The sequence below is a fragment of the Nerophis lumbriciformis genome, linkage group LG03 (genome assembly GCF_033978685.3).
Source record: "Nerophis lumbriciformis linkage group LG03, RoL_Nlum_v2.1, whole genome shotgun sequence".
In the NCBI taxonomy this organism is placed as follows: Eukaryota; Metazoa; Chordata; class Actinopteri; order Syngnathiformes; family Syngnathidae; genus Nerophis; species Nerophis lumbriciformis.
In genome coordinates, this window is record NC_084550.2 from 38841793 (window position 1) to 38913881 (window position 72089).

Here is a 72089-nt window from a genome sequence, read left to right on the forward strand (position 1 = left end):
TACATATGTTATTGTATAATTTAAGTTTGTGCGCGTGATTGACAGCCTAAGGCTTATGAGGCACATTTCTTTTTTTTTTTTTTATTGCAACTTAAAAACGTATGAGCCTATGCCTATAACATAGGCTATGTGTTTATCTTTATTTTCCTGCCTGTCGTTGACAATGGAGATTGTCTGATATTTTGTCATGGCTGCAGATCAATCAATAAAGGTTCATCTTTGTCGCGAAATTGTTCACTGCTTCACTGTGCACCCCGCCCTCGTCCCTATTTGAGCATTATAACGTTAACAAGTTAATATTCATTGAAATAAATTCAGAACATTTTTTTTACCTAACGAAAATATAGGCCTACTCTTTCTAAAACATTTTTTTAACTTCTTAAAAGCCTCGTTCTGCTTGCTGCAACTGCGCACACAAAGTGTGAGGAACGCACTCCTGATCTGAGGGCATTGGCAACAATAGTCAACACTTTCTTAATGGAAATGACAATAATATTATAATAATGATAAATAATATTATCACGCATTAATATCTCTTAGCCACTAATGCGTGGCAAGCATTGAATGTCTCTGCTGCATTGGATCAGTCTCCTTTCTTTAACAGGCAAAAGCTTTATAACCTCACTAATGCCTTGCATCGTCTATATTAGATATATAACAACGGGCGGAAGGCGGGCGGGTGTGGTTTTGATGAAATGTTGGTTCGGGTGAATGGCGGATGGATGACGACATTTGTGATGCGGTTGCGGATGAAATAATTGCCTATCCGCGCATCTCTAATACCTATACTCTATATACCTTTATATACCTAAATATATACTTATACTGTATATTCCTTTATCTACATATATACATATATATTAGGGCTGCGAATCTTTGGGTGTCCCACGATTCGATTCAATATCAATTCTTGGGGTCACGATTCGATTCAAAATCGATTTTTTCCGATTCAACGCGATTCTCGATTCAAAAACGATATTTTCCCGATTCAAAATGATTCTCTATTCATTCAATACACAGGATTTCAGCAGGATCTACCCCAGTCTGCTGACATGCAAGCAGAGTAGATTTTTGTAAAAAGCTTTTATAATTGTAAAGCACAATGTTTTATCAACTGATTGCAATAATGTAGATGTGTTTTAACTATTAAATGAACCAAAAATATGACTTATTTTATCTTTGTGAAAATATTGGACACAGTGTGTTGTCAAGCTTATGAGATGCGATGCAAGTGTAAGCCACTGTGACACTGTTGTTCTTTTTTTTTTTTTATATATATATATATATATATATATATATATATATATATAAATGTCTAATGATAATGTCAATGAGGGATTTTTAATCACTGCTATGTTGAAATTGTAACTAACATTGATACTGTTGTTGATAATATTCATTTTTGTTTCACTACTTTTGGTTTGTTCTGTGTCGTGTTTGTGTGTCCTCTCAATTGCTCTGTTTATTGCAGTTCTGAGTGTTGCTGGGTCGGGTTTGGTTTTGGAATTGGATTGCATTGTTATGGTATTGCTGTGTATTGTTTTGTTGGATTGATTCATTACAAAAATTTAAAAAAATAAAAATGGGAAAAAAATATATAAATAAATAAATAAAAATTGATTTTTAAAAAATGAGAATCGATTCTGAATCGCACAACGTGAGAATCGCGATTCGAATTCGAATCGATTTTTTCCCCACACCCCTACTATATATATATATATACCTATACTGTATATACCTCTATATACCTATACTGTATATACCTTTATATACCTTTATATATATATATATATATATATATATATATATAAATTAAAATGTAATTTTGGAAATTATCGGTATTGGTTTCAAAAAGTAAAATGTATGACTTTTTAAAATGCCGCTGTGTACACGGACGTAGGGAGAAGTACAGAGCGCCAATAAACTTTAAAGGCACTGCTTTTGCGTGCCGGCCCAGTCACATAATATCTATGGCTTTTCACACACACAAGTGAATGCACATCATACTTGGTCAACAGCCATACAGGTCACACTGAGGGTGGCCGTATAAACAACTTTAACACCGTTACAAATATGCGCCACACTGTGAACCCACACCAAACAAGAATGACAAACACATTTCGGGAGAACATCCGCACCGTAACACAACATAAACACAACAGAACAAATGCCCAGAACCCCTTGCAGCACTAACTCTTCTGGGACGCTACAATATACACCCCCCGCGACCACATACCCCCCCACCTCAACCCCGCCCACCTCAACCTCCTCATGCTTTCTCAGGGAGAGCATGTCCCAAATTCCCTGCTGCTGTTTTGAGGCATGTTAAAAAAAATAATGCACTTTGTGACTTCAATAATAAATATGGCAGTGCCATGTTGGCATTTTTTTCCATAACTTGAGTTGATTTATTTTGGAAAACCTTGTTACATTGTTTAATGCAGGGGTGCTCACACTTTTTCTGCAGGCGAGCTTCTTTTCAATTGATCAAGTCGTGGGGATCTACCTCATTCAAATATATAATGTATATTTACTTATTTATGAAATATATATGTTTTTGTTAACAAGTTAAAGGTGTTTAATGATAATGTAAGCATGTTTAACACATAGTTAATATTGTTAAAAAATAAAGGTGTTTAATGATAATACAAGTATGTTTAATACATATAGTTAATATTGTTAACAAGTTAAAGGTGTTTAAAGATAATGTAAGCTTGTTTAACACATATAGTTAATATTGTTAACAAGTTAAAGGTGTTTAATGATAATATAAGCATGTTTAACACATAGTTAATATTGGTAATAAATTAAAGGTATTTAATGATAATACAAGAATGTTTAATACATATAGTTAATATTGTTAACAACTTAAAGGTGTTTAAAGATAATACAAGCATGTTTAACACATATAGTTAATATTGTTAACATGTTAAAGGTGTTTAAAGATAGTACAAGCATGTTTAACACATATAGTTAATATTGTTAACAAGTTAAAGGTGTTTAAAGATAATACAAGCATGTTTAACACATATAGTTAATATTGTTAATAAGTTAAAGGTGTTAAAAGATAATACAAGCATGTTTAACACATATAGATTCCTTTCTTTCATGAAGACAAGAATATAAGTTGGTGTATTACCTGATTCTGATGACTTGCATTGATTGGACAGTGGTGCTGACAATGCCCGCATTTTCGAATGAAGGAGAAAAAAAGTCCTCCTTTCTGTCCAATACCACATGAAAGTGGTTGGTTTTTGGCATCTTATTTGTCCAGCTGTCCTTTGTATACACTATACAAGAAATACATTGTCGGCAAACTTCGTAGCTTGCTAGCTTGTGCACGCCAGCTTTCTGAGACTCTTATTTTGTTAGCGCAACTGTGCAACTGTGCAGTCGGTCTTTGGAGTTTTGACGACAGGTACGGCGCCAGAGTCTGTTGAAATAAAGTGTTTCTCGCCTTCCAGTTGGTAATTTTAATGAGCTGGCAGCAGCCAGCGTCATCTCAGAAGACCCTCGGGTGCCGTGAATGTCAATCAAGTGACGAAAGTGACGTCATAGTGAAGATTTATGATCGCTCATTTTTAGGACTATTTGTTTAATGCCTGGCTGGTGATCGACTGACACACCCTCCGAGATCGACCGGTAGCTCGCGATCGATGTAATGAGCACCCCTGATTTAGAGTGAAAAGCAAATTCTATTTTCACTCGCACACAAAACATTCTAACTTGGATTGTTTCCCTGGCTTCGAGACTCTCCCGAAGGACAGTGCGGCGAAGACCCGACAAACTCCTTTCTTGGACACACACCTGTTGTTGTTGGCTTTGGACTGGCGACTGCAAGACATCAAGGCCGCGGAATAGCGACACTCAGCAGGCTTACACACACACACACACATGCATCCACGAAAATATACGCCACACACACACATACCCCATCCAACGCCCCTTGACGTGAATTCCTTAGGAGCGATGGACGGACGGATGGGCAGCGCCTGAAGAGCTGCAGCCTGCCACCGTGCACCCCCTCCCTCCCCTCTGTTGCAAGTCCGGAGACGTATGTTGTAATATGTATATGTGCTTTGCTATGGAGGTTGTTTTTTCCCCACTCCAGACTGGGCCCCCTTAGGAGCCCAGTCTAGATTGTATTTTTTCCCATCTTTTACGGGGCGCCCATCAGCGGTCCTGTTCCGTAACACTGTACCCTGTTTGTTTGCCTCATCTCGAACGGGTTTGTGCTGAAAACAAAGTTTCGTTGTACTTGTGCAATGACAATAAAGACCTATCTATCTTAATAATTTACCAAATGCCCACATTCAGGACAGTAGTTAATCCCATATTCATATTTATGTCCTGAAGGCAGCTCTAACCTACCTGGAGCACCCGGAGTTTCTCTTCCAGCTGTCCGATGCTGTCTCGTCGTTCATTCCCTATTTCACGCAGACAGCTGGTTGGATTTGGATGGCAAGCCGCCCCACCAAAACAAACACCACCTTTCATTAGATGATATTTCCAAAGCCAAATGAAGAAACTACGACAACAACAACATGTGGAGAAAAAGGCTGTGGTCGCGCAGATATGACGTATTTTTACAGGCCGCTAGCTCAAAGCGCTGATTGGTCAGAAACGAAGGGCTTGTTTTGGTCACCGGGGAACTCCGAGTGCGTTCGGAAGCGGGGAGTTATCACAGGTTGGGGACAACAGGGACGGGCGGGGTTATAAACATAACTTGTGTCCAACAAAGCAGAATACACAACAAATACGGCATCGCTCTCAAGAAAGAACACAATATCACTAACAGGCAGAGGTGGGACCAAGTCATTGTTTTGCAAGTCACAAGTAAGTCTCAAGTCTTTGCCCTCAAGTCCGAGTCAAGTCCCGAGTCAAGACAGGCAAGCCCCGAGTCAAGTCCAAAGTCAAGACTGGAAAGTCTCAAGTCAAGTCCTAAGTCCTGCATTTTGAGTTTCGAGTCCTTTCAAGTCCTTTTAACCACAGACTAATATATTAACACAGATTGTGTATGCTTTTCAAACGCTGTATTTATTTATTAAAACAAGTGCATTTTAAATTGCAGGAAAGAAAATTGTGCTGACATTGCACTTTATAATAGCACTATTAACCAGTCATTTTAAACATTAACTCATTCCTTTACAGAACAAACACATTGAAAAATAAAGTGCAAATGTACTTATTTGTACAAAAGTGTTAACATTGAAAAAACATGACATATACGTGAACATAACAAAAAAGTTGTACTTTTTATATGTCAGGGCCCTATGCTGCATTGCATTTGCAAAAGACCAAATTAGCCAAGAGTCTGTCAGTCATTTGTGCACGATGGGGGCGTAGTATGATGCCACCATGGCTGAAAACTCGCTCCACTGGAGCACTGGAGGCAGGCACTGCCAAGACTCTCATGGCCACTCGGAACAGTGAAGGAAGAGTCTTCATGTTCAATGCCCAGAACAAAAGGGGGAAGAGAGTTGTTTTGGGTTGGTGCACTACTTGTAAGTGTATCTTGTGTTTTTTATGTTGATTTAATTAAAAAAAGAAAAAAGAAAAAAAAAAATTTCTTGTGCGGCCCGATACCAATCGATCCACGGACCAGTACCGGGCCGCGGCCCGGTGGTTGGGGACCACTGAGGTAAACAACCAACAGTATGTCAGAAAGCTAGCTAAAACGGTACACATATTCATAATATAGTATACATTTTAACTGACCTTTATTTGACTATTTTTGTCTTTTTTTAGGTGGCTAAAATACGCGGTGCTGCTGACCGCCGTCTAACGTTACGTGTGATATATTGACTAACGTAACCCTGCTTAAAAAAAATCACTGAACAAAAAGTATGAATAAGGTAGTGAACTGCAACAGATTCCCGTGTTTGCAATAACGTTATAACGTTAGCAGTGAGTTTACAGCCTCACTGATTTAACTACACAGCAAATAAAAGTCACGTTACTTAGCCAATAAACGTTATCTTACATTCAAAACTTACCGTTCTTTGTGCAACTTCAAATGCCGGACGAAGTTGGAAGTTGTTTCCTCTCCATCAGTCATTTTCGAACCGCATGTGTTGCATACTGCAAACCGTTTTGTGTTGACCACCTCGTAATTTTTATACCCAAACAAAATTATTTTAGGTATCATTTTTTGTTCACTGGCGTGTGGTTTGGACATGTCTTCTTCGTTGGTTGTCCTGCAATTTGATTGGATGAATGCTGTGTGATGAAAACAAAGTAGATCTAATTTGATTGGCTGTTGTACTGAGAGCACACCAGCTGACACACGCAACGCTGATAGACAAGTACACAATGAAAAATACGGAGCGCTCCTGAATAACTTTTTCATCTTTGGGTTTTGGGGAAAGTAGCAAGTCATGTCAAGTCATGTCAATTCAAAAGGCTCAAGTCCAAGTGAAGTCACAAGTCATTGATGTTAAAGTCTAAGTCGAGTTTGCAAGTCTTTTTACATTTTGTCAAGTCGAGTCTAAAGTCATCAAATTCATGACTCGAGTCCAAGTCATGTGACTCGAGTCCACACCTCTGCTAACAGGCATATTACACACAAGAATAAAATTATTAGGAAAATATATACAACACAGTTTACGAAAAATATTTTAAAAAAAACCAAAACAAACAAAAAAAACCAATAAAACAAACAAAAAACAAAACATGTAATAAGGGCACTAGTAGCTAACTTTAACTTTAATACATACTTGCCAAACTTGAGACCTCCGATTTCGGGGTGGGGCGGGGAGGAGTATATTTACAGCTTGAATTCACCAAGTGAAGTATTTCATATATATATATATATATATATATATATATATATATATATATATATATATATATATATATATATATATATATATATATATATATATATATATATGAAATACTTGACTTTCAGTGAATTCTAGCTATATATATATATATATATATATATTTTTTTTTTAATTTATTTTATATATATGCATATATATATATATATATATATATATATATATATACACATATATATATATATATATATATATATATATATATATATATATATATATATATATATATATATATATATATATATATAAATAAGAGAAATACTTGAATTTCATTGTTCATTTATTTACACATATATACACACATAACACTCATCTACTCATTGTTGAGTTAAGGGTTGAATTGTCCATCCTTGTTCTATTCTCTGTCACTATTTTTCTAACCATGCTGAACACCCTCTCTGATGATGCATTCTGCTTCGTCTCCTTGTTGTGTGCGCAGTTGTGCACTGCACTCTCTAAAAGCCCTAGATGTTATTGTCACATATGCATGTACAGTAGATGGCAGTATTGTCCTGTTTAAGAGTGTCACAACATTGCTGTTTACGGCAGACGAACTGCTTTATGGTAGACGAAAACGTGACTGCTGTTGTTGTGTGTTGTTACCGCGCTGGGAGGACGTTAATGAAACTGCCTAACAATAAACCCACATAAGAAACCGAGAACTCGCCCTCCATCATTCTACAGTTATAACGTGATTGGGGAGGCATGCTGTTTATATTGTGGGAAAGCGGACGTGAAAACAGGCTCACTCAGGTCCGCCTGAATTTCGGGAGATTTTCGGGAGAAAATTTGTCCCGGGAGGTTTTCGGGAGAGGCGCTGAATTTCGGGAGTCTCCCGGAAAATCCGGGATGGTTGGCAAGTATGCTTTAATAATACAAGCTAAGTTGCTTTTACGGTGTATTATTTTTTCCATTTACAGTAATACACCGTAAAAACAGCTTAGCTCGTATTGTTACAGTTTTTTTTATTGATTGATTGAAACGTTTATTAGTAGATTGCACAGTACAGTACATATTCCGTACAATTGACCTCTAAATGGTAACACCTGAATAAGTGTTTCAACGGGTCCATGTTAATCAATTCATGGTATAAGTTAAAGTTAAAGTTAAAGTACCAATGATTGTCACACACACACACTAGGTGTGGTGAAATGATTCTCTGCATTTGACCCATCAACCTTGATCAACCCCCTGGGAGGTGAGGGGAGCAATGAGCAGCAGCCGTGGCCGCGCCCGGGAATTATTTTGGTGATTTAACCCCCATGGGAAATGGAAAAACAGTACAACTGTTATTTTACAGTAAAAAAAAACTGCCTGCTTAGTGTCCAGAATTTTACTGTAAAAATCATGGTGGTTTTTACAACATATTACGAGAAATGGAAATACAGTACCACTTTTTGTTTTTAATTATTCTGGCATCTGAGCTGCTAGTTTTTTACCGTGAAAAAAATTGTGGTAAAAACAGCAACTATAGATTTTACGGTGAAAAATATATGGCAGCATAGTTGCCAGAATTGTACTGCAAAATATACTTTTTTTTTTACAACATAATACTGTAAATTGAAAAACATTGTGTCGTTCCAGCAGCAAACCTCCGTTCCCGTGTCACGAGCTATGTGTCTCATCTCCCTGTGTTCCCTCTGCTTCTCTGGCTGCCTTTTGGATCTCGACACACAGACTTTGACGCCTCGCTATTGCCCCGACTTCCTGCCTGTACTCACGCACCTCCGAGCCAGCTTTCCTCGTTTTGGACTTCCGCCTCACGCTCATAACTTCTGGTAACACTACAGTAATTTATACACATAGTCGCACACCACACACACAGTTTGGATTACACACTTAATTTATTGTTTATAAATGTATTGAGTATATATATATTATTAAACCTAGAGCTAAAACGACATCCCTCCTGTCTGTGCCGTCTCCTTCCCTCCTGTACACATAAAATTAGTTGTAATACCATGTTTTAAAAAAAGCTATCCTCACCTCGTTGTTCAAAAACAGGGATCTTTTTTCTTGTGGATGCATGACCTACAAAAATTGTTTGACAAAAGGTGATTGGACATTATTTCTTAGCTTACTCTACAGCAAACATTGCATTAGCTGCACCCGCGTTCTGTCCATCAATTAGCGTCCTCACCTGTTTCGGGTCCCTCATCACTCCCCTCCATATCCTGGTGGTCCATTGTTGGCTGCAGACCTTGTTTCTTTCACGCTTCCCAGGTTGCATTGTGCTTATCTCCCAGACTATCACTACTACTATGCTACTTAAGCATCAATTTGGAGTATACTATTACTACTATGCTACTTATTTGAAGATGCAGAGCTTCAATGCTGACTATCACTACTACTACTATGCTACTTAAGCATCAATTTGGACAAATACTATTACTACTCTGCTACCTATTTGGAGATGCAGAGCAGCAATGCTGACTATTACTACTCTGCTACTTATTTGGGGTTGCAGAGAACTGAATTTTAGTCTTAAAAATCCCTTAAAAAACTGTCCAAAAACAATTTTTTTGGGACACAGTTCTCTTTTCACTTGGTTATGCTTCTTTTAGATTCCGAAATGGAACATTGTAACTAAGGGTGTTTTTTTTGTTATTTTTCAGGTTATTTCATATGATTTATTTTTTCATTTTAAAATGTATATTTTGTTATTTATTTATTTTGATTATTATTTCTAATTTCTACATAATTTCGACAATGGAGAAAAAATGTACACCTTATTGTAGCTGCGTTTGGCCTGAAGAGGGTGCTGTCGCATAGCAAGACGACTGTCTCTTTAAATCTTGCTTCCGGTTTGACCCTACCTGTTGTTTACAAGTCTTTTTTTTGTTTTTTTTTGTTAATTATTGCAAACACCTAATTCGGCTGTGACGGCGAAACAAAAATATTTTAATGCTGTTTGCTCATTTTTTTTGACGGGGCATATTGGCAGTCAACCTCGACTTTTTCCAACTTTATCACAAGGTCGATGACATTAAAGGGAGGTATGACGTCATTTCCGGTCCTGTGGAGACAACCTCACTGGCGCAACTTGCTCCCCCCCGGAATATAGTCGTCAAAATAGCCGGCTTCTGGACCAGACGCGCCATTCCCCTCGCGTAACCTATGCTGGAGCAACACCAGGGGATCATAGACACCAAGTTGGTGACCCAAATTGTCCCGGCTTTGACTCAAGCCGAAATCATATTGATAAACGTTGGGTCAGGCGATGGCGCGCCCCCCGGTGGCAACATTGTGTCACTACAGGCCTACAAAATCATAATAGAGGTCTTGCGCTTCCCCTTTTCCACAATTGACATTTTGAGGGATCATTATCAAAATTCATTACAAATTGAGAAGGACAAGTTGATCCTGGTAACTGGGCTAAGAAGAAATTAGGGACCAGACTGACTGCTGACACCCTAAAACAGGCCAAGATTCAAATAGCCTCGGTTGTGAAGTGAATTATATTTATATAGCGCTTTTCTCTAGTGACTCAAAGCACTTTTACATAGGGAAAACCAATATATAAGTTACATTTAAACCAGTGTGGGTGGCACTGGGAGCAGGTGGGTAAAGTGTCTTGCCCAAAGACACAACGGCAGTGACTAGGATGGCGGAAGCGGGGATCGAACCTGGAACCCTCAAGTTGCTGGCACGGCCACTCTACCGCTCGCTCCCTCCAGTCACACCCGCCAACCAGAGGGGTCAGCTCTACTACGCAGAACCCGCTCACAAATGTGCTGAATGGTCTTGCCGACCCCATAAACCCCTTATTCTACAATGTGTCGGACTTTGTTTTCGGGGGTGTCCTTTTGTGGGTGTGTGGTGGAGCCCACAAATATGCACGGTCCAAGTGCAGATGGACCGTGCGCCCCCGGGAATTTCCAGCCCCTCCCCGAAACCCCAACCCTACTGAAACTACATCATGTTTTCTACTGAAACTACATAATAATAATTAGACCTAAGTATCCATTAAGTACCACCATAATGACAACAATAAATACAGTAGTGTAGTAGACCTAAGTATTCATTAAGTACCACCATGATGACAACATTAAATACAGTAGTGTAGTAGACCTAAGTATTCATTAAGTACCACCATAATGACAACATTAAATACAGTAGTGTAGCAGACCTAAGTATTCATTAAGTACCACCATAATTAAAATAGAGTAGTGTAGTAGACCTAAGTATTCATTAAATGTTTCCTACTGAAACTACATCATAATAATACATGTTTCCTACTGAAACTACATCATATTTTCTACTGAAACTACATCATAATAATAATGTCTCCTACTGAAACTACATAATATTTTCTACTGAAACTACATAATACTAAATAATTCCTACTGAAACTACATGTTTTCTACTGACACTACATCATAATATTTCCTACTGAAACTACATAATAATAATGTTTTCTACTGAAACTACATCATAATAATAATAATAATAATACATGTTTCCTACTGAAACTACATCATGTTTCCTACTGAAACTACATCATGTTTTCTACTGAAACTACATAATACTAAATGTTTCCTATTGAAACTACATCATAATAATAATACATGTTTCCAACTAAAACTACATAATACTAAATGTTTCCTATTGAAACTACATCATAATAATAATACATGTTTCCAACTGAAACTACATCATCATAATGTTTCCTACTGAAACTACATCATGTTTTCTACTGAAACTACATAATACTAAATGTTTCCATTTGAAACTACATCATGTTTTCTACTGAAACTACATCATAAGAATAATACATGTTTCCTACTGAAACTACATCATAATAATAATACGTTTCCTACTGAAACTACATCCTAAAGTTTCCTACTAAAACTAAGTTTTCTACTGAAACAACATAATACTAAATGTTTCCTACTGAAGCTACATCATGTTTCCTACTGAAACTACATCATAATAATAATAATACATGTTTCCTACTGAAACTACATCATATTTTCTACTGAAACTACATAAATAAATGATAAATGGGTTGTACTTGTATAGCGCTTTTCTACCTTCAAGGTACTCAAAGCGCTTTGACACTACTTCCACATTTACCCATTCACACACTGATGGAGGGAGCTGCCATGCAAGGCGCTAACCAACACCCATCAGAAGCAAGGGTGAAGTGTCTTGCTCAGGACACAACGGACATGACGAGGTTGGTACTAGGTAGGGATTGAACCAGGGACCCTCGGGTTGCGCACGGCCACTCTTCCACTGCGCCATGCCGTCCCCACATAATAATAATACATGTTTCCTACTGAAACTACATATTTTCTACTGAAACTACATCATAATAACAATAATGTCTCCTACTGAAACTACATCATATTTTCTACTGAAACTACATAATACTAAATAATTCCTACTGAAACTACATCATGTTTTCTACTGAAACTACATAATAATAATTAGACCTAAGTATCCATTAAGTACCACCATAATGACAACAATAAATACAGTAGTGTAGTAGACCTAAGTATTCATTAAGTACCACCATAATGACAACATTAAATACAGTAGTGTAGCAGACCTAAGTATTCATTAAGTACCACCATGATGACAACATTAAATACAGTAGTGTAGTAGACCTAAGTATTCATTAAGTACCACCATAATGACAACATTAAATACAGTAGTGTAGCAGACCTAAGTATTCATTAAGTACCACCATAATTAAAATATTAAAATAGAGTAGTGTAGTAGACCTAAGTATTCATTAAGTACCACCATAATGACAACATTAAATACAGTAGTGTAGTAGACCTAAGTATTCATTAAGTACCACCATAATGACAACATTAAATACAGTAGTGTAGTAGACCTAAGTATTCATTAAGTACCACCATAATGACAACATTAAATACAGTAGTGTAGTAGACCTAAGTATTCATTAAGTACCACCATAATGACAACATTAAATACAGTAGTGTAGTAGACCTATAATACATGTTTTCTACTGACACTACATCATAATATTTTCTACTGAAACTACATAATGTTTTCTACTGAAACTACATAAGAATAATACATGTTTTCTACTGAAACTACATCATGTTTTCTACTGAAACTACATAATACTAAATGTTTCCTACTGAAACTACATCATAATAATACATGTTTCCTACTGAAACTACATCATAATAATGTCTCCTACTGAAACTACATATTTTCTACTGAAACTACATAATACTAAATAATTCCTACTGAAACTACATGTTTTCTACTGACACTACATCATAATATTTCCTACTGAAACTACATAATGTTTTCTACTGAAACTACATCATAATAATAATAATACATGTTTCCTACTGAAACTACATCATAATGTTTCCTACTGAAACTACATCATGTTTTCTACTGAAACTACATAATACTAAATGTTTCCTATTGAAACTACATCATAATAATAATACATGTTTCCAACTGAAACTACATAATATTAAATGTTTCCTATTGAAACTACATCATAATTATAATACATGTTTCCAACTGAAACTACATCATCATGTTTCCTACTGAAACTACATCATGTTTTCTACTGAAACTACATAATACTAAATGTTTCCTTTTGAAACTACATCATGTTTTCTACTGAAACTACATCATAATAATAATACACGTTTCCTACTGAAACTACATCCTAAAGTTTCCTACTAAAACTAAGTTTTCTACTGAAACAACATAATACTAAATGTTTCCTACTGAAGCTACATCATGTTTCCTACTGAAACTACATCATAATAATAATAATACATGTTTCCTACTGAAACTACATCATAATATTTTCTACTGAAACTACATCATAATAATAATACATGTTTCCTACTGAAACTACATATTTTCTACTGAAACTACATCATAATAACAATAATGTCTCCTACTGAAACTACATCATATTTTCTACTGAAACTACATAATACTAAATAATTCCTACTGAAACTACATAATACATGTTTTCTACTGAAACTACATCATAATAGTTTTCTACTAAAACTACATCATAATAGTTTTCTACTGAAACTACATCGTATTAATGTTTTCTACTGAAACTACATCATAATTATTTTGGCAACTCAGCTGCCAGTTTTTCACCATAATAAAATGTGGTACCATAAAATCATCAACGGTGGATTTTAAAACAAAACAAAACTGACAGCTCAGTCGACAAAATTTTACTGTAAAAACAACAACAACATTGGTCAGGTTTTTTTTTCAACTTAGTCATATGCCGTAAAAAAACGACCTAAATTTTAAAGTAAAATCTATTGGTCATTTTTATAGTGTACAATTTGATGGATGCTTCAAAACCATAAGTTAAGCAGATATTTAAGTATTTATTTGGATTTTGACCAACAAAGTTAGATAATATATTTGTTGCAATGTTGGACACTATTTTTTCCCCACTGTTAAACTAAAAAAACAACTAATATCATTAGTTAGAAAATAAGAAAGTAAATAAAGAAAATATAAGGTATTTTATTGACATTATTTCCATGGTTTTGCAGGCCACATAAAATGAGGTGGAGGGCCAGATCTGGCCCGCGGGCCTTGAGTTTGACACCTGTGCACTAGACACACCAATGAGCTTGTTTATAGATGTACAATACAACTCCTCATAGGAAGTTGCCATTTGTTATAACTTTGTGACATGATACAATGCACATTAATGAACATATCAAATATAAATGTGACAGATTGTAGCCACAGGCTGATTTCCATCAGCATTTCACTGCAAAGAAACAAGCCCAGGGCTCCCACTAATCCAGTGTTATAGTGAGTTGTATTTTTCACAAGTGGGAAGCCGGTCCCTGAAAATAATGCCTACATTAAACCCGTCCTTGGTGCAAAAAAGGTTGGGGACCACTGATCTAAATGACAGAAGCGTATATAGTTTCCGAGGAATGTTTTTAATTTTGAATACAAATATATGTATATAAAAAAACAAATAGACACAATTCTAATTCTGCACATAACATATTTACATTTTTGAATTTTAACCTCACTAACACATGAATGTGGCGTTCACTGCAGTACTACTCCTTGTTGGTGGACTTTAGTCATCTATGGTAGGAAGCCAGAACGCCTAAGAGAGAAAAAAAATTCAGGACAAAACAGTTATAATATGTAATAATTTAATGTCATGTCATCATTAAATAGACCTGATATGTAAAAAGTCAATAATAAATCATCTTCTTTTCCAATACCTTTATAACTGATAACGGTAGTTCAGCCGGGATATGCTCATTTCTAAATTAGATTTACAGCCCCGAAATATTGTTTTTGTTTTAATTTCGATGTCCCGCCCTCCACCGCTTGACCAATTAGAAAGTCTGTGAGTGTGTCACATCCAGGTTGCCATCTTCGTCTAGCTACTGCCACTGGTAAAGTTACTAAACATGTCAGACCTTAGTCCATCTAAAACTTACCATTCTCAACTTATTCATGACAAAGCCAGGAACAAAACCAGGATTTGCATCGGGGATACCTTCGAAAGATGGAGAAGATTTTTTTCATCTGACGCCAAACTTGCTAATTTACTCCTTGATAGGTAAGTAAGGCATTTACGTTTTCTTATGACTTGTAATATATTCATACTTGCCAACCTTGAGACCTCCGATTTCGGGAGGTGGGGGGGGGGGGGGGGGGTGTGTGTTGGCGTGGTCGGGGGTGGGACGGGGGCGTGGTTGAGGGCGGGGGCGTGGTTAAGAGGGGAGGAGTATATTGACAGCTAGAATTCACCAAGTCAAGTATTTCATACATACATACATACATACATACATACATACATACATACATATATATATATATATATATATATATATATATATATATATATATATATATATGTATATATATATGTATATATATATATATATATATATATATATATATATATATACACATCCTGAAAATATGCAAACAAAACTGTGTTTAGATAATTGATACTTCAAACTTGCATAAATAAATCTTAAGGAATATAACATAACTTGGCTTCTGAGAGCTTCAAAATGTAATGAATAAAATGCTAAAGTTGTTGATAAACTAGCAATTATTTTAATAATTAAAAATGGTCATTTTAAATGATTTATTATGATCATTTAAAATTAATTATTTCCAATATGTTTATTTTAATGTATAATTATATGGCTGGATGTAATAAGGAGTCAGAAAAAATACAAATAAAAATACAATTAATTTTGATGTTTTCAGCAAAATATAGTAAAAATGTATTTAGTTTTTTTTTTTAGGTAAGATTTCTGTGGTTCTCATCTTCCGACGTGAACACAAATAACTTTTGTAAGTCCTTCGGAAGAACATTATTTCTAGCTTTGAACATCACTAATAGAGTATGCAATTCTACAATGTCTTTTAGTTTGAATAATCCTGACCTAATGAAGAGTGGATTTGTGTTGTCTCTGTATCCTACTGTAAAAATGATACAAATTGCTCTTTTCTGTGAAAGCAATAAAGGCAGAATAATTTAGCAATATAACATTCTCATTTTATTATACGGGAAACTTGTTCAAAATAAATAAACTTTTGGATAGCTTATTTTTCACATGCAATATATGAGCTTTCCATGTCAACTTTTCATCGAAGATGACCCCAAGAAATCTGATTTCAGACACCTTCTCAATTTTCACATTGTTTATAGATAAACTAACTTCTATCTTTCTTTTATTACTGAATACCATAAATTTAGTATTTTCCAAGTTTAAAGATAATTAATTTACATCAAACCACAATTTTGGTTTAAAGGGGAACATTATCACCAGACCTATGTAAGCGTCAATATATACCTTGATGTTGCAGAAAAAAGACCATATGTTTTTTTAACCGATTTCCGAACTCTAAATGGGTGAATTTTGGCGAATTAAACGCCTTTCTATTATTCGCTCTCGGCACATCGGGAAGCAATCCGCCATTTTCTCACTTTCGTCGGTGTGTTGTCGGAGGGTGTAACAACACGAACAGGGACGGATTCAAGTTGCACCAGTGGCCCAAAGATGCGAAAGTGGCAAGAAATTGGACGAAATTTGTTCAAAATACGAGGCTGTGGGGAAAGCCGACAAAATGGTCAGTCGTTTGTTCCGCACACTTTACCGACGAAAGCTATGCTACGACAGAGATGGCAAGAATGTATGGATATCCTGCGACACTTAAAGCAGATACATTTCCAACTGGACTGGACAGATCAGCTTTCAGGAAAAGAGAGCGGATGAGGGTATGTCTACAGAATATATTAATTGATGAAAACTTTATTCATTACTCGCGGTTTTATGTAAATTATTATACATAAACTGTGTTTACCAATAATTTAGCTTAAAAACATTTATTTTTTTTCCAATCATTCGAGTACATTCGGGTAGTCTTGTGTAATGCAGTATTTTGTGTCTATTTAGGTATGGTTTAACCTGAGTGCTGAAATCGTGGAAAAATATACTGTGTAGCATAATACAGTATGTGGCACACAAATGTGATCATATACTGAATGGAAAGAGAGAGTGACAAAATCAACTCACCATGTTGGAACAGGCGCTTGCAAACGTCATGAATTTGGGGTTGAACTGAAGACAGGTGATGGGCCCTGTGTGCTTGCCGTCTAAGACGGCGACCTTCATGCCACTCTCGGCGTTCCACACATGGATCTTTCCGTCCTCAGAGCCTACAATGAGCGACACAACTTTGAAATTATACTGGTGGTGTATAAACCTTTGCAAAATATCAGCGTTATGATTTAAAAAGAAAATGGAGTGACTTTTAGAATGGCACAGCTGGAATCCAGACCCAAACTCTTGTCTACAATGAGGAAAATAAATATTGAATCCTCCTACCAATCAACAACCATTCTGACTGACCCCCACAGATTGGTTATGTGCCCACGAAGCACACAAATTAGTACTTTTAGGAAAGTACAGGGTTCGCTAGTCTAAAGTAGGGATGTCCCGATCCAGGTTTTTGCACTTCCGATCCGATACCGATATTGTTTTTGCATTTCCGATCCGATACCGATACCGATACTGACCGATACTAGCCTATCCGAGCATGTATTAAAGTTTAAAGTTATTTAGCCTACTTAGTTGTCAGAATCATGTTGAAAAGGGTTTTAGTACTCTTGATAACAACTAGCCAGCTGAATTAGGGGAGTTTGAATAATACACAATGGTTGGTAACAAGAAACTGACCTGTTTATTCAAGGATAAACACAAAATAGACAAAATTATACATGACAAACAGAAATGGCATCATTGAACTAGGGCTGGGCGATATGGCCTTTTTTTAATATTGCAATATTTTAAGGCCATATTGCGATACACAATATATATCTCGATATTTTGCCTTAGCCTTGAATGAACACTTGATGCATATAATCACAGCAGTATGATGATTCTATGTGTTTTGATTGATTGATTGAGACTTTTATTAGTAGGTTGCACAGTGAAGTACATATTCCGTACAATTGACCACGAAATGGTAACACCCGAATAAGTTTTTCAACTTGTTTAAGTCGGGGTCCACTTAAATTGATTCATGATACAGATATATACTATCAGATATATACTATCATCATAATACAGTCATCACACAAGATAATCACATTGAATTATTTACATTATTTATAATCCAGGGTGTGGAGGGGGGCGCCGGATGTAAGTGTCAAAAAGACAGCCAAAAGAGTTTGATATGAGAATAAATCTAAAGTTAAAATATAGGGTAGAAATGCACCCATTTGCAGGAAATGTAGTCTTGATTTTCAAAATTTTCTTTCAAGGCTTGCATGTCTACATTAAAACATTCTTCTTCATACTGCATTAATATATGCTACTTTTAAACTTTCATGCAGAGAAGGAAATCACAACTAAAAAAATCACTAATTTTTTTCATACGGTGTTGATGTGGAAATTTTTGCCTCAGCATTTTGATGGTGTGGACGTGTGGCACCGAATGGAGAGAAGCGTCTCGACAAACGTCACAATATTTGAACAATGATGACGAAAACTGTTTTCTCTGTCGTGTCCGTGTGTCGAAAATTGTTATGCGCTTATTTTTTTATTTGATTTTGTGCGTGGCATAGATTTGCTATGCGCAGAGGACGCTTAAACAGTGTGCAATTGCACAGGCGAGCACCTTAGAGGGAGCGTTGCTCGCACGGCTGCGCTAGCATCACAGCTAACGTTAGCCATGCTGCTACCTCTCTGCTCGGGGAGGACGTATACGTATGTGACGTATGACGTGACAGTATGTGACGTGTGTAAGAAGGTGCGCTGCTGTCTGTGAGAAGGAGACACAGGAAAGAGTGAGAAGAGCCTGTCGTGTAATGCCAGCAGCTAAATGCAACTGCGTGAGAATTCACAGACATGTGGATGTGTTGAAGGTGTGCTGGAAAATGCGGAACGGAAATTACGGAGCAGCAGAAAAGTGGAATGTATTATTTAAATCGGTGCGTTGGAAAACAAGGACTGGAGTTTTTTTTAAAACTGGATCTGGATCGGCATTTTCCCATGCCTTGCCGATACGCAATTTTTGGCAAATATCGGCAGCCGATCCGATCCAAATATCGGATCGGGACATCCCTAGTCTAAAGCGGAAGTTACGTTCCATTACTCTATTGTGCAAATTAGTACTCGTTTCACATTAAGAGCCATTGAAAATATTCCATAGTTCAGCCAACGTGTCGCAGCTTTGTTAGTTAGCTGTGCATAATAGCACGCTACATTTCTAGAACCCTCTGGCGAGTTAGTTGTAGCTCAGGAGCGACGGGTTGGAGACATCCAATAAATGTGAATGGTCACACCAAAAAAGTTATTTTCAAGTCATTTCTTGTGAGGAAGAAAGGATTGGTTGATTCACAGGTTTTGGACTATTCTGGCACTTTTCCGGACCTGAGGTCTTGACCAAAACCTCGGATATGTTTGCTGACATAACTGGCTTGAAAAGCATTCGAAAAGAGAAACAAACCCCTCAAAAAGACAACTGAAAACTGCAAAAGATCCCTGGCAAGACAAGCTAACCACCGCTAACTTCCAAGCTTCAAAGCCTTTTAACCGCACCAACATGGGCATAAAAACAGTTTTTGCTGCAACAAATGCAGGAGGAGGAGGACGTGGAACAGAGTCTGGAGTCAGGTCGTAGGAGTGCACCAAAAAAATCAATTAACATCCAAATAGCGATTCTTATTCACTCAATTCATACTTTTCAAAAATCCATTTAAGATGAGAATCAATTTTCAAAAATACATTTTTAGGCCATTTCCTTGCAACCAGAAGGATCTTTTCAAACCTGTAACCTGTTTTGAAAAAGATTAATTCTAATTATTATACCAAATAATACATTGCATGAACCGTGTTGAATCGAGAATCGATTCTGAACACTTTGTGATGATAATGCAATGTTTCGTCCACAAATGAAGGACTGAAAGGAAAAGTGACTAGAAAAGAAATGTAATGTTTTACAGAAGCAAAATGAGGATCAGGGATCACATTATATTTCTAATGATGGGTCAGATCTAGGAATGGGTATCTTTCATGTTTGTATTGATACAGTACTAATTCCTGGTACCTGGGAATTGACACCAGGTCTCACCGGTACCAATTTCCAGTACGTTTGTGTTTTCAAATATGTTAAAACACTTAACACTGAGCTGTCCAGTTTTTATCTTGTGTTCTTACACTTTTGTGTCTCATTAGCAAGTACTGTCCCGTATTGTGTAATAGCAGTGTTTCCCACACATTCATTTATTTGTGGCGGCCCGCCACGAAAGAATTACGTCCGCCACAAATGGATTTTTCGGCTTTTGACTCGCTCGACCGCTCATAAAAGCAATGGGACTGTCTGTGAATGTTGCTTGTAGTTACAACTCTGGTGCAGTAGGTGGCGGTAACTCCGCCAATAGCACTTAATTCACCTGGTGGGCCAGAAGAAGAAGAAGAAGAAGAAGAAGAGGGACGGACGGACGGACGGACGAAACGGGATCAAAATACGAGGGTAATATAGGTTCTAGGTAGATATGTTATAGCTGCATCGCTCGCGGCTCGTCATATATTTAACGTTAATCCGCTGCTTCATTAACACCGCCGCTGTTTGACTCGTAGGCCGGGGCAGACGAACGTAGTAAAAGTCACGTGTTACCCTACCGACGAGCTAACGTGTCCAGGTTATAACCATGTTGTCAATAAACACACATGGACTGAAGCTAAATTGTCCACTGTCCACTGCAGCATGTGAATGCAATGAAAAGAATAACATCTGAGCCAACCAGCTGTTAAAATGTTGTCCAGGTTAATGTTTTGGCCATTAAAAGCCCTTCATTTTAAGATTTCAACTGTGATCGGGCTTTAAACAGGTGGCTGACCTGTTCAGATGAGTGTAACTGCTACTGGTCAAATAATGTGAAATACCATTTAATTTTACATGTATGCAATGCCATTTAAATGTAATTATAGATAATAATAATAATAATAATAATAATAAATACTGTGTAGTGTTGTAAATAGTCAACGGGAAGAATTTTAGTAAGATATAAGCCATGAGCACTACACAGCCAGAAAAAAACCTAGGCAGGACAAGTAAAAATATTGGGGCAAGTAGATTTGAGAAGTCGGGCAAGTAGAAAAAAACCTTAACGTTGAACCCTGCATGTGTTGAGCTGCTGCCACTTAAGGTTAGACGGCACTGTACATAGAGCGCTTCTGCTCGTTAGTAATACATTCTAATGTTGGATGTTCACTCCTTCACACAGATGAGTATAGAAAAATATTTTCAATGGCCGAAAAGGGCTCGACTTGGAGAGGAGGTAGGCCTACAGTCCGGACCACAGGTGCGACCTGTTCAGCAGCAGGAGGAGGAGGAGAAGGAGGTTGACTGACTGTGGCAGGACACCTCTGCCTCTGTTTCACTTCATGTTGCTGGTAAATAATATGGTTGTAGTAGTCAAATTATTTAGTATTCACTAATTAAAGGGGCAGAGCTTTAAGAGACATTTTAGCTTTTATATTTTATAAGATATATTTTTTGTAAGAACCACAATTAATAAATATATTTCAGTGAATCACTAATTGTTCAAATCTGTATATAAATATGTACATAAAATGTTGTAATTATATTCCAACTCCGCGTTCTTCTTGGTCATCGCCGCTGCCGCCGCCACCCCCCACCCCCCGACCACACCACCACAAATAGATGCCTGTCCTGTGGGAAACACTGAATAGACTGGACATGCAGTTGCCATTTCAAGATGTTAGATGGCAGCCAAGACTACGGTGGGTTGCCTTAGCCAAGAAGTATCAATCAATCAATTAATGTTTATTTATATAGCCCTAAATCACAAGTGTCTCAAAGGGCTGCACAAGCAACAACGACATCCTCAGTTCTGATCCCACATCAGGGCAAGGAATAACTCAACCCAATGGGATGACAATGAGAAACCTTGGAGAGGACCGCAGATGTGGGTGACCCCCACCCCTCTAGGGCGACCGGTGCAATGGACGTCGAGTGGATCTAACATAATATTGTGAAAGTCCAGTCCATAGTGGATCTAACATAATAGTGAGAGTAAAGTCCATAGTGGGGCAAGCAGGGGACCATCCCGTCATAGTAGTCTTTGCCATTAAGTTGGCCAGTCTTTTATTTTGTTGAGCCATGCTTAAATCTCAAGTATTGCATGTATCACACATGATTCTAACATGTATTTTAGTTGTAGTTTTGATGACCAAATTTAGAAGTGTTGTAATAGTCATGTAAAATCGCTACTTTTAATCGGTAGAATGCAGTGACGTGCGGTCACTAGAGGCAGGTGGAAAGAAAAAAAATGGAAAAAGAAAAATTAAATTGTTATATGTATCCAGTGATTATACTATAAAGTTATTTTCCATTTAACTTGACCAGTTTTAGATTATTTTTATTCAAAACCGCTGAATTTTCACAATTGCCGTTCAAATACTGAGAAGAGACGGTGCGGTGATCAGCAGCCAGTTGAGGCACGTCACTCAATTGTGCCTCACCATGGATTGCGGACTCGGCTAACTACTGGCCTGCTGTGCAGTGAGACCGTATTGCTATATGAACTATATTATACATTTCCATAGTTTAGTTAGCTGAGGTATATAATGTACAGTGTATTTTGTCAACAACTGTATGTGTGTAACGTATTTCTTGTGCTGAGCAATCATAAAACTGCTGCGAAGACGCACTGTGTGAGGCTCGCGTAACCCCGCCTCCTGGTGCCGGTTAATGCACACCCGCCGCAGACTGCACCCCCCGACGGGAACGCCACACCAACCAAAGCCCACACCCTCCACGTGCAAGACCGAATCCACCCAAAAAAAGTCACTTAACAAGAAGCCAAAAAGTGCAAAAACAACATTGCTCGAGCCGGAGGAGCCGTGAACGACTGCAGGGACACAACATTAGGTACACCTGCAGACTGCAGCACGGATTTCATATTTCATTCATTCACAACTCCTCCAACACGAACACCACTGTTCCCGCACTTATAAGTAAAGGTAAGACCATAATAACGTTTTTTTTAATTAAATGGGCTTTTTTGTGTGCTACAGTTTGTATGTGTAAAGTTAAAGTTAAGTTAAAGTACCAATGATTGTCACACACACACTAGGTGTGGTGAAATTTGTCCTCTGCATTTGACCCATCCTCTTGCTCACCCCCTGGGAAGTGAGGGGAGCAGTGGGCAGCAGCGGCGCCGCGCCCGGGAATAATTGTTGGTGATTTAACCCCCAATTCCAACCCTTGATGCTGAGTGCCAAGCAGGGAAGAATGCTGGTATGAGCTTTTAAACATAACCCGTTAACTGCTGCCAATCAAATGGTGAATAAGATACTCTTTAGGGTTCATATGTTTGTAAATCTGACTGTGATGAAGTCAGTGCCTCACCAGTCATGAACCTCACCGCACGTCACTGGTAGAATGTCTACGAAAAACCCTACATAAATTAGCATTGAGCTTGCGCATTTTGAAAAGTGGAGCCCTGCTGTACTCTTGCTTTGTTGGCATGGACAATTAAAACATTACCCAGAGGCAGCCCGGCTGATTCCACTCCGCAAGTTTAGAGTCTGCAACCGGATGTGATGTCATGTGCAACAAAGGTATCAAAATATAGCACCGTTTGATTTGACATGAAACGGTACCTGGTAGTACCAACTAGAGGTGGGAAAAATGATCGATTCTCTTAAGCATCACGATTAGAATGTGGGCGATTCATGAATCTTTGGACAAAGGTCCAAACGTCGATTAATTACGGATGTTAAATACAGTAATACAAACGGTTCTAAAAAGTGGCATTAATGCTTTAAACTAATGATCGGCCCTAATCTAGCTAAAATGTGAAGTAGTGAAACAAGAAAAGAATAAATGCTACACTTTGTACACTTCAACAGAACGCGTACATTATCAGTAATTAAATGTAATTCATTTAGAATAGATAATAACCTATGCTTTGTTAACAATACAATAATAATATACTATATAATAACTATAAATGTATATTATTCCATTTATAATCGAATCGAAGCCCCTGAATTGTAATCGAATCATGAGGTGCCCAAAGATTCCCACCTCTAGTACAGACAGATTTCAGTCAGTATCCAAAATAGTAGTGTTTAGAGCCCGCCCGACTACTCAAAGGCCACGGAGAAGACCCAGGACACGGTGGAGAGACTATGCCTACCAGCTGGCCTGGGAACGCCTCAGGTACCCCTGAGAGTAGCTGAACAAAGTAGTTGGGAAGAGGGAGGTCTGGGCTTCTCTGCTTAAGCCCCTGTGATCCGATTTCAGATAAGTGGAAGAAGATGAGTGGATTGATGGATGGACCAATATTAAAACAATACAGTAACTTGACTATAAACTCTGAGTATGTGCTTCTACTGCTATCTAGTGTCTACTGTGCGGTATAAAATGTGTTAAATGTCAATACAGTATTTGTTTTCCAATTTTTGTTAAAATACTGTGCTTTTTGAGGTTAAGATTACAGGGAACATTTTAAAAATTTATAAATTCATTAAGTCGCAAGTTGAATCAATGTTGTTGAAAAAAATAAGCCTCAAAACAATGCAACTTTTGCCACAACAATCACAAAAAAGCCTGCAAAATCCCGGAGGGACAGATTAAACCTTCAGAACTGAAGGAAAGGATTTTAGGTAAAAATAAGTGATTTGTAAACTATTTTGTTTGGTAAGACTCTGGCATTTTTGAATGAGAAGAATAAGCTATTTGTTTTGTATTTAACTTGCTAGTATCGAAATCTGGAAAAACAGCAGAGGTTTTTGGTTAAATGAAGTGATATTTCTAAGAGGGATTTATAATACCGGTAGCAGCTTTTTGCTGTGGAAAGTCTGTTGGATTATTTGGTGTAATATTTATTCCTTTTACGGATGTTGTCAACTCACTGTTGAAAAGAAACCCTGTATGAGGAAAAAGTTGCACCAATAATGGAGTAAACCCTAATAATTGTTTTAATCATCTAATATTCGAATTGTAGCACCCTGAATCGTAATCAAATTGAATGTTGAGGTGCCTAAGATGGCACACACCCAGTTTTTAAGAGTAATATATCAGTAAAAAGTATTGTCATATCGAGACATCATTGTGATGGTGAGCCATGTATTATGTATCGTATCATGAAGTACCCCAAAAATCCCAGTCCTAATTAGGTGCTTTAAAAAACATTACTTTCTGGGTCACATTTTATTTTGTTTTTGTCAATACAGCATTTACATTTGTTTTACCAATTGAATTAAAGGTGAAGACATTTGGTTTTGCATTATTATCTATAGCTGTGTCCAGAGTGCGGCCCGAGAGAAATTTGTGGCCCACAGCTAATTTTTATAGCTTGCATTTTTTTTGCTTCCAGCAAGGGCATTAACGAGGCAAATTCTAAAAATACTAATAATAAAAAAGAAATAACATAAAAATGGGGAATAAAAGAGCAAACAGGTGAAATATAACGAGAAAAAGTTGCGTTGTTGACTAACACAAAGCTGCAATGCAGTTTTTTTTATTTAAAATAATGAATCAAAATGAATGTTGTTATGAATTGTTGATCTATTGAAAGCTCCAATTACTTTACATTAAATAATGCACTTTAAAATATTTTTTGGGGAAGTAAAACTTATTTTACACCTTAATCGGTGGGGCTTTTTGGATCCTTAAGAATTTTAGTGGGATTTGTTTCTAAAAAAGATGATAAAATTAATCAAAATAATTTGTTACGCATAATTGGCCTATTAAAGGCTCCAATTACATCACATTAAATATTTGTCTTTGGATTTTTTTAAGACTGAGATTCTTCCGGGTCCTGGCATCAAACTTGAGGGAAGCCCTAAAGGCTAAATAATAATCCATCCATCCATCCATCCATCTTCTTCCGCTTATCCGAGGTCGGGTCGCGCGGGCAGCAGCTTAAGCAGGGAAGCCCAGACTTCCCTCTCCCCAGCCACTTCGTCCAGCTCCTCCCGGGGGATCCCGAGGCGTTCCCAGGCCAGCCGGGAGAGATAGTCTTCCCAGCGTGTCCTGGGTCTTCCCCGTGGCCTCCTACCGGTCGGACGTGCCCGAAACACCTTCCTAGGGAGGCGTTCGGGTGGCATCCTGACCAGATGCCCGAACCACCTCATCTGGCTCCTCTCGATGTGGAGGAGCAGGGGCTTTACTTTGAGCTCCCCCCGAATGACAGAGCTTCTCACCCTATCTCTAAGGGAGAGCCCCGCCACTCGGCGGAGGAAACTCATTTCGGCCGCTTGTACCCGTGATCTTGTCCTTTCGGTCATGACCCAAAGCTCATGACCATAGGTGAGGATGGGAACGTAGATCGACCGGTAAATCGAGAGCTTTGCCTTCCGGCTCAGCTCCTTCTTCACCACAACAGATCGATACAGCGTCCGCATTACTGAAGACGCCGCACCGATCCGCCTGTCGATCTCACGATCCACTCTTCCCCCACTCGTGAACAAGACTCCGAGGTACTTGAACTCTTCCACTTGGGGCAAGATCTCCTCCTCAACCCGGAGATGGCACTCCACCCTTTTCCGGGAGAGAACCATGGACTCGGACTTGGAGGTGCTGATTCCCATCCCAGTTGCTTCATACTCGGCTGCGAACCGATCCAGTGAGAGCTGAAGATCTTGGCCGGAGGAAGCCATCAGGACCACATCATCTGCAAATAGCAGAGACCTAATCCTGCAGCCACCAAACCAGATACCCTCAACGCCCTGACTGCGCCTAGAAATTCTGTCCATAAAGGTTATGAACAGAATCGGTGACAAAGGGCAGCCTTGGCGGAGTCCAACCCTCACTGGAAACGTGTCCGACTTACTACCGGCAATGCGGACCAAGCTCTGACACTGATTATACAGGGAGCGAACTGCCACAATAAGACAGTCCGTTACCCCATACTCTGAGCACTCCCCACAGGACTTCCCGGGGTACACGGTCGAATGCCTTCTCCAAGTCCACAAAGCACATGTAGACTGGTTGGCCAAACTCCCATGCACCCTCAAGGACCCTGCCGAGAGTATAGAGCTGGTCCACAGTTCCACGACCAGGACGAAAACCACACTGTTCCTCCTGAATCCGAGGTTCGACTATCCGGCGTAGCCTCCTCTCCAGTACACCTGAATAGACCTTACCGGGAAGGCTGAGGAGTCTGATCCCACGATAGTTGGAACACACCCTCCGGTTCCCCTTCTTAAAGAGAGGAACCACCACCCCGGTCTGCCAATCCAGAGGTACCGCCCCCGATGTCCACGCGATGTTGCAGAGTCTTGTCAACCAAGACAGCCCCACAACATCCAGAGCCTTAAGGAACTCCGGGCGGATCTCATCCAACCCCGGGGCCTTGCCACCGAGGAGCTTTTTAACTACCTTGGCAACCTCAGCCCCAGAAATAGGAGAGCCCACCACAGATTCCCCAGGCCCTGCTTCCTCATAGGAAGACGTGCTGGTAGGATTGAGGAGGTCTTCGAAGTATTCTCTCCACCGATCCACAACATCCGCAGTCGAGGTCAGCAGAGCACCATCCCCACCATACACGGTGTTGACACTGCAGTGCTTCCCCTTCCTGAGGCGGCGGATGGTGGTCCAGAATTGCTTCGAAGCCGTCCGGAAGTCTTTTTCCATGGCCTCTCCGAACTCCTCCCATGTCCGAGTTTTTGCCTCCGCGACCACTGAAGCCGCACACCGCTTGGCCTGTCGGTACCTGTCTGCTGCCTCAGGAGTCCCATAAGCCAAAAGAACCCGATAGGACTCCTTCTTCAGCCTGACGGCATCCCTCACCGCCGGCGTCCACCAACGGGTTCTAGGACAGGCACCAACCACCTTGCGGCCACAGCTCCAATCGGCCGCCTCGACAACAGAGGCACGGAACATCGTCCACTCGGACTCAATGTCCAGCGCCTCCCTCGTGACATTTTCAAAGTTCTTCCGGAGGTGGGAATTGAAACTCTCTCTGACAGGAGACTCTGCCAGGCGTTCCCAGCAAACCCTCACAATGCGTTTGGGCCTGCCAGGTCTGTCCGGCATCCTCCACCACCATCGCAGCCAGGTGGTGAGTTGGCTAAATAATAATAAATAATAAATATGTTGTGTATTGGTTTCGAAATGAAAAATATCAAAAAGGCTCCCACATGCTTTCATTTCTTATTTTGCGACCCTCAGCGGAAAAAGTTTGGACAGCCCTGATCTATACCAATTGCATATTTTCGATAGGATTAGTCTCATTTTCAAAATAAAGTGTAATAGAAAGAGAGCAACTTACCAATAACAACAAACTGCGAATCAGGTGTGAATGACGCCTCCAGCGTTACACCTTTGTTATTGTTGTATCCCTGCAGGTACAAGAAAACAACCTGATGAACATGCGGATATTCCAGCCAATATTCCAGGACACACTGAATAACAAACTGAGAGTAGAAGAACACGCCTGCTATTGTTAAAGGGAAATTATTTTCAAGTTGCGGCTTAAACCAAATACTTTATTTTGTTCTTTTGTGTTGCTGTTACTGGGAATTTGAGCATAGCTAAAAAAACGTTTTAAAGAAGATTTAAGATTATACTTTACTATTCTTGTATTATTTTCAAGGTTTTTTAATATTTTTATGTGCATCTATCTATGCATGAAACTTTAACATTTCCAAAAATGTACTCATGTTAAGTATTTGTTTCAATAAAACAACCTGACATGTATATTTGGGTTTGACTTTGTCTAAATTCCCTTTCTGGAAGAAAATATCACGATACACATCATTAATCAGTATTCAGCCAAAATGTATCGGGTATCGAGTTTGGGTCCATATCACCCAACCCTACTGGAACGCATTTTGTATTGATATCAATTACGCGTCAATCGCGATACCGTGTATATTGATGTTGTTTTATCGCCTAACCCTACTTAAAGGGGAACATTATCACCAGACCTATGTAAGCGTCAATATATACCTTGATGTTGCAGAAAAAAGACCATATATTTTTTTAACCGATTTCCGAACTCTAAATGGGTGAATTTTGGCGAATTAAACGCTTTTCTATTATTCGCTCAACGTGACGTCACATCGGGAAGCAATCCGCCATTTTCTCAAACACATTACAAACACCGAGTCAAATCAGCTCTGTTATTTTCCGTTTTTTCGACTGTTTTCCATACCTTGGAGACATCATGCCTCGTCGGTGTGTTGTCGGAGGGTGTAACAACACGAACAGGGACGGATTCAAGTTGCACCAGTGGCCCAAAGATGCGAAAGTGGCAAGAAATTGGACGTTTGTTTCGCACACTTTACCGACGAAAGCTATGCTACGACAGAGATGGCAAGAATGTGTGGATATCATGCGACACTCAAAGCAGATGCATTTCCAACTGGACTGGACAGATCAGCTTTCAGGAAAAGAGAGCAGATGAGGGTATGTCTACAGAATATATTAATTTATGAAAACTGGGCTGTCTGCACTCTCAAAGTGCATGTTGTTGCCAAATGTATTTCATATGCTGTAAACCTAGTTCATAGTTGTTAGTTTTCTTTAATGCCAAACAAACACATACCAATCGTTGGTTAGAAGGCGATCGCCGAATTCGTCCTCGCTTTCTCCCATGTCGCTGGCTGTCGTGTCGTTTTCGTCGGTTTCGCTTGCATACGGTTCAAACCGATATGGCTCAATAGCTTCAGTTTCTTCTTCAATTTCGTTTTCGCTACCTGCCTCCACACTACAACCATCCGTTTCAATACATGCGTAATCTGTTGAATCGCTTAAGCCGCTGAAATCCGAGTCTGAATCCGAGCTAATGTCGCTATACCTTGCTGTTCTATGCGCCATGTTTGTTTGTATTGGCATCACTGTGTGACGTCACAGGAAAATGGACGGGTGTATATAACGATGGTTAAAATCAGGCACTTTGAAGCTTTTTTTAGGGATATTGCGTGATGGGTAAAATTTTGAAAAAAACTTCGAAAAATAAAATAAGCCACTGGGAACTGATTTTTAATGGTTTTAACCCTTCTGAAATTGTGATAATGTTCCCCTTTAAACCTACCTTTTTTATGGGTTCATGCCCGAACTAGGGCTGGGCAATATATCGATATAAGCGATATATCGCGGGTTTGTCTCTGTGCGATATAGAAAATGACTATATCGTGATATCGAGTATACGTTCTCACGCAGTTGCTTTTAGCTGCGGGCATTACACTACAGGCTGTCCTCCTCTTTCCTGTCTCTCCTTCTCACAGACAGCAAGCGCACCTTCTTACACACGTCACATACTGTCGCGTCATACGTCACATACGTATACGCCCTCCCCGAGCAGAGAGGTAGCAGCATGGCTAACGTTAGCTGTGATGCGAGCGGAGTGGTGCGAGCGCTAATACAAGAGAAAGAAGGTGCAAATCTGGTAATAAATGGAGGAATAATTAATTCCCCCAAAACACAGCAGGGGGTCCATCGTCTGGCGGTGGTTTGGCTTCAAGAGGGAATATGTCGAACAGACAACCGTAATTTGTCAAAAGCGGGGAAAAGCGTTGCTACAAAAAGTAGCATTGCTGCTGTAACAAACAGTTCAGGGTGTCCCAAGTTACCGGAGTGTGTTAGGTAAGGAGGAGGAGTTTTGTCCCTCCAGAGTTGCCGTAGGGCTGTGATGTAGGGTGTGTGTGGTTGTGGAAGGATGTGTGATGTTGACATAAAGAAGCGGTGGCTACCGGACCTGCTCTAATGTCTCCTGTTTGTTATTTTATTATATAAGTACACTATATAGGCGAACCCAGGACACTCGGCTACACTGCTAATATGTAGCATCATTTGAAAAGTCACCCGCTAGACAAGGAAGAGTGCTTACTACGCACGTCAATATCTCCGTTCAGTGCCACACGCCCACACCATCAAAATGCCGAGGCAAACATTTCCAGATCAACACCGTATGAAAAAAATAGTGATTTTTTTAGTTGTGATTTCCTTCTCTGCATGAAAGTTTGAAAGTAGCATATATTAATGCAGTATGAAGAATAATGTTTTAATGTAGACACATAGAATCATCATACTGCTGTGATTATATGCATCAAGTGTTCATTCAAGGCTAAGGCAAAATATTGAGATATATATCGTGTATCGCGATATGGCCTTAAAATATCGCGATATTAAAGGGGAACATTATCACCAGACCTATGTAAGCGTCAATATATACCTTGATGTTGCAGAAAAAAGACCATATATTTTTTTAACCGATTTCCGAACTCTAAATGGGTGAATTTTGGCGAATTAAACGCTTTTCTATTATTCGTCACATCGGGAAGCAATCCGCCATTTTCTCACTTTCGTCGGTGTGTTGTCGGAGGGTGTAACAACACGAACAGGGACGGATTCAAGTTGCACCAGTGGCCCAAAGATGCGAAAGTGGCAAGAAATTGGACGAAATTTGTTCAAAATATGAGGCTGTGGGGAAAGCCGACGAAATAGTCAGTCGTTTGTTCCGCACACTTTACCGACGAAAGCTATGCTATGACAGAGATGGCAAGAATGTGTGGATATCCTGCGACACTCAAAGCAGATGCTGACATCCACTTCAAAACTGGACAGATCAGCTTTCAGGAAAAGAGAGCGGATGAGGGTATGTCTACAGAATATATTAATTGATGAAAACTTTATTCATTACTCGCGGTTTTACGTAAATGATTATACATAAACTGTGTTTACCAATAATTTAGCTTAAAAACATTTATTTTTTTCAATCATTCGAGTACATTCGGGTAGTAGTCTTGTGTAATGCAGTATTTTGTGTCTATTTAGGTATGGTTAACCTGAGTGCTGAAATCGTGGAAAAATATATGTTCTTAGCGCGCCTGAAATGGGCTGTCTGCACTCTCAAAGTGCATGTTGTTGCCAAATGTATTTCATATGCTGTAAACCTAGTTCATAGTTGTTAGTTTCCTTTAATGCCAAACAAACACATACCAATCGTTGGTCAGAAGGCGATCGCCAAATTCGTCCTCGCTTTCTCCCGTGTCGCTGGCTGTCGTGTCGTTTGTCGGTTTCGCTTGCATACGGTTCAAACCGATATGGCTCAATAGCTTCAGTTTCTTCTTCAATTTCGTTTTCGCTACCTGCCTCCACACTACAACCATCCGTTTCAATACATGTGTAATCTGTTGAATCGCTTAAGCCGCTGAAATCCGAGTCTGAATCCGAGCTAATGTCGCTATACCTTGCTGTTCTATACGCCATGTTTGTTTGTATTGGCATCACTGTGTGACGTCACAGGAAAATGGACGGGTCTATATAACGATGGTTAAAATCAGGCACTTTGAAGCTTTTTTTAGGGATATTGCGTGATGGGTAAAATTTTGAAAAAAACTTCGAAAAATAAAATAAGCCACTGGGAACTGATTTTTAATGGTTTTAACCCTTCTGAAATTGTGATAATGTTCCCCTTTAAACCTACCTTTTTTATGGGTTCATGCCCGAACTAGGGCTGGGCAATATATCGATATAAGCGATATATCGCGGGTTTGTCTCTGTGCGATATAGAAAATGACTATATCGTGATATCGAGTATACGTTCTCACGCAGTTGCTTTTAGCTGCGGGCATTACACTACAGGCTGTCCTCCTCTTTCCTGTCTCTCCTTCTCACAGACAGCAAGCGCACCTTCTTACACACGTCACATACTGTCGCGTCATACGTCACATACGTATACGCCCTCCCCGAGCAGAGAGGTAGCAGCATGGTTAACGTTAGCTGTGATGCGAGCGGAGTGGTGCGAGCGCTAATACAAGAGAAAGAAGGTGCAAATCTGGTAATAAATGGAGGAATAATTAATTCCCCCAAAACACAGCAGGGGGTCCATCGTCTGGCGGTGGTTTGGCTTCAAGAGGGAATATGTCGAACAGACAACCGTAATTTGTCAAAAGCGGGGAAAAGCGTTGCTACAAAAAGTAGCATTGCTGATGTAACAAACAGTTCAGGGTGTCCCAAGTTACCGGAGTGTGTTAGGTAAGGAGGAGGAGTTTTGTCCCTCCAGAGTTGCCGTAGGGCTGTGATGTAGGGTGTGTGTGGTTGTGGAAGGATGTGTGATGTTGACATAAAGAAGCGGTGGCTACCGGACCTGCTCTAATGTCTCCTGTTTGTTATTTTATTATATAAGTACACTATATAGGCGAACCCAGGACACTCGGCTACACTGCTAATATGTAGCATCATTTGAAAAGTCACCCGCTAGACAAGGAAGAGTGCTTACTACGCACGTCAATATCTCCGTTCAGTGCCACACGCCCACACCATCAAAATGCCGAGGCAAACATTTCCAGATCAACACCGTATGAAAAAAATAGTGATTTTTTTAGTTGTGATTTCCTTCTCTGCATGAAAGTTTAAAAGTAGCATATATTAATGCAGTATGAAGAATAATGTTTTAATGTAGACACATAGAATCATCATACTGCTGTGATTATATGCATCAAGTGTTCATTCAAGGCTAAGGCAAAATATTGAGATATATATCGTGTATCGCGATATGGCCTTAAAATATCGCGATATTAAAGGGGAACATTATCACCAGACCTATGTAAGCGTCAATATATACCTTGATGTTGCAGAAAAAAGACCATATTTTTTTTTAACCGATTTCCGAACTCTAAATGGGTGAATTTTGGCGAATTAAACGCTTTTCTATTATTCGCTCTCGGAGCAATGACGTCACGTTGTGACGTCACATCGGGAAGCAATCCACCATTTTCTCACTTTCGTCGGTGTGTTGTCGGAGGGTGTAACAACACGAACAGGGACGGATTCAAGTTGCACCAGTGGCCCAAAGATGCGAAAGTGGCAAGAAATTGGACGAAATTTGTTCAAAATATGAGGCTGTGGGGAAAGCCGACGAAATAGTCAGTCGTTTGTTCCGCACACTTTACCGACGAAAGCTATGCTATGACAGAGATGGCAAGAATGTGTGGATATCCTGCGACACTCAAAGCAGATGCTGACATCCACTTCAAAACTGGACAGATCAGCTTTCAGGAAAAGAGAGCGGATGAGGGTATGTCTACAGAATATATTAATTGATGAAAACTTTATTCATTACTCGCGGTTTTACGTAAATGATTATACATAAACTGTGTTTACCAATAATTTAGCTTAAAAACATTTATTTTTTTCAATCATTCGAGTACATTCGGGTAGTAGTCTTGTGTAATGCAGTATTTTGTGTCTATTTAGGTATGGTTAACCTGAGTGCTGAAATCGTGGAAAAATATATGTTCTTAGCGCGCCTGAAATGGGCTGTCTGCACTCTCAAAGTGCATGTTGTTGCCAAATGTATTTCATATGCTGTAAACCTAGTTCATAGTTGTTAGTTTCCTTTAATGCCAAACAAACACATACCAATCGTTGGTCAGAAGGCGATCGCCAAATTCGTCCTCGCTTTCTCCCGTGTCGCTGGCTGTCGTGTCGTTTGTCGGTTTCGCTTGCATACGGTTCAAACCGATATGGCTCAATAGCTTCAGTTTCTTCTTCAATTTCGTTTTCGCTACCTGCCTCCACACTACAACCATCCGTTTCAATACATGTGTAATCTGTTGAATCGCTTAAGCCGCTGAAATCCGAGTCTGAATCCGAGCTAATGTCGCTATACCTTGCTGTTCTATACGCCATGTTTGTTTGTATTGGCATCACTGTGTGACGTCACAGGAAAATGGACGGGTCTATATAACGATGGTTAAAATCAGGCACTTTGAAGCTTTTTTTAGGGATATTGCGTGATGGGTAAAATTTTGAAAAAAACTTCGAAAAATAAAATAAGCCACTGGGAACTGATTTTTAATGGTTTTAACCCTTCTGAAATTGTGGTAATGTTCCCCTTTAAAAAAAGGCAATATCGCCCAGCCCTAGCCCGAACCTTATGATTTGACGCAGAGTATCCAACACTGTAACAACATTTGTAAGTCCGAAAATACCAAATTCAGCAGATGTCCCCTTCAAAGGTTTATGCAAGTTCACTTTACCAAAGCAAAATCCTGATGTCTTACCGCGTTGGGAGAAATTAATATCCCACAAGCAAACACTTTGCGTTAAATACAGTATTTAAAAATTGTGTGGCAACATATCATTCCCGTTTACCGTCCACCTGCAAATGTTTAATAATTGTACCTGACTTGGCGTCAACTAACAATCCTATTTTGCTCAAACTGATCATTTTTGCGCCATTGTAAGCCGTATCTTCTCCTTACGGACGGCGTGGCGCAGTGGCCGTTCGCAACCCGAGGGTCCCTGGTTCAATCCCCACCTAGTACCAACCTCGTCATGTCCGTTGTGTCCTGAGCAAGACACTTCACCCTTGCTCCTGATGGGTGCTGGTTAGCGCCTTGCATGGCAGCTCCCTCCATCAGTGTGTGAATGTGTGTGTGAATGGGTAAATGTGGAAGTAGTGTCAAAGCGCTTTGAGTACCTTGAAGGTAGAAAAGCGCTATACAAGTACAACCCATCATTTATTTATTTACCCCAAAGGAATGTAGCACCGCTCCCTTAAAGGCATCCAAAATCCGAAGAGCGCCGCCGTTTGTAGAAAGAAGGATGAGCTTTCCGTCGTTACTGAACTTGAGTCCCGTCCACTCACATGTCCTGTCGTACTGAAGCTTGAATGTGGCAAAGGGACCCTGTGGATAAAAAGAAAGGTAAAATTCTCCTTATACTTGACATTGCAACATCATTATTGTTTCCACGGTCACCTTATCAAATGAGCGCAGATCATAAAGTTTAACCATTTCTGAATTAATGCCAGCGGAGAAAATGAGACCCTCTGGATCAAAAGAGCACACTGGCTTCCCCTGGAGGTGCATGAGGCCCTGCACACAAGTAAGAGAAGGTTACTTGCGCAGTACTTTATTCCATGACCAGTTTATGGACAAGTGAGTGAGTGTTACCTGACAGTTAGGAGAGCGCAGATCCCACAGTCGTATGGTTTTATCCAAGGAACCGGAAATAAATGTGTCATCCACAGGAGACATGGAGAGGGAGGTTACTCTGGACAGAACAAAACATAACAGTGGACATAAGAACAAATGGATCAATGCAACGCAATGGTTCCACTCCTTACCTTTTACTGTGCCCAGGGAAGTAGCGGATGTATTTATTGTCATGAAGGGACAGGTATCTGATTGTATCTTCAAGAGAAACAACAAAATAAGTATAAGATGAGATCAACGTATACAGTACATAAACGATGAATGACAAGCAAAGAAACAGCCAGTCACTTGTTCAGTTGAGATGAGAGCACTCAGCCATGGGCAAGGCAGTTACTTGTACAGTTAGCTCCTGTATGGGGCATAATCACAAACCCGAAAACTGTACAAACAACTACCTCAGACCAGAGTGAGCAAAAACATATGCATCCAGTCAAAGCATCCTGAAAACATAAAAAAACACTAAATAGATATGGGCATCATGCATGACAGTACAAAGGAAAAGTGTGACATACAGGTAAAAGCCAGTAAATTAGAATATTTTGAAAAACTTGATTTATTTCAGTAATTGCATTCAAAAGGTGTAACTTGTACATTATATTTATTCATTGCACACAGACTGATGCATTCAAATGTTTATTTCATTTAATTTTGATGATTTGAAGTGGCAACAAATGAAAATCCAAAATTCCGTGTGTCACAAAATTAGAATATTACTTAAGGCTAATACAAAAAAGGGATTTTTAGAAATGTTGGCCAACTGAAAAGTATGAAAATGAAAAATATGAGCATGTACAATACTCAATACTTGGTTGGAGCTCCTTTTGCCTCAATTACTGCGTTAATGCGGCGTGGCATGGAGTCGATGAGTTTCTGGCACTGCTCAGGTGTTATGAGAGCCCAGGTTGCTCTGATAGTGGCCTTCAACTCTTCTGCGTTTTTGGGTCTGGCATTCTGCATCTTCCTTTTTACAATACCCCACAGATTTTCTATGGGGCTAAGGTCAGGGGAGTTGGCGGGCCAATTTAGAACAGAAATACCATGGTCCGTAAACCAGGCACGGGTAGATTTTGCGCTGTGTGCAGGCGCCAAGTCCTGTTGGAACTTGAAATCTCCATCTCCATAGAGCAGGTCAGCAGCAGGAAGCATGAAGTGCTCTAAAACTTGCTGGTAGACGGCTGCGTTGACCCTGGATCTCAGGAAACAGAGTGGACCGACACCAGCAGATGACATGGCACCCCAAACCATCACCCAACCATGCAAATTTTGCATTTCCTTTGGAAATCGAGGTCCCAGAGTCTGGAGGAAGACAGGAGAGGCACAGGATCCACGTTGCCTGAAGTCTAGTGTAAAGTTTCCACCATCAGTGATGGTTTGGGGTGCCATGTCATCTGCTGGTGTCGGTCCACTCTGTTTCCTGAGATCCAGGGTCAACGCAGCCGTCTACCAGCAAGTTTTAGAGCACTTCATGCTTCCTGCTGCTGACCTGCTCTATGGAGATGGAGATTTCAAGTTCCAACAGGACTTGGCGCCTGCACACAGCGCAAAATCTACCCGTGCCTGGTTTACGGACCATGGTATTTCTGTTCTAAATTGGCCCGCCAACTCCCCTGACCTTAGCCCCATAGAAAATCTGTGGGGTATTGTGAAAAGGAAGATGCAGAATGCCAGACCCAAAAACGCAGAAGAGTTGAAGGCCACTATCAGAGCAACCTGGGCTCTCATAACACCTGAGCAGTGCCAGAAACTCATCGACTCCATGCCACGCCGCATTAACGCAGTAATTGAGGCAAAAGGAGCTCCAACCAAGTATTGAGTATTGTACATGCTCATATTTTTCATTTTCATACTTTTCAGTTGGCCAACATTTCTAAAAATCCCTTTTTTGTATTAGCCTTAAGTAATATTCTAATTTTGTGACACACGGAATTTTGGATTTTCATTTGTTGCCACTTCAAATCATCAAAATTAAATGAAATAAACATTTGAATGCATCAGTCTGTGTGCAATGAATAAATATAATGTACAAGTTACACCTTTTGAATGCAATTACTGAAATAAATCAAGTTTTTCAAAATATTCTAATTTACTGGCTTTTACCTGTATATCGAACTAGGGATGTCCCGATCCAGGTTTTTGCACTTCCGATCCGATACCGATATTGTTTTTGCACTTCCGATCCGATACTGGCCTATCCGAGCATGTATTAAAGTTTAAAGTTATTTAGCCTACTTAGTTGTCAGAATCATGTTGAAAAGGGTTTTAGTACCGGTACTCTTGATAACAACTAGCCAGCTGAATGAGGTGAGTTTGAATAACACACAATGGTTGGTAACAAGAAACTGACCTGTTTATTCAAGGATAAACACAAAATAGACAAAATTACGGTATACATGACAAACAGAAATGGCATCATTGAACTAGAAGGCTGGGCGATATGGCCTTTTTTTAATATTGCAATATTTTAAGGCCATATTGCGATACACGATATATATCTCGATATTTTGCCTTAGCCTTGAATGAACACTTGATGCATATAATCACAGCAGTATGATGATTCAATGTGTCTACATTAAAACAATCTTCTTCATACTGCATTAATATATGCTACTTTTAAACTTTCATGCAGAGAAGGAAATCACAACTAAAAAAATCACTATTTTTTTCATACGGTGTTGATCTGGAAATGTTTTCCTTGGCATTTTGATGGTGTGGACGTGTGGCACCGAACGAAGATAAGCGTCTCGACATACGTTACAATATTTGAACAATGATGACGAAAACTGTTTTCTCTGTCGTGTCCGTGTGTCGAAAATTGTTATGCGCTTATTTTTTTTATTTGATTTTGTGCGTGGCATAGATTTGCCGTGCGCAGAGGACGCTTGAGCAGAGCGTAATTGAGCAGGCGCGGACCTTAGCGGCTGCGCTAGCATCACAGCTAACATTAGCCATGCTGCTACCTCTCTGCTGGGAGAGGGCGTATACGTATGTGACGTATGACGTGACAGTATGTGACGTATGACGTGACAGTATGTGACGTGTGTAAGAAGGTGCGCTTGCTGTCTGTGAGAGGGAGACACAGAAAAGAGTGAGAAGAGCCTGTCGTGTAATGCCAGCAGCTAAAAGCAACTGCGTGAGAATCCACAGACCTGTGGATGTGTTGAAGGTGTGCTGGAAAATGCGGAACGGAAATTAGGGAACAGCAGAAAAGTGGAATGTATTATTTAAATCGGTGCGTTGGAAAACACGGACCGGATTTGTTTTAAAAACTGGATCTGGATCGGCATTTTCCCATGCCTTGCCGATACGCATTTTTTTGCAAATATCGGATCGGGACATCCCTATATCGAACATATTTCTTCAAAAATGTGACGAAAAATCACCCTATTTCCTCGAATTGTAACAAAACCAATCGTTTTGTGCAAGTGCAAGCATGCAAGTTATGTGCTGATGTGGATTTTGATTGCTGTATGTCTGATTAAATAACTTATGTTTTTCAACCCAGTAGCTATGACATGTGGCTAAAAGACAAAAGTTCCTTTTTTGAACCATCTTTTGTCCGCAACTTGTACTGCTACAATGGTAACTGTATTTGCTGGGCTGCAACCAAATGGCGTTCAATATGGCTACTATTTGATGTCCGTATATTAAAAAGGTTTAGATGCGAAAATATACCAAACATACATACTCTTTACAACAGGGATGTCTAAACTGTGGCCGTCACAAGTTTAAAAAGATTAGCCAGTCAACTACTAGTAACATCAATATGAGCCCGTTGACGTTCGCAGTCCTAGAGGTGATTGCTAATTAGCTTTTAGCGTAACGTTAGCTCATTTTGCAGTGTGTGTGGTGTGTTACGGACAGCAAAGCCCTGTCTGTCTGAGAGAAAGACAAGCATTATTGACCTACAGGTAACAACTAAGTTATTTCACTTTACCTTTTTCTGCGTTGATTGAGCTGTGTTGAAGCAGCAAAAAAGGACATTATGTTAAATGAAGAGTTTCCTGAAGCCGTCTCTGATAGTTGATATAATAATGTAACTGCATCATAAAGCCTACATGAACTCCATGGTGTTCAGGGATGAATAGTCTCTCCTATTGCTATTGTACTATTTTTTTCAGCTATAGTTACATTAATCATTAGTAATGTAGCAGCTTAGTTTTGAATGACAGGGTCCCTGCTATCACATGTTGATAAAAATATAACTACAGATCAACTACAGGCTTCCCAAATGCTGTAATAAATTAACCCCGCCTTCCGCCCGATTGTAGCTGAGATAGGCTCCAGCGTCCCCCGCGACCCCAAAGGGAATAAGCGGTAGATAATGGATGGATGGATGGAGTTGAACATATGTCAGCATGTGGCCCCACTTTTAACTTTTTTTTTCCAAACGCTTATTGCAAACGCTTACTTACAGTAAGTCATTAATTTGACTTAGTCATTATTTTGACTTAGTAAGTCATTATTTTGACTTAGTAAATTATTAAGTCACAATATTGACTTACTAAGTCATAATAATGACATACTTAGTATCTCAGGTATCCAGGACTGTTTTGTTTTTACTTTACGGAAAAAATATCGAGATATATATCGTATGTCGCCATTCAGCAAATGGAGCGGAAAACACAACCAAAACTTGTAGGCTTCTTCATGCGACGAAGCCGGCCTACTTCACCGCAGTCTGTAGTCTATTGCCCCCCAGGCTGTGGTGGCAGCGACGAGGTGGAGACGTGATGGCAACAGGCCGAGTTACACTGATCCTTAAACCCACCCACCCCCTTCTCCGGTCTGTCCGCCGGACAGACACCACTTCTGGGGGAAAAACTGAACATGCTGCTATTTTCACTCAACATTAATAAAAAAAGACACTAAAATGGGCTTTGCGACATTCCCGCCAGCGCTAATGGCAGTCAGCGGTTTTGGATATGATCGCTGTCAAACCTCCACCTGATGGGACAACTTTGACAAACAAGACTTTTTGCGCTGTCATAAGAAAGGTGCAACATTGTCTTATGTTTTTAGTCCTTATTTAACAACAGATCATGAATTTCACTTGTGTGTGACCGACACAAAAATGCCAGCATCTTTTACATTCTAGTCTGTACAAAAGATGTCAACATACCATCGATTTTGTTGGAACTGTAGACCACTGTGTTGGCCGCATGTGTGTACCTGATCAAATCCACTCCATACTTTTTACTGTACAGGGTCCTCTTGGGTCTGGTGGGATTTGAAAGAGAAAGGCATTATTCAAAGTACAAACAACTGCTTCTTTGTATTAGGTATGTGTGTATTTGCCAGTGGCTGGCTCTCCACGGTGGTCAGGCATTTCAGGCTTGATCGCGCCATCGGGAGTAGCGACCGGACCGCCGTTTTCAGAGTTCAACTGCGTTCGCTTTGTTTTCATCACCACTACTCATCACATAGAACACATATTGTAGCAAAAGAAAAAACGTTTTCATCTATTAACCTTTTTGAACAAGTCGTGAATGCTTTTGCATAGCCTGGACTACTGCAATGCACTTTATGCTGGTATTAGCCAAAAAGCTCTCTCCCGGTTGCAGTTAATCCAGAACGCGGCCAGGAAACGCGAGCATATAACCCCAATTCTTACAACTTTGCATTGGCTCCCTGTTCATTTTAGAATTGATTTTAAAATGTTGCTGTTTGCTTTTAAAGCTTTGCATGGACTGGCACCTCATTATAGCTCGGACCGCATCCAAATGTACACTCCTGCGCGCGCTCTGAGGTCCGAGAGCCAGCTCCAGCTTGTGGTGCCCAAGATGAGACTTAAAACCAGGGGAGACAGGGCCTTCTCTGTGGTCGGCCTTAAGCTCTAGAACACTTTGTCCCTCCATGTTCCAACTGCTCCCACAGTGGAGTGTTTTAAGTCTTGTCTTAAGACCCACTTTTTATTCTCTGGCTTTTAACACTACGTTAGTTGTGTGGTCCTCTGTGTTTTTCATTTTTTATTTCCATTTATTGTTTTAAAATCGTTTTTAGTCATATTTATTTTTATATTGGTTTTATTTTTGTTTGTTTTTATTCAGTCATTTGTGGAGCTAAGGATAATATTTGAATCTTGTTTTTAATATTCATGTGCATCACTTTGGAAACATTTTTTGTTGTTTAAATGTGCTGTACAAATAAAGTGGATTGGATTGGATATTGTAGTTCAACCTGAATATCAACATTTTCTGATTGGACACAGGGTTTCCCTTACATTGCCAAAATACTGTGGCGGTGGGGAATGTGGTCACCATAATGTCACCGTATAATTCTCCTCATTTGCTATGATGATTTTCTTAAATACTAAAAAAAATGTAAACATACATTTAAAACAAATGATCAATTATTCATTAGAATTAACAAATATTTTATCATTTTACTCTATTTTTAGTTATTGCTGCTTTTTGTACAATGTACTTTGAGAATTTTTCAGGTGAGATTGTGACTTTTTTTTATTTATTAAAAACGAGCAGCAACAAATCTAGCACCTTTTTCTGGTGTAACTATGGACTGTACTCGTATTTAGAGACTCTACTTTGGTCCCTCGATGTCCCAGACGAAAAGCCAGCTGCAGCGAGCATGGCGTCGCACTTGCTTCATGCTGCTGCCAAAGTTGGACTTTCTCTCCTTAAAAACCGCCACTGTTCTCTTAATATTTGCACATTTTGTAGTAGAGGTGGGGGGGGGAAATAATCCATTTTTAGATGCATCGCAATTCGGACATGGAGAATTATAAAATCAATTAGTAAACGTCAATAACCGATGATTTATTTATTGTAAATAAAGTAATGCAGACACTTCTAAAATGTGGCTGACTGTAGCGAGCCACCTCACAGAGAGATTTGACCAGTTTCTTTATGTTTCAGTTTTGCACGCATTTCCATTATTTTAATAAATGTGATGAGAATTGATTTAACTGTTATTACAAATGCCCTGTTTTTGTAAGATGCAAGTGATAAACGCAAATTTAGTGAAACGAAAATAAATGTAATACTCCATCAATATACATAAATTAAAGATGCACCAATAATTGCTTTTTAATTGAATCGTAATCGAATCGTGAGGTGCCAAAAGATTTCCGCCTCAATTTTGTAGATCACTGCCCATGGGTATCTCGGATATATTACAGTACGTCCACATCGCAGATATGCTGCCTCGTGAGTCCGACCACCGTAGTGTCGTCGGACTCATCTCAAAGGGGGACGAGGCAGTCTCCAGAGAGGAGGTCCGGAAGTTGGCAGACTGGTGCTCAAAAAACAACCTTGCTCTGAACACCAAGAAAACCAAGGAGATCGTCGTCGACTTCAGGAAACACAGCACTGACCTAGCCCCCCTCTACATCAAGGGTAAGTGTGTGGAGAGGGTCCACACCTTCCGGTCTCTTGGCGTCCTTATCTCTGACATCTCCTGGTCAGATAACACTACTGCCATCACTAAGAAGGCTCAGCAGCGGTTGCACTTCCTGAGAGTCCTCAAGAAGTACAACCTGGACTGCAACCTGCTGCTGACCTTCTACCGCTCATCCATTGAGAGCCTGCTGACATACTGCATCACAGCATGGTACGGCAGCTGCACCGTTGCAGACGAGGAGAGGCTCCAGAGAGTGGTAAAGGCAGTACAGCGGATCATCGGCTGCCCTCTCCCCTCCCTTACAGACATTTACACCTCCCGCTGCCTCAGCAGAGCTACCAACATTATCAAGGACAGCTCTCACCCTGGCTTTAACCTGTTTGACCTGCTGCCCTCAGGAAGGCGCTACAGAGTCATCAGGTCTAAGACAAACAGACTCAAGAACAGTTTTTTCCCTAAAGCCATAACCACGGTGAACTCTCATAGGCACTGATTTTATAGTTTAGCACCTCTCTGTGCAATGTTTACTTTCCACCCACAGTCTGAATGCTTCTGTATATATTTATATAGTATAATATTTAAACAACACATTCAGAACATTTGTTCTCAGGACTGGACTGTGCACCTTACCTCCTTTTTCACTATTTATTTTCTTTCCTTCCTATGTTTTGCATATTTGTAGACTGTCGCACTGATACTGGAGTTACTTTTAATCTCATTGTACCTGTGTATTGTAACAATAAAAGGCATTCTATTCTATTCTACATTGCAGATAATCCTGTGATTATCCACTACGTCGTCAAAACATCCTGTTTCGGCAGTGCTGCTTCGATGGTCAGTCTTTTTCCGGCAGCCAAGTTTTTGGTGTGTCACTAGTGAATAATGCACAAATAATAGGTAGGCAATATATAGCCATTCATACTGTAACGACCTGCAGGTGGTAATGTTTTATGTTCATGTGGTTTTGATTTGTTGTTCATTGTTCCCAGGATCACGAACACACTGTCAGCGCCTGTAAGTGGGTCGGCGGACAATGAGGAACTTCCTCATTGTCCACTTGTATCGCTAGCAACGGCATTAGACTTGTGTTTTTTTGTCCCAACGTGGTCTTTTACATCGCTAATTCTTCCGTGTCCGATCGAAAAATCTTGTCTGCACAAGGTGCAATTCGCGTAGTTTTCACCCTTTTTGGAACGGATAATTATTCCCGGATAGGCTTTTGAATATTCTTCACGGAATGACTGCAGTTTTCTTTTCGGTTTAAGACTCGTTTGCGATTTTTCTCCGGCTGATTCCATGATCGTTCGCTTGTTTGGCAACAATGGCAACTGGTGCCTCGTGCTTGGCAACGGTGCTATAAATAGCCTCGCGCATGGCATTCGGAATGGCTCGATAGGAAGTTACGGGAAGCAGTGTCGATTGTCATTGTTGTTACGCGATTTCGTGAATAAAACTTTTAAAAAAAAATATTTTTTTTAATTAATGAAAAACCATATTTTTTATCACTGCAACCGTAACCCGGAATAGGTTGATGAAAACCGTACTAATTACGGGAAAACCGGAGTAGTTGGCAGGTATGAAGTGTTATGTATCTGGGAGTGAAGCACGGAGACAGACGTGTGCACTGGAGGGAATATGCGTTGGAATTGGGCCGTTGTTAGCATAAAATTAGAAATTAAAGTTAAGAATAGCGTCAAACTTCATGTGACTTCTTCTGGAGGCTACAATACATTACCGTATTTTTCGGACTATACGTCGCAGATTTTTTCATAGTTTGGTCGGGCTCCAGTGCGATTTATATGTTTTTTTTCCTTCTTTATTATGCATTTTTGGCAGGTGCGACTTATACTCCGGTGCAACTTATACTCCAAAAAATACGGTATATTGATTGGTTTAAAAATTATTATTTTTTTGTAAGGTGTGGCTGTTTTAATTTTGCTGTGGCAGTACCCCACAAACAGTTACATTCGGGGGAAACCCTAGACGGCGTGGCGCAGTGGAAGAGTGGCTGTGCGCGACCCGAGGGTCCCTGGTTCAATCCCCACCTAGTACCAACCTCGTCATGTCCGTTGTGTCCTGAGCAAGACACTTCACCCTTGCTCCTGATGGGTGCTGGTAGCGCCTTGCATGGCAGCTCCCTCCATCAGTGTGTGAATGTGTGTGTGAATGGGTAAATGTGGAAGTAGTGTCAAAGCGCTTTGAGTACCTTGAAGGTAGAAAAGCGCTATACAAGTACAACCCATTAGAACAAGTACTCGCACCAAAAAGCTCTGACAAAGTTTGGCAGGTTAACATGACAAATCTCCCTTGCAAAAAATCTACATTGAGTAAAATGTTCACTGGAAGTTCTATTATAATATAAATCATACATTTACTTGTGAGTCAATCAATCTTCTTTTAAATTGATCGATTTGCACACCGATTTTTTGTACCCGCGAGTGCCTGGTTGTTTTGTTTTGTGACTCATAAGTCCAGTCCTTCAAATGCTAATTTCATGAATTTAATCAACTAAAATACACAGTGACTGTGAAACCTATTTTCCTGTCTCTTTATTTAGCAAGCTTTCTAGTAAAACCAACTTGTTTTTAAATTGAGTAAATATTAAAAATGTTTAAAAAAATTGCAAAACATTGAGCCTCATTGACTTTGTGTAAGTTAAACATAAATTACTGCTTTTCCTCCTGTTTAAAATGTTCATAATTTTCTTGTCACAGGAAAACGGCACATATCACTGGAATCGTCTTTACAAGACCTGTCTGATAATACTGGCTTCATCATGTACACAATATTGCCAAAAGTATTTGGCCACCCATCCAAATGATCAGAATCAGGCGTCCTAGTCACTTGGCCCGGCCACAGGTGTATAAAATCAAGCACTTAGGCATGGAGATGGTTTCTACAAACATTTGTGAAAGAATGGGCCGCTCACAGGAGCTCAGTGATATCCAGCGTGGAACTGTCACAGGATGTCTGTCACCTGTGCAACAAATCCAGTCGTGAAATTTCCTCGCTCCTAAATATTCCAAAGTCAACTATCGACGTTATTATAAGAAAATGGAAGAGTTTGGGAACAACAGCAACTCAGCCACCAAGTGGTAGGCCACGTAAACTGACAGAGAGGGGTCAGCAGATGCTGAAGCGCATAATGCAAATACTTTCTGCCCAGTCAGTTGCTACAGAGCTCCAAACTTCATGTGATCTTCCAATTAGCCCACGTACAGTACGCAGAGAGCTTCATGGCCGAACAGCTGCATCTAAGCCATACATCACCAAGTCCAATGCAAAGTGTCGGATGCAGTGGTGTAACGCACGTCGCCATTAGACTCTAGAGCAGTGGAAACGCCTTCTCTGGAGTGAATTACGCTTTTCCATCTGGCAATCTGATGGATGAGTCTGGGTTTGGAGGTTGCCAGGAGAACGCTACATTTCGGACTGCATTGTGCCGAGTGTGAAATTTGGTGGAGGATTAATTATGGTCTGGGGTTGTTTTTCAGGAGTTGGGCTTGGCCTCTTAGTTCCAGTAAAAGGAACTTTGAATGCTCCAGGATATCAAAACATTTTGAACGATTCCATGCTCCCAACCTTGTGGGAACAGTTTGGAGCGGGCACCTTCCTCTTCCAACATAACTTTGCACCAGTGCACAAAGCAAGGTCCATAAAGACATGGATGACAGACTCTGGTGTGGATGAACTTGACTGGCCTGCACAGAGTCCTGACCCGAACTCGATAGAACACCTTTGGGGATGAATTAGAACGGGGACTGAGAGCCAGGCCTTCTCGACCAACATCAGTGTGTGACCTCACCAATGCGCTTTTGGAAGAATGGTGGAAAATTCCTATAAACACACTCCGCAACCTTGTGGACAGCCTTCCCAGATTAGTTGAAGCTGTAATAGCTGCAAAAGGTGGACCCACATCATATTGAACCCTATGGGTTAGGAATGGGATGGCACTTCAAGTTCATATGTGAGTCAAGGCAGGTGGCCAAATACACTATATTATCAAAAGTATGTGAATAAATTGTTGTTCATATACAGGTAAAAGCCAGTAAATTAGAATATTTTGAAAAACTTGATTTATTTCAGTAATTGCATTCAAAAGGTGTAACTTGTACATTATATTTATTCATTGCACACAGACTGATGCATTCAAATGTTTATTTCATTTAATTTTGATGATTTGAAGTGGCAACAAATGAAAATCCAAAATTCCGTGTGTCACAAAATTAGAATATTACTTAAGGCTAATACAAAATAGGGATTTTTAGAAATGTTGGCCAACTGAAAAGTATGAAAATGAAAAATATGAGCATGTACAATACTCAATACTTGGTTGGAGCTCCTTTTGCCTCAATTACTGCGTTAATGCGGCGTAGCATGGAGTCGATGAGTTTCTGGCACTGCTCAGGTGTTATGAGAGCCCAGGTTGCTCTGATAGTGGCCTTCAACTCTTCTGCGTTTTTGGGTCTGGCATTCTGCATCTTCCTTTTTACAATACCCCACAGATTTTCTATGGGGCTAAGGTCAGGGGAGTTGGCGGGCCAATTTAGAACAGAAATACCATGGTCCGTAAACCAGGCACGGGTAGATTTTGCGCTGTGTGCAGGCGCCAAGTCCTGTTGGAACTTGAAATCTCCATCTCCATAGAGCAGGTCAGCAGCAGGAAGCATGAAGTGCTCTAAAACTTGCTGGTAGACGTCTGCGTTGACCCTGGATCTCAGGAAACAGAGTGGACCGACACCAGCAGATGACATGGCACCCCAAACCATCACTGATGGTGGAAACTTTACACTAGATTTCAGGCAACGTGGATCCTGTGCCTCTCCTGTCTTCCTCCAGACTCTGGGACCTCGATTTCCAAAGGAAATGCAAAATTTGCATGGTTGGGTGATGGTTTGGGGTGCCATGTCATCTGCTGGTGTCGGTCCACTCTGTTTCCTGAGATCCAGGTTCAACGCAGCCGTCTACCAGCAAGTTTTAGAGCACTTCATGCTTCCTGCTGCTGACCTGCTCTACGGAGATGGAGATTTCAAGTTCCAACAGGACTTGGCGCCTGCACACAGCGCAAAATCTACCCGTGCCTGGTTTACGGACCATGGTATTTCTGTTCTAAATTGGCCCGCCAACTCCCCTGACCTTAGCCCCATAGAAAATCTGTGGGGTATTGTGAAAAGGAAGATGCAGAATGCCAGACCCAAAAACGCAGAAGAGTTGAAGGCCACTATCAGAGCAACCTGGGCTCTCATAACACCTGAGCAGTGCCAGAAACTCATCGACTCCATGCCACGCCGCATTAACGCAGTAATTGAGGCAAAAGGAGCTCCAACCAAGTATTGAGTATTGTACATGCTCATATTTTTCATTTTCATACTTTTCAGTTGGCCAACATTTCTAAAAATCCCTTTTTTGTATTAGCCTTAAGTAATATTCTAATTTTGTGACACACGGAATTTTGGATTTTCATTTGTTGCCACTTCAAATCATCAAAATTAAATGAAATAAACATTTGAATACATCAGTCTGTGTGCAATGAATAAATATAATGTACAAGTTACACCTTTTGAATGCAATTACTGAAATAAATCAAGTTTTTCAAAATATTCTAATTTACTGGCTTTTACCTGTATTGTACACACATGCTTGTTAGTGGTGGTATATTGAAGTCCTAATTTTATTAATGCATGCGTCAGAATCGTAAGATATTATGATTAATGTTGTTTGTATTGGAATTGCAAGCAGTACTATTATAATCTGCAGGCGTGCTACCTAGCATCATCGTTAGCATGTAGCTAACTAAAAGAACATGAGTCATAATATGGTGTTTGCAACTTACTTCCCCTCCTGGCAGTCGTACAAGACTAAAGAATCGTCATCGCTGCTTGATATGATTGATTCGCCATTAGAACTGAAATCAAAGCAGTTTATTTTGTCCGAGTTCTCCCGGAAAACCTTCGCTACTCTGAAGCTCCGTAGCACATTGTCCGTCAGCTTCATGGCGGCCTCTTGTGTCCCCGGGCTGCTTCCGACCCTCTCTGTGTACCTTCAAAATGGGCTGTTACTATACGTTATTGCCTTTTATCTCTACGAACGATACGGGCGATTAGTCATGCATAAACACGGTTGAAAGTACAGCATAATGAGAACACGGTAATTTGGCAGGGAATGCAGTCGCAAGGCCCGCACAACGTTGTTTGTGCGCATGCGCGATTCTCCTTCTTCTTCTTCTTCTTTTTTGTTTTTTTTATGGCGGTTGGCAAGCAACCTTGTGGTGTGCATTACCGCCACCTACTGTATTGGAGTGTGGACCGAGCTGGATCCCTACTCTATATTCTTTTATTTAACCCAGTATGTTTTAAATATGTGCATATTGCTTTATAACCTATGTGTTCTGAGTGCAGTCCTAATATATCTTCCACTGCTAAACTAATATTCTCTTTCGCTAACTTACTTTCCAGTATTACCCTTTCTCTATTATATTTCCTACAATATATTAAAACATGTCCTACACTTTCTAGCTGTTGGCAATAATCACACAGTCCTGTAGTATGTTTCCCTATTAATTTTAATGAACTATTTAGATATATATGTCCTAATCTCATTCTAGTAATAATGTCTTCTTCCTTCCTATTTCTATTGCCTCCTCTCATTACACCTACTCTCCTCTGGACTTTGTAATACTCTCTACCTGTTGTTTCCTTATTCCAATTATCCTGCCACTTTTTATTGTGTTCCATCTTAATTATGTTCTTCACTTCCTCTTTACTGTGCTTAATCTCCATGTTTACTTCTGTTTTAGTGGTTGCTTGTTTTGCGTATTTATCCGCTAGTTCGTTCCCCTCAACTCCTACATGAGCAGGAACCCAAAGAAATGTTACCACACCTCCGGCTTTATTTATTCTGTAATTTGCCTGAACTATTTCATATACTAAATCTTGTCTTGTTTCTGATGCTATGTTTTTTATGCTCATCAATGCACTGCTTGAGTCCGAGCACACGGCTGCTTTTCTTGCTTTATTTTCTTCTATCCAATGAATTGCCATATAAATTGCTACCAATTCTCCCGTAAAAACAGATAACTTATCACTAATTATTTTATTTAATACTATGTTTCCTTGTGGGATAACAGCTGCTGCTCCTACCTTATTATTTATAGTTTTTGATGCATCTGTGTACACCATGATGTTGTCTAAAAACGTTTCCTCAATCCATTGTTCTATCTGGTAACTATTTAAATTTCTATTCTTTAGTAATTGCATGTTTACATTTGGGTTTTCATACATCCACGGTGGTATTGCAGGGATTGGTACTGTAGGGCTAACTTTAATATTATCAATTTGAGCTTTATTACATATGTCTCCTATTATCCACCCGAAACTATTCATTTTTTTCTTCTCTTTTTCTTGGCAGTTTAGTAACACTTGATGGGTTGGATGTCCTTGCTTGGACCCTTTTAAGTTTGCCCAATAAACTGCTGACAATTGATCTCTCCTCATATCTAAAGGTTTTTCATTCATCTCTACTTGTAATGCTGCAACTGGGGTTGATTTTGTAGCTCCACAACATAACCTTAAAGCCTGTGATGCGCGATTCTCCGTCTTCTTCTTTTCAATTTTACGGCAGCTGGCATCCATCTGTGTTGCATTACTGCCATCGTCAGTTTCATTTTATAATTACATTACAGTCTCTCCTTGAGTCCGGTATTATTCAAAAACTCCCATACTATTTCATTTCCATGTTCAGTGTCCGCAAGATTAATCAGCGTCCTATCCACAGGTCCAAGTACCCTCAAATTTTGCCGTCTCTAGCTGCTAGTTCTCTGCAAACCTATGAAATGTTCTATTTTGTCTTCATTATTTTGTCAGAATGCACCAGAATGCTTTATTTGTATGTGAAAATCACAGAGAAATCTTCTGGTGGAGGACATACTTGCCAACCTTGAGACCTCCGATTTCGGGAGGTGGGGGGTGGGGCGGGGGGCGTGGTTAGGGGCGTGGTTAAGAGGGGAAGAGTATATTTACAGCTAGAATTCACCAACTGGAGTATTTCATTCATATATGTATATATATATATATATATATATATATATATATATATATATATATATATATATATATATATATATATATATATATATATATATATATATATATATATATATGTATGAAATACTTGACTTTCAGTGAATTCTAGCTATATATATATTTATTTATTTTATTATATATATAAATAAAATAAATACTTGAATTTCAGTGTTCAATTATTTACACATATACACACACACATATAACACTCATCTACTCATTGTTGTACTTGAAAATACAATGCAATACAATTCCTGGGCAATGGCACCTATCAAATACACAGTAATGAAAACACAGTTCTTCTACTAACTGTACTGTGTTTTATGAGAGTAGAGTATGTGTGTGTGTGGCCCTTTAATAGGTGACAGCATGTGAGGTGAGTGACGTCAGTGAGCGTGTGGGTGAGAGAAGAGAGGGAGCGTAGTGTGAGTGCGGGGAGGGACTAGTTGGTTTTGTGTTGGATTGGCTGTGTGCAAGCAATCAATAAAGCAAGATTTGCAACTAATCGCTGGACTCATCATTCACCCTAAAGTCGTCCGCTGTGGAGACCCACTGCCGGGTAAGGTGAAAGGTGTTGCCCCGAGCATACATCGGCCCTGGAGAAGTGTCTCCCCTGCGCTCTTAGACTATGGTCTCGTTCTTCTGCTTCGTCTCCTTGTGTGCGCACACTGGACTCAGGTCCGCATGGAGCTGGAGGGGGCGTGGCCTCCAGCTCCGGCTGAATTCCGGGAGATTTTCGGGAGAACATTTCTTCCGGGAGGTTTTCGGGAGAGGTGCTGAATTTCGGGAGTCTCCCGGAAAATCCGGGAGGGTTGGCAAGTATGGTGGAGGATGACCCCTCTACAGGGGTGTGGTTTACAAACTTTCAGCCCCACCTAAAACAAAATTTACCAGCCACCACCAGTGTTGGGTTAGTTACTGAAAAACAGTAACTAGTTACAGTTACTAGTTACTTTATTTCAAAAGTAACTCAGTTACTAACTCAGTTACTTACACCAAAAAGTAATGCGTTACTGTGAAAAGTAACTATTTAGTTACTTCTTCTACTTTTTTTTTTTTAAAGCTCCCATTAATGCCCTTTTAGCCTTCATTTCAGTACTGTTATTGCACTGGAGAATAATACAATCTGTTGATCAACTTGACATACATTTGCATCACTCAACTCTGCTAAGCAATGTGCTCTACATACAACACACAAAGACAAAGATATGTTTCAAAGGGCCAATTTATTTCAGGCCACAACAAATTGACAAAACTATTTTAAATAGCTGCAACATAACATACATAAGTAACAAACAGCATAATAACACTAACACTAACACTAACACTAACCACGTTAAACCCAGATTCCGAACTAATAAAGGTCTTAACTCATTCTCTTTCTATGCCACTTCAATATGGAATGCACTCCCAACAGGTGTAAAAGAAAGGGCATCTCTATCCTCCTTCAAAACCGCACTAAAAGAACACCTCCAGGCAACTACAACCCTAAACTAACACCCTCCCTTCCACATAATACCTCTTCGGATTGTAAATACCGTATTTTCCGCACTATAAGGCGCACCTAAAAACCACAAATTTTCTCAAAAGCTGACAGTGCGCCTTATAACCCGGTGCGCTTTATATATGGATAAATATTAAGATTCATTTTCATAAAGTTTAGGTCTCGCAACTACGGTAAACAGCCGCCATCTTTTTCCCCCGTAGAAGAAGCGCGCGGTGCATGCTGGGATATGTGACGTTTCATTTCCATTTGTGTGTTTATGTAAAGACCCCAAAATGGCTCCTATTAAGTGTGTTGTCTGTCTAATTATAAATAATGCAGACGAGGCGTGTTAACTGAGTTCTCAACGTTTACTCGCAGCGTGCTCATAACCACATTCTAACTCCCAGCATACAACAACGCTTCTCAGGGCTACCGCGCATGCTCGTAACTATCGTTGCATGCTGGGTAGTGTAGTTGTTATATTTGCTAGCTCATAACAGCACATTGAGAGACACGCTTACGCGCTTAATTCAATACTCGCCGTCATTCCGGGTGGATTGACAAAAGACCTCCAGCCGCTAGATATTGGTGTCAACAGGGCATTCGAAGCTAGACTGCTAACTGCGTGGGAACAGTGGACGACGAAGAAGCGCGCGGTGCATGCTGGGATATGTGACGTTTAATTTCCATTTGTGTGTTTATGTAAAGACCCCAAAATGGCTCTTATTAAGTGTGTTGTCTGTCTAATTATAAATAATGCAGACGAGGCGTGTTAACTGAGTTCTCAACGTTTACTCGCAGCGTGCTCATAACCACATTCTAACTCCCAGCATACAACAACGCTTCTCAGGGCTACCGCGCATGCTCGTAACTATCGTTGCATGCTGGGTAGTGTAGTTGTTATATTTGCTAGCTCATAACAGCACATTGAGAGACACGCTTACGCGCTTAATTCAATACTCGCCGTCATTCCGGGTGGATTGACAAAAGACCTCCAGCCGCTAGATATTGGTGTCAACAGGGCATTCGAAGCTAGACTGCTAACTGCGTGGGAACAATGGATGACAGAAGGCGAACACACCTTCACTAAGACGAGGAGGCAGCGCCAGACGACGCCAACATCTGCCAGTGGATCGTAAATTTGCCCAACTTTTCACTTCGGACACCGAAGACGAAGGATTTACGAATGAAGAATAACTTCAGAAAGTGAGCGCTATGCTTATTTTGTGTGTTGTGACATTAACGTTCGAGCAACATTATGTTGCTATTGCTCTGCACTATTTTGAATTTTACTATGTTTGTGACTGCACATTTGCGTACATTTTGGGAGTGAACAGAGTTGTTAGAACGCTGGTTTTTAATATATTATTAAAGTTTGACTGACCTATCTGACTGTTTTTTTGACATTCCCTTTAGCGCAGCGTAGGCGCGGCTTATAGTCCGGGGCGGCTTATTGGTGGACAAAGTTATGAAATATGCCATTCATTGAAGGTGCGGCTAATAATCCGGTGCGCCTTATAGTGCGGAAAATACGGTAATCAAATGTAGACACTTTTTCTTATACTTTCTGATCTCTCTCTCTGTGTCCAGTACTTGCTGTACATATCCTACCAAGTCAGTCCTACACTGTTCCAATGTCCATTTCTCTGATGATGCAATTGTTGATGACTGAAGTGTTGATACCAACCAAACCTAACCCCCCCACCCCCTCCATATCCCACACCCCGGATTGTAAATAATGTAAATAATTCAATGTATATACCCTGATGATTATCTTGTGTGATGACTGTATTATGATGTTAGTATATATTTGATAGTATATATCTGTATCTGGACCCCGACTTAAACAAGTTAAAAAACTTATTTGGGTGTTACCATTTAGTGGTCAATTGTACGGAATATGTACTGTACTGTGCAATCTACTAATAAAAGTTTCAATCAATCAATCAATCAATCAACAACATAGCTGTAAAGCTGGCTTCACCCAAGGAAGGCACACGTGACATACACAGAGCCTAACCAGGCAGATTTGAATTGTTGTTTTGGGCAGTAGACGGGATCTTTGATCCAAGACACAACTTACATTTAACTAAATTGTGCTCGACAAAAGAAAAGAAGTGAGAATATCTCATACTTGCCAACCCTCCCGAATTTCACTGCCTCTCCCTGGGACAACCATTCTCCAAATTTCTGCCGATTTCCAGCCGGACTTAAGGCACGCCCCCTCCCGGTCTGTGCGGATCTGAGTGGGGACAGCCTGTCGTCACGTCCGCTTGGCCAACCGAAAAGTAACCACAGAACACTAGTCGTATAATGTTCTGTGGTTACTTTTTTGTTGGCCAACGGTTGTATTGCGCATTGCGGATCACCACTCCAAGATGGCGGCCCCGCGTCTCGTCAGCGCCAGTAGGCAGTAGCTTATATGATGTCTATGATATGACCGAGACTGCCGTAAGATGGCGACAAAGCTGACAGCGTGCACAGGAAGTGGGCCGATTGTGTAAGAGACATATTTTAGTTTTTGAAAAATACTTTTCTGTTATGTATCTATTAAAAGAAGACGGAGAGAAACATTATTTTTAATAGATAGATTTAGAGTTTGACGTCACGTTTCACAAAGTCGCCAGCCAATGGCAAACGTGTCTCTGGACCATTTCAGCCAATTGCAGCGCGTCCTGCCTTTAAAGGTTCGAAGCGGGGGACGTTTGAAATTAAACAATTGGCGACGTTTGGAGTGTTGTTTCCGGCTTCTCGAGGGAATATAAATTACATATAACGAATACCCGACGTAGGCTAGTTGTGTTTTGATTTTAACATTTCAAAGATCGAACAGGACTTTCCGAAAGAGTGTCTTTTTTTTTTTTTTTACTTAGCGAGGCGGCGGTAAACTTTTTCAAACTATAGCTGCTAGCTGGCCTAGCGAAGCTAACTAGCGTTTCCTTACGTGACGAGCTTTTCCGTAGTGGTTCCTTGCTGCCACTGTGCAATATTGTATTTAGGTAAGTAACGTAATGTTGTCTGTCTATCCGTGTTGGCCCTGCGATGAGGTGGCGACTTGTCCAGGGTGTACACCGCCTTCCGCCCGAATGCAGCTGAAATAGGCTCCAGCGCCACCCCGAAAGGGACAAGCGGTAAAAAAAAATGGAAAATACATTACACTATGCATGGAGTGTTGTTCGAAAGTGTTCTCTTCAACGCTAGTATTTGGCCTGGAACACAAGCTAACAGTGCTAACAGTTAGCCATAACAGAGACTGGAGGCCAGAGTAAATTCCATAGACAAGACATTGAGTTCAAAATGTAATGACTCAATTTTCGGTGTTTTAGACTAATGGAGACTGCTGCTAAGATCAAAATTCCGAGCGAGCGGAAGAGCCAGAGGCATGACATGAAGGTAAGGCTTTGCAATTGGATGACTGAATGAAATACGTTTATTTCAAATCAAATCAACTTTATTTATAAAGCACATTTAAAATTTACCACAGGGGTAGCCAAAGTGCTGTACAATAGGCAGGTTAAAAGATAACACAAGAGAAACGAGCAAACAGAGCATGATAAAACAAATAAATAAATAAAACATAGAAACAGGTTCACACGGGTGCATTGTGGCATGCCATAGCAGGATGGAGATCACAGTGTTAAAAGCCATGGAATAAAAGTGTGTTTTTAAGAGCGATTTAAAAACAGGAAGAGAGGAGGCCTGTCTAACACTCAAAGGTAAGTTGTTCCAGAGCTTGGGAGCAGCAGCGGCGAAAGCTCTGTCACCTCTAAGCTTCAGCCTTAGGTCAGGGACCGTCAACAGCAGCTGATCTTAGGGATCGGGGAGGGCGGAGGGCAGTAAGGCTGAAGGAGGTCGGAGAGATATGATGGAGCGAGGTTGTTTAGACATTTGAAAACAAATAGTAGTTTAAAGTTGATTCGGTAACCAGTGAAGGGACGCTAGTATAGGGGTGATGTGCTCACGCCTGCGGGTCTGTGTTAGCAGACGAGCTGCAGGCGGACGAAGGAGGCCTGGCTAATGCCTACGTACAGGGCATTGCAGTAGTCAAGACGAGTCGAGATAAAGGCGTGGATTAATTTCTCAAGATCATGTCTTGACAGAAACGGTTTCACTTTCGCTATTTGGCGTATTTGATAAAAGCTTTTTTTGTACGACGCTGCTGATTTGGTTTTCAAACTTAAAATCTGAGCCGAACTTTACCCCCAGGTTTGTGACACAGTCGCTGAGATACGAGGACAGAGTGCCGAGGTCAACGTTGGGGGAGGGAGAGCGACTTGGACCGAACAACATAACTTCTGTTTTGTTTTCATTTAGGCTCTTATATTTCGGTCATATAATCCAGTGGTCCCCAACCACCGGTCCGGGGACCGGTGCCGGTCTGTGACGCATTTGCTACCGGGCCGCAGAGAAACATTAAATAATTAAACGACTACATTTTCTCCGACTTAACTTTCGCCTGTCCCACTAGACCAGGGGTCGACAACCTTTATCAGTCAAAGAGCTATGTTGACCAGTTTCACAAATTAAAGAAACCAATGGGAGCCACAAAAATCTTTTGAAATTTAAAATGAAATAACACTGCATACAAAGTTTTTTTTGCTTTGTGCTATGTATAAACCAAGGGTCTCAGACACATGGCCCACACCTTATTATGAAAATTGAATGTTAGTGCGGCCCGCGGTTTTTTTATATGAATGGCACTTGACAGCGTCATACTTGTCAACCCTCCCGATTTTTCCGGCAGACTACGAATCTCAAGGCAACTGTTCTCTCGAACGTGCCGTGATGGTACAGCATTTGACACTCACTACAACCAGCATGCCGGCCCAACTATACGTTAAATGGGGTTTCTGCTTGCTCACATAAGTGACAGCAAGGCATACTTGGTCAACAACCACACAGGTTACACTGACGGTGGCGGTATAAAAAACTTTAACACTCTTACTAATAATGCGCCACACTGTGAACCCACACCAAACAAGAATGACAAACACATTTCGGGAGAACATCTGCACCGTAACACAACATAAACACAACAGAACAAATACCCAGAATCCCATGCAGCCCTAACTCTTCCGGGCTACATTATACACCCCCCCCCGCTACCAAACCCCGCCCACCTCAACCGACTCACAGAGGGGGCAGGGTGGGGGCGGGGTTTGGTGGTAGCAGGGGTGTATAATGTAGCCCGGAAGAGTCAGGGCTGCATGGTATTCTGGGTATTTGTTCTGTTGTGTTTATGTTGTGTTAAGGTGCGGATGTTCTCCCGAAATGTGTTTGTCATTCTTGTTTGGTTTTGGTTCAAAGTGTGGCGCATTATTAGTAAGTGTTAAAGTTGTTTTATATGGCCACCGTCAGTGTAACCTGTGTGGCTGTTGACCAAGTATGCCTTGCTGTCACTTATGTGTGCAAGTAGAAGATGCATATAACATTAGGCGGGGCTGTCTATAAAGTTAAAAGTTAAAGTACCAATGATTGTCACACACACACTAGGTGTGGCGAGATTATTCTCTGCATTTGACCCATCACCCTTGATCACCCCCTGGGAGGTGAGGGGAGCAGTGGGCAGCAGCGGTGGCCGCGCCCGGGAATCATTTTGGTGATTTAACCCCCAATTCCAACCCTTGATGCTGAGTGCCAAGCAGGGAGGTAATGGGTCCCATTTTTATAGTCTTTGGTATGACTCTACAGATTGTAGAGGGCGCCAAATGCCGTACCATCATGGCACGCCCTTATTGTTATTGTAAGGGTGAAAATCGGAGAATATTAGTCCCGGAAGTTGTCTGCGAGAGGCACTGAAATCCGGAAGTCTCCCGGGAAAATCGGGGGGGTCGGCAAGTATGCAGCTTAGCCGCATCAGAGTGGTCAAAGAGCCGCGGGTTGCCGACCCCTGCACTAGACACACCAATAATCAATCAATCAATCAATGTTTACTTATATAGCCCTAAATCACGAGTGTCTCAAAGGGCTGCACAAGCCACAACAACATCCTCTGCTCAGATCCCACATCAGGGCAAGGAAAAACTCAACCCAATGGGACAATGAGAAACTTTGGAGAGGACCGCCGATGTGGGACCCCGCCCCTGGGCGACCTATGCAATGGACGTCGAGTAAATCTAGCATAATATTGTGGGAGTCCAGTCCATAGTGGATTGTTTTTAAATGTCTGCTCACATTTCTTTACACGCTGCATAGAAATACAAAGCTATGAAGACGCAGTCCCGTCCATTCGTTACGTCTGGTTGGTTCCACAATTTAGGCATTAAGGTCATGATAGGCAATGTTGGACTTCTTAGTGTGGGGGTAAGTATGTATTTGATGAATATTATAGTTTCCTGTAATTACAGCTAGGCGATGCTGGACCAAAGCGAATCCCTGTCTCCCATCGATCCCAGTTGGCGCCGAAGGTTTTGGTACCTCCATCTGAACAAACACGGGTCCTGGGTGTATCAAATGGACCTCAGCGCATTGTGCAGCAGATGACTCGCCAAAAATCAGCATCCCATGTCTCAGTTGCCTACAAGCAGGCTTCTTCTGCTGATCAGAATGTCAACCCTGCAACCACAAATTCTGCAGACCAGCCCAAACGTATTTTTCAGTCCACCCAACATAAGAAAAATGAGCCCATAGTGAACCCAGCAGTGACAAAACCTGCCACGGGGTTGTCTAAATCAGCAATCGGATCGGCCAAACCTCAGCTGCAACCGAGTATGGTCACTCTAAATTTATCATCACTGTGTGCATGTAGGTTGGTGGTGCTAAAATAATGTGCTTTTGTTGTTAAGACAAACCAAGCAAGAAAGAATCTGCAGGCATAACTTCATCAAAGTATGTGTTTTCAAATCTTGCACATTCTATTTACCTCGGCTATCATTGTTGACAGTTTTTTTTCTCCTTACACCAACTAGGAAGCCGTGGAGCCTGGAAAACTTTGAAATCGGTCGCCCGCTAGGCAAGGGTAAATTTGGCAACGTCTACCTGGCCAGAGAGCGAGAGACTAAGTTCATCCTGGCCCTGAAGGTGCTCTTCAAGAAGCAGCTGGAAAAGGCGGGTGTCGAGCACCAGTTAAGGAGAGAGGTGGAAATCCAGTCTCACCTTAGGTCAGTACCTATGTGGGCGGGTAGGGGGCATGAGAGGAAGGGAGAACATTACTCTAGCGTTTTTTCATTCTTCAACAATACACAAGCCCTCCATCTAGGTGGCAGCAATGTTTAAACACTGTGTCCATGCATTAAGTTAGGCATTTGAACCCATGGGTTGTAGAATGCTTATGTAGAGCCAAACTGTTTGAGAAATCAGACTAATTTAGTGCATGAGTGACCTCTGTACACAAAATATTATTAATAATGTGAATGAAGTACACTACATAGTAGAGGTGGGGGAAATAATACATTTTTAGATGCGTCACAATTCGAACTTGGACGATTATAAAATTGTTAAGTAAATGTCAATCTATTTATTTATTATAAATAAAATGATGCAGACAGTTCTAAAATGTGGATGACTGCTGCGAGCCACCCTACTGAGAGTTAGTCAAGATGGGTATTAACAGCACAGAAAATAAACTGTTTAAAGGGGAACATTATCACAATTTCAGAATGGTTAAAACCATTAAAAATCAGTTCCCAGTGGCTTATTATATTTTTCGAAGTTTTTTTCAAAATTTTACCCATCACGCAATATCCCCAATAAAAGCTTCAAAGTGCCTGATTTTAACCATCGTTATAAACACCAGTCCATTTTCCTGTGATGTCACATAGTGAAGCCAACACAAACAAACATGGCGGAAAGAACAGCAAGCTATAGCGACATTAGCTCGGATTCAGACTCTGATTTCAGCGGCTTAAGCTATTCAACAGATTACGAATGTATTGAAACGGACGGTTGTAGTGTGCAGGCAGGTAGCGAAAACGAAATTGAAGAAGAAACTGAAGCTATTGAGCCATATCGGTTTGAACCGTATGCAAGCGAAACCGACAAACGACACGACAGCCAGTGACACGGGAGAAAGCGAGGACGAATTCGGCGATCGCCTTCTAACCAACGATTGGTATGTGTTTGTTTGGCATTAAAGGAAACTAACAACTATGAACTAGGTTTACAGCATATGAAATACATTTGGCAACAACATGCACTTTGAGAGTGCAGACAGCCCAATTTTCATCAATTAATATATTCTGTAGACATACCCTCATGTCAGCAGGCCAGGAAAGCTAGGGTCGATATTCTTCTCTTGATCATCTTCGGGACGGTGTGAGCCAAGACATCCAGGGGGTTTAGCTCACTCGTCTGCGGGAACAAACTGCCGCCATTGCTTGCCGTGCTACCGAGGTCCTTTGTCCCTGAATTGCTCACACACTCCGGCAGATTCAATGGGGGTCTGGCGGCAGATTTCTTTGACTTGATCGTTGGAAATGCATCTGCTTTGAGTGTCGCAGGATATCCACACATTCTTGCCATCTCTGTCGTAGCATAGCTTTCGTCGGTAAAGTGTGCGGAACAAACGTCCAATTTCTTGCCACTTTCGCATCTTTGGGCCACTGGTGCAACTTGAATCCGTCCCTGTTCGTGTTGTTACACCCTCCGACAACACACCGACGAGGCATGATGTCTCCAAGGTACGGCAGCATTTCTCATGCGAAATATGCAACACGAGAACAGTTTTGATTTGGGCTTACAACTCAAATGAGTGGTTTATCCAGACGCACAATGTTGGAGCCATCTAAAGAGAAACTACAAATGTTGCATTTTTGTTGGTTTTGAGCGGTGACACAATCAATGGATGCTGTTGCCTTGATAATCAATCTGACACCGGTGCGCAAGTTGCACCTGAAATTGTTTTCAACCGCTCAGTATTGAACCTTAGATTTGAAATGAAAAGAAAGTGCAACGCGTTTAAGTGACGTGGTTTTGTTTTTGTTTTTTTTATTTGGGTTTGAGCCAACAGTCTGATGCATGCATCGGCTTTGAGTTTACTTTGACACAGCATACACTCTCAACACATATTTCATTAGTTGCTCATTCAAACACTCACCCACTACAACCTGGCCATCTTCAAGCAAAACAATAACAAACAAGTGATACCACAGCGCGTTGAGAATTCTGTCCCGAGTTGTCATTTACCTAGGTTTGTTTGTTTGAAAGCCTAGACCACACATACATCTGTCCAAATGTGGCCAAGTAGACGCATTGTGGGTTTCCTGGATGTCGTCTACATCGCTAAAATAAAAATCTAATCTTCCACTAGATTTTTAATACATAAATTGCTCTTCTCTTCTACGACTCTCTCGTCGTCATTTGGGATGTCTGTTGGGATTTCCCTTCCTGGTTCCATGACCCGCCCTATCTTGCCTCTGATTGGCCTGTCCCTAATGGTTTGCCTTAAACTCAACCAATCGTGACTCATCATTGTAAACAACCAACCAATTTTGGATGTTCTTATACGTGCAAGCACGTCTTGGAAGGAAGAAGGGGAGGGGTTTGGTAGCCCATGAGAGGGAGTGGAGAACGGGTGAGAATCAAGGAACACAATAAGCAGCATTTGGTCATTTTAACGTGAAATAAATTATACCAATATTACGATATTTTCTTAATTTATATCTTGTTTAAAAATATATCGATATATCTTACAAACTCAATATATCGCCCAGCCCTACTTGGTAGTACTGGCCTTAGAATGGTAGTGTATATACAGTACACACCCTAACATCTTTGGGATTTTGCCTTTCTTTCAGGAGGGGTTTTAAGGCAATATGGTTCTTTGTACATTTACTAATCCTATTATTTCCACTTCCAATAATTGGACAGTTTGCTGCCCAAGTACCGTATTTTCCGCACTAAAAGGCGCACCTTCAATGAATGGCATATTTCAAAACTTTGTTCATATATATCCATTAGATGGAGCAGCGCTAAAGGGAATGTCAACAAAACAGTCAGGTCAGTCAAACTTTACTAATAGATTACAAACCAGCGTTCTGACAACTCTGTTCACTCCCAAAATGAATAAACAGCTGATTTACTCGTGCTACGGTAAATCAAAGGTTAGTGCAATCACAATATAGTAACACTCGAAATAGTGCAGAGCAATAACAATTAGGGATGTCCCGATCCAGGTTTTTGCACTTCCGATCTGATACCAATATTGTTTTTGCATTTCCGATCCGATACCGATACTGACCGATACCGATACTGGCCTATCCGAGCATGTATTAAAGTTTAACGTTATTTAGCCTACTTAGTTGTCAGAATCATGTTGAAAAGGGTTTTAGTACTCTTGATAACAACTAGCCAGCTGAATTAGGGGAGTTTGAATAATACACAATGGTTGGTAACAAGAAACTGACCTGTTTATTCAAGGATAAACACAAAATAGACAAAATTATACATGACAAACAGAAATGGTATCGTTGAACTAGGGCTGGGCGATATGGCCTTTTTTTAATATTGCGATATTTTAAGGCCATATTGCGATACACAATATATATCTCGATATTTTGCCTTAGCCTTGAATGAACACTTGATGCATATAATCACAGCAGTATGATGATTCTATGTGTTTTGATTGATTGATTGAGACTTTTATTAGTAGGTTGCACAGTGAAGTACATATTCCGTACAATTGACCACTAAATGGTAACACCCGAATAAGTTTTTCAACTTGTTTAAGTCGGGGTCCACTTAAATTGATTCATGATACAGATATATACTATCATCATAATACAGTCATCACACAAGATAATCACATTGAATTATTTACATTATTTATAATCCAGGGTGTGGAGGGGGGCGCCGGATGTAAGTGTCAAAAAGACAGCCAAAAGAGTTTGATATGAGAATAATTCTAAAGTTAAAATATAGGGTAGAAATGCACCCATTTGCAGGAAACGTAGTCTTGATTTTCAAAATGTTCTTTCAAGGCTTGCATGTCTACATTAAAACATTCTTCTTCATACTGCATTAATATATGCTACTTTTAAACTTTAATGCAGAGAAGGAAATCACAACTAAAAAAAATCACTAATTTTTTCATACGGTGTTGATGTGGAAATTTTTGCCTCAGCATTTTGATGGTGTAGACGTGTGGCACCAAATGGAGATAAGCGTCTAGACCGATGTCACAATATTTGAACAATGATGACAAAAACTGTTTTCTCTGTCGTGTCCGTGTGTCGAAAATTGTTATGCGCTTATTTTTTTATTTGATTTTGTGCGTGACATAGATTTGCTATGCGCAGAGGACGCTTAAACAGTGTGCAATTGCACAGGCGAGCACCTTTTAGAGGGAGCGTTGCTCGCACGACTGCGCTAGCATCACAGCTAACGTTAGCCATGCTGCTACCTCTCTGCTCGGGGAGGACGTATGACGTGACAGTATGTGACGTATGACGTGACAGTATGTGACGTGTGTAAGAAGGTGCACTTGCTGTCTGTGAGAGGGGGACACAGGAAAGAGTGAGAAGAGCCTGTCGTGTAATGCCAGCAGCTAAAAGCAACTGCGTGAGAATTCACAGACGTGTGGATGTGTTGAAGGTGTGCTGGAAAATGCGGAACGGAAATTACGGAGCAGCAGAAAAGTGGAATGTATTATTTAAATCGGTGCGTTGGAAAACACGGACCAGAGTTTTTTTTAAACTGGATCTGGACCGGCATTTTCCCATGCCTTGCCGATACGCAATTTTTGGCAAATATCGGCATCCGATCCAAATATCTGATCAGGACATCCCTAATAACAATATATCAATAACTCAACGTTGCTCAAACGTTAATGTCACACAACACTCAAAATAAACACGTAAAGCTCACTTTATGAAGTTATTCCTCGCCCACAAATCCCTCAAATTCTTCTTCTTCAGTGTCCGAATTAAACAGTTGGGCGGATACGGCATCCAACATCCGTCTCGTCGAAGTCGTCATTAATCGAGCCAGTGTCGCTGCTGTTGTCTAGCAGTTCAGTGACAATTCCTGCCTTCCTGAAAGCTCGGACCACAGTTGAGACTGATATATCAGCCCAGGCATTTACGATCCACTGGCAGATAGTGGCGTATGTCGTCCGGCCCTGTCTTGGTGAACGTGTGTTCGCCTTCTGTCATCCGTGTTCTATAGCGTGACTGATCGCCTTGAGTTTAAACTCTGCGTCGTAAGCGTGTCTCTTAATAGGAGCCATTTTGGGGTCTTTACATAAACACACAAATGGAAATGAAACGTCATATATCCCAGCATGCACCGCACGCTTCTTCTTCTACGGGGGCGGCTGCTTACCATAAAAGAAGAACTTCTTCTACGGGGTAAAATGAAGTTGGCGGCTGCTTACCGTAGAAGAAGAAGCGCTTCTACTACGGAAAAAAGAAGTTGGTGGCTGTTTACCTAAACTTTATGAAAATGAAGTTTACCGTATTTTCCGCACTATAAGGCGCACCTAAAAACCACAAATTTTCTCAAAAGCTGACAGTGCGCCTTATAACCCGGTGCGCTTTATATATGGATAAATATTAAGATTCATTTTCATAAAGTTTCGGTCTCGCAACTTCGGTAAACGCCGCCATCTTTTTTCCCCGTAGAAGAAGCGCACGGTGCATGCTGGGATATGTGACGTTTCATTTCCATTTGTGTGTTTATGTAAAGACCCCAAAATGGCTCCTATTAAGTGTGTTGTCTGTCTAATTATAAATAATGCAGACGAGGCGTGTTAACAGAGTTCTCAACGTTTACTCACAGCGTGCTCATAACCACATTCTAACTCCCAGCATACAACAACGCTTCTCAGGGTTACCGCGCATGCTCGTCACTATCGTTGCATGCTGGGTAGTGTAGTTGTTATATTTGCTAGCTCATAACATCACATTAAGAGACACGCTTACGCGCTTAATTCAATACTCGCCGTCATTCCGGGTGGATTGACAAAAGACCTCCAGCCGCTAGATATTGGTGTCAACAGGGCATTCGAAGCTAGACTGCTAACTGCGTGGGAACAGTGGATGACAGAAGGCGAACACACGTGACGTTCACCAAGACAGGGAGACAGCGCCAGACGACATTTTGGATCCCACATTCGCCCAACTTTTCAATTCGGACAACGAAGGAGAATAATTCGAGGGATTTATGAATGAAGAATAACTTCAGAAAGTGAGCGTTATGTTTATTTTGTGTGTTGTGACATTAACGTTCGAGCAACGTTATGTTGCTATTGCTCTGCACTATTTTGAATTTTACTATGTTTGTGATTGCACATTTGCGTACATTTTGGGAGTGAACAGAGTTGTTAGAACGCTGGTTTTTAATATATTATTAAAGTTTGACTGACCTATCTGACTGTTTTTTTTGACATTCCTTTAGCGCAGTTAGATGCGGTTTACAACACCGGGCGGCTTATAGGTGGACAAAGTTTTGAAATATGCCGTTCATTGAAGGCGCGGCTTTTAACCCAGGGCGCCTTATGGTGCGGAAAATACGGTAGGTTTGTTGTGGCTCAATATTGGTCCATATATAAGACGCACCGGATTATAAGGCGCACTGTCAGCTTTTGAGAAAATTGGAGGTTTTTAAGTGCGCCTTAAAGTGCGGAAAATACGGTAAGTGAAGGTTTTTGTATGGTTGAATACATGTCCATTGATGGGAGTATCACCATCTTCTGGCTGCTTACCCACTTTCATGTATTCTATTTTACTGTCGCTTAATTTGAGGCTTGCTGCAGGAAGTTCCTTGATGAACTAGTCCATGATGGCTTGGAGTTTTAAAAGACACTCCCATTTGTGCTGTATCATCTCCATATCAAGATGGTTTGGCTTTATAGTCTTATGTCTACTTTCGAGTATGCTTTGGCTCAGGTAAAGGATGAACAGAAAGGGTGAGATTACACTACCCTGTCGGACACCAGTATTTATTAAGTGCCTTGTGCCTGTCAAAACAGTGCTGCTTTGGTTGGTGTAAGTACTGGACCCCGATTCCTCAATTACCCACCGCATTTTGTTTCTAGGCACCCTGTGAAATGCTTTTTCTTGGTCAGGAAAGCAAAAATGCTGTTTGTCATGTTCCCAGCTCTTCTCAAGAAATGGTCTGCAGGCTGCACACTGGTCCACTGTTCCACTCCCTGCTCTTAAGTAGGAATGTAACGATATTGATGATATCGCGGTGGTAAACATTTCTTGATATCGTCGTGGTTGGGTTACGATATTAAAAGGGCAAGTGTCTGCCAAAAAGCAGACACTCCCGCAGAACAAATCATTAACTACATAGATCATGACCCTTTCGCGCTGTGTTGTCAAAACTGCTGTTAAGCCAATAGGGCTGCACGCTGTCCACACAAGCTCACAACATGTCAGCGTGAAGAACCAACTTCGACACAAATAGACTAGTAATGATGAAAAGAACCCAGAGGTTGAGATTGTGCCAGCCCCCTGCAGATTTTGAATCAGATGTCAGGAAAAATGGTTTTGTCGTGCCAAAAAAATGCTGAAGGACAAAAGGTGGTGGACAGACAATGGACTATGTGCAAGCACTCCCACACTAAGATGCGATACAACATGGGAAACACAAGCAACATGCAGAGTCATCTGACGACCCATCATACCGAAAAGTTTACAGATTCTCTCACAAAGAAAGTAAAAAAACTCAGAGGCATTTTCAACTCAAAATCAAGATCAGAATTTGATTAATTGTCCAGCCCTACTTTTAAGATATGTACAAAACCCAGAACCAGTGAAGTTGGCACGTTGTGTAATGGTAAATAAAAACAGAACACAATGATTTGCAAATCCTTTTTTCAACTTATATTCAATTCAATAGACTGCAAAGACAAGATACTTAAAGTTCGAACTGGAAAACTTTATTTTTTTGCAAATATTAGCTCGTTTGGAATTTAATGCCTGCAACATGTTTCAAAAAAGCTGGCATAAGTGGCAGAAAAGATGAGAAAGTTGAGGAATGCTCATCAAACACTTATTTGGAACATCCCACAGGTGAACAGGCTAATTGGGAACAGGTGAAAAGCCAGTATCTGCGATGGTATGGGGGTGTATTAGTGCCCAAGGCATGGGTAACTTACACATCTGTGAATGCACCATTAATGCTGAAAGTTACATACACAGCAACATATGTTGCCATCCAAGCAACGTTATCATGGACGCCCCTGCTTATTTCAGCAAAACAATGCCAAGGCACGTGTTACAACAGCGTGGCTTCATAGTAATAGAGTGTGGGTACTAGACTGACCTGTCTCCCATTCAAAATGTGTGGCACAGTATGAAGCCTAAAATAGCAGAAGGGAGACTGTTGAACAACTTAAGCTGTACATGAAGCAAGAATGGGAAATAATTCCACTCCAAAAATGTGTCTCCTCAGTTCCCAAATGTTTACTGAGTGTTGTTAAAAGGAAAGGCCATGCAACACAGTGGTAAAAATGCCCCTGTGACAACTTTTTTGCAATGTGTTGCTGCCATTAAATTCTAAGTTTGATTATTTGCAAAGAAAAAAAATAAGTTTCTCATTTGGAAAATTAAATATCTTTTCTTTGCAGTCTATTCAATTGAATATAAGTTGAAAAGGATTTGCAAATCATTGTATTCTGTTTTTATTTACACAACGTGCCAACTTCACTGCTTTTGGGTTTTGTAGTACATGTACCGGTAGTATATTCTATCATGTCTTCCTGCAAGACATGATGGCTGGCGGTCCTTTGCACCAATTGCGTATTTTCACTGTGTACTTAATGTACCATCACAATGTTGTTTTGTTTTAGTTCAATATGCTTTCTCTGAATACTCCACTGCAGGCACACTAATATCCTGCGACTGTACGGTTACTTCCATGATGAATCCCGTGTGTATCTTATACTGGAGTACGCGCCCAAAGGCGAACTCTTCAGTGAGCTGCAGCGCTGTGGAAATTTTCCTGAAGTGCAAAGTGCGACGGTAAGTTTACTTGCCTCGTTTCACACTCCAAGCAATTATGATGGGGGGTTGTCCCTATAACTCCCAACCATGGGGGGGAAAAGCATCCATGTCCTTTACGGTGTTCCATGTGCTGCATGATTTAGTACATAATGGAGCTGGCGGACGCCCTCAACTACTGTCACTCCAAGAAGGTGATCCACAGGGACATCAAACCTGAGAACCTCCTACTCGGGTCCAACGGAGAGCTGAAGATTGCTGACTTTGGCTGGTCTGTTCACACGCCTTCCTCAAGGTATTTACTTTATTTGTTTTACTCAGTCTTTCATTCTTATGGAAACACACTTAACTGTGTCCCTCTTTGTGCAGGAGGTCAACTTTATGTGGAACACTGGACTATTTGCCCCCAGAAATGATTGAAGGAAGAACTCATGATGAGAAGGTTGACCTGTGGAGTCTCGGTGTGCTTTGCTACGAGTTCCTAGTTGGGAAACCACCATTTGAAACCAAATCTCATGAAGAAACTTATCGCAGGATATCCAGGGTAAGGCATTATTAGCAGTGACAAATGACAATTGAATTTTTTGGAAGTTATTTTTTAAATCCACAGCTATAAACAGGTTTCCCCCTAGATTGCCAAGTTACCTGTGGCGGTGGGGGCGTAGTTATGGGTGTGGTCACCATGGTCAAGTAAATTGCTATTTTTTTCTTTGAAAAGGCTCAAATGTATACATTTGTAAACAAATCTGTTAAGTAGTATTAACATATATTTTCTTATCTTTTTCCATATTTTCAATTGTTGCTGCTTAATGCACAATGTACTTTGAGAATTCAAGTGTCTAGAGACTTTTAATTAGTTAAAAATAAAAATAGCAACAAATCTAGCAACTTTTTTCTGATGTTATAAAATGTACTCGTGTTTAGAGACTACTTCTGTCCCTTGATGTCCTGATGAAAGTGGCAAACTGCAGCGATCATGACATCCCACTTGCTTTGCGCTGTTGCTCCAGTAACTTTCTCTACTGAGAAGCCACCACTGTCTTAATATTTGCACTTTTTGCAGATGACTGTCCGCGGGTATTTCTGGGATTTATTAAAAGTGTGTCAACATTGCAGACATGCTGACAGCATTTCAGACAATGGCGTGAGTTTTGCTTACATCCGCTTTCGGCAGCGCGGCTTCCGGTTATCAAATTCTTTTTTTTTTTTTTGGTGGTAGAGTTTTCGGTACATCACTTGTCAGTAGTACCCATGTAATAATATATAACAATTCATACTGTAATGACGAGCTGGTGTTATTGTTTTATGTTCATGTGGTTTGGATTTTTTTTGTCAGTTTTGTTGTCATGCCGGAAAGGCCTGGTGGTTGGGGGCCCACTGCCCTATATACCGTATTTTCCGCACCATAAGGCGCCCTGGGTTATAAGCCGCGCCTTCAATGAACGGCATATTTCAAAACTTTGTCCACCTATAAGCCGCCCCGTGTTGTAAGCCGCATCTAACTGCGCTAAAGGAATGTCAAAAAAACAGTCAGATAGGTCAGTCAAACTTTAATAATATATTAAAACCAGCGTGATGTGGGCGCTCATGGAATCGTATATCAACATGGACAGAGCTGCGTGAAAAAAGCCACCCGGCCTCTTCGCGTAAACTTAAACTTACCTTAACCACTCGCTCATCTTTTCTTCATCCATCCCTTCGAGTTAGCTTTTATGATGACGCCGGCTGGAAAGGTCTCTTTTGGCAAGGTCTTCCTTTTGAATATCACCATGTGTGGAAGTTTCTGGCCATTAGCATGGCAAGCTAGAACCACAGTGAAGGATGACTTCTCATTCCCTGTGGTGCTAATATTCACCGTACGTGCTCCCGTTGTATCCACAGTGCGGTTCACAGGAATATCAGTTGCTGTGAAATAGTAATCCGTGTGCGGATGGAGAGATTGCGTCTTTTCATGAACCGGATACCTGTCGCTTAGTAGGAGCCATTTTGTGGTCTTTACAGATGTAAACACACAAAGGAAATGAAACGTACGGTGATATCCGCGCGCTTTTTCTTCTTCTACGCGGGCGGGTGGTTGCTTACAGTAGAAGAAGAAGCGCTTCCTGTTCTATGGGGGCGGGTGCTTACCTTGGCGGTTGCTTGCGTAGAAGAAGAAGCGCTTCCTGTTCTACCGGGAAAAAAGATGGCGGCTGTTTACCGAAGTTGCGAGACCGAAACTTTATGAAAACGAATCTTAATATTTATCCATATATAAAGCGCACCGGGTTATAAGGCGCACTGTCAGCTTTTGAGAAAATTTGTGGTTTTTAGGTGCGCCTTATAGTGCGGAAAATACGGTAAATGAATGTCTCGCAAATATGAAGCATGAAATGCACTGGCGAAAAAGTGAATTGTGTGTTCTTGCCTCAATTGTTGTTGGTAAAGTCTGAACTACCATCCGTGTGTCCCCATACGATCCAAAGCATGTAGAATGTGCGTATGTGAAGTTGGCAAGTTTCATACATGAGGCCCCAGGAACACACTTGAACCAGCTTCAACACATCATGAAACAGTCCTTTTTATTGACTCTTGTTTCTGTCTTTTCTCTTTAGGTGGAGTTCACCTACCCTGCTCATTCCAAAATCAGTGCCGGAGCCAAGGATTTGATCTCTCGACTGCTAAAACACAACCCTGGACACAGACTGCCCATCCAAGGAGTTCTCACTCATCCGTGGGTGGTCCAAAAATCAGTCAAGAAGCCCACCACCCTCAACCCTGAAGACCAATGATCTTTTTTTCTTTTTTTTGAGAATGATGCATCTACTTTTTTCCTTGCATATTCAAAAACAAATCCTTAATTGCTAAGTGTCTCCATTCAATCTGAGCTAAAAGTACCTTTTTTTTCTTCACTTGTCTGTAAATATTTGAATGTTTTTTTCCCCATTTATTCAAATGTTTAATGGATTTTACTGGAATGCCATTATTTGAATAAA

The 72089-nt window shown here is 40.6% G+C and overlaps 3 protein-coding genes across 3 annotated transcripts in view; 1 reads left to right on the forward strand and 2 right to left on the reverse strand.

The window, feature by feature from the left end:
• The window catches only part of tarbp2 (TAR (HIV) RNA binding protein 2), a 15758-nt gene extending 11155 nt beyond the window's left edge, over nt 1-4603 (reverse strand). The window contains exon 1 of the mRNA XM_061937719.2: nt 4372-4603. Coding sequence (XP_061793703.1) covers nt 4372-4424 — 53 coding nt within the window. The 5' untranslated portion in view covers nt 4425-4603. The remainder of the gene's footprint in view (nt 1-4371) is intronic.
• A 10154-nt stretch (nt 4604-14757) lies between these two features.
• On the reverse strand, nt 14758-49886 carry LOC133584421 (WD repeat-containing protein 82). The gene is made up of 9 exons (XM_061937722.2): nt 49500-49886; nt 41430-41527; nt 36442-36508; nt 36269-36368; nt 36074-36190; nt 35846-36001; nt 28633-28702; nt 17393-17535; nt 14758-14952 (listed from the first exon to the last, which is right to left on the reverse strand). Exons 1-9 carry the CDS (start codon nt 49658-49660, stop codon nt 14923-14925), a joined length of 942 nt encoding a protein of 313 aa, XP_061793706.1. The 5' UTR covers nt 49661-49886; the 3' UTR covers nt 14758-14922.
• A 6042-nt stretch (nt 49887-55928) lies between these two features.
• Nucleotides 55929-72081, forward strand: aurka (aurora kinase A). Its single transcript, XM_061937709.1, has 9 exons — nt 55929-56232; nt 56560-56626; nt 59581-59941; nt 60019-60061; nt 60142-60333; nt 69000-69138; nt 69264-69412; nt 69487-69661; nt 71709-72081. The coding sequence occupies exons 2-9, from the start codon at nt 56564-56566 to the stop codon at nt 71883-71885; spliced, it is 1299 nt and encodes a 432-aa protein (XP_061793693.1). The 5' UTR covers nt 55929-56232; nt 56560-56563; the 3' UTR covers nt 71886-72081.
• The last annotated feature ends 8 nt before the right edge of the window (nt 72082-72089 follow it).

Coding starts and splice junctions, on each gene's coding strand:
- LOC133584421 (XM_061937722.2), bottom strand. CDS start 49,660: ATGAAGCTGACGGACAATGTGCTACGGAGCTTCAGAGTAGCGAAGGTT. Junction 36,002..36,073: donor ATCTGCGCTCATTTGATAAG/GTGACCGTGGAA, acceptor TTTTATCCACAG/GGTCCCTTTGCCACATTCAA. Junction 14,953..17,392: donor CAAGCGCCTGTTCCAACATG/GTGAGTTGATTT, acceptor TTTCTCTCTTAG/GCGTTCTGGCTTCCTACCAT.
- aurka (XM_061937709.1), top strand. CDS start 56,564: ATGGAGACTGCTGCTAAGATCAAAATTCCGAGCGAGCGGAAGAGCCAG. Junction 60,062..60,141: donor GCAGGCATAACTTCATCAAA/GTATGTGTTTTC, acceptor TACACCAACTAG/GAAGCCGTGGAGCCTGGAAA. Junction 69,139..69,263: donor CTGAAGTGCAAAGTGCGACG/GTAAGTTTACTT, acceptor TGCATGATTTAG/TACATAATGGAGCTGGCGGA.